Source organism: Ambystoma mexicanum, chromosome 2p (genome assembly GCF_040938575.1).
Source record: "Ambystoma mexicanum isolate Mex_15411 chromosome 2p, UKY_AmexF1_1, whole genome shotgun sequence".
In the NCBI taxonomy this organism is placed as follows: Eukaryota; Metazoa; Chordata; class Amphibia; order Caudata; family Ambystomatidae; genus Ambystoma; species Ambystoma mexicanum.
Window position 1 is genome coordinate 248,279,456 of NC_090923.1, and position 72,089 is coordinate 248,351,544.

Below are 72,089 nucleotides of genomic sequence, written 5' to 3' on the forward strand. Positions count from 1 at the left end.
CTACCCCCTCGTGCACTCTCCGGACTCCCTTGGCCCCCCTCCACTCCTACTCTTCTCTTTTTCTCCATTAACACATGATGAGGTTTCTAGACAAATCCGCTATGTGAAAGTCTCATCCAAAAAGGTGCTCCCCTGATCCTCCAGAACTATAAAGGACAACAATGTCTCCCTTGCTCCAGACTTGACTGATTTCTGCAATCACTCCTTTGCCACTGTTTCCTTCCCCTCACTTCTCAAGCACTCCCTTGTGCACCCTGTCCTCAAAAAAGCCTTATTCTGACCCTTCCTATCTTGCAAACTACTGCCCTATCTCCATTACCCCCTTCCTGGGTAAACTCTTGGAGAAGCTGGCCATGTCCGAGAGTTATCCACCACAATGAATCTGTTGGTTGTCTCCACGACCACAAGTCTGGCTTCAGAGCTGCCAGAGGCACAGAAGCTGCTCTCCTGAACACCTGTGAAGACTTGCTCTGTGATCTTGATTCCAGCTCTCCTTCCATTCCCATCCTTCTTGACCTTTCCTTTGCCTTTGACACAGTCAATCATGCCACCTTGATGGGTTATTGGTAACAATCTCTGCTTTAATGCTAGTAAGACAGAGATCCTACTCATTGGTATCCCTGCTCCCTCTTTGCCTCACACACTCTCCATGGACTCTCAGCCACCACCCTCTTGTGAGGCAAAAAATCTTGGTGTCATCATCGACTCCTCTCTCTCCTTCTCTCCTCAGATCATGGACCTTGACAAAAAAGGCCCACTCTCAACTGCACCTCCTCGGAGATATTCTCCCTTTCCTCACCTTCCCCCAGAAACTCAATTAATCCAGAGCTCTGGTCCTCTCCAGGCTGGACTGCTGCAACAGTCTCGTCCTCAATCTGCCTAACTCCTCGCTTCGCCCCTTCGCCCCTTCAACTAATCCAAAACAGGCCTGAAAGACTAATCCTTGGTCTCAAGCCCAAGGACTGCATATTTCCAGCCCTAACATCTATCCACTGGCTCCTGGTTGCTGCAAGGATCAACTTCAAGACCCTCTGCATCATCCACAAGGCTTTCTGGGGTTGGGACCTGCTACATCCAACTCTCCCTACTTAAATATCTCCCTGCTGGAGTCTTTCAGTTGTCTAGCTCTGTCTGCAGATCAGATGCTTTTACAAGCGCCAAGTGGGGGGTAGATCTCTCTCCTCCGCAGGTGCCTCCCTCTGGAATGACCCTCCTGCCCCTCTCAGTCTTGAGCTAGATCTCCTTAAGTTCCGGAAGCATCTGAAGACCTTCCTTTTCTCTTCTTCCTTCCCTCACCCCTTCCTCTGCTAATAACCCTGTCTGCCTCTTGACTGGTTGCCTGGTTCTTTCAGAGTCTTACAGGATACCAGACCCCCCTAGTCCATTCTACCCCTGCCCCCTCAACCAGCACTTGCCCTTTTGGGCTCCTCCCCTTGCACTTTACTGGCTGGGCCTGCAAATTTTCCTGGCTGGGCCTGCATTATTTGCTTTCCCCTGGCTCTGTTTACATGGCCGCCCTTGGCACTTTCTTTTTTTTTCTGGCCCTTCCACCCTGACCGACGCTTACCCCCTTCTTCCTGGCACTTCTCTGTTCTCTGAGAGCACTTGCATGATCCGAATGTCACAAGGCCTACTAGGCCTTGTGACATTCAGATTCAGATGTTTGTACTGAATACGGTGTACGGGTAGCACCCTACACCCACCATTGCACTATAGCATAGCCTTTATGATCTCACCAGTGATATATGCCATGTTACATGATCAAGGACTTTGCACTGATTGATGTACTGAAGCAAAACTGTGATTTCCATGTTTTCGTTATCATTTATGTCTAAGAGTATTTGAATTTTCACACACAAAGTATTTGTAAATGTTTTCTTGTTTATGTTTGAATGATCTTTATCTCAATACAAACCACGTTTTATTCATCACCATGGTTGTATGTGATTCTCTTTGTTGAAACCTTATCTTCTTTCTGGACATCCTCATGGAGTAGAACTTTAGAGGTCTTTTTCCCAGTAGTACTAATACTAATACTAATTACTAATACCAGGATTCCCGTCCACTAGGATATAATTGTTCCATTCATTGATAACATATGGGAACATACCTGGTCAGTAGCAGTACTAATTTTTCTTGGTTCATGCATTTCCTTTGCCCGAGTCTGCTACATGTCACGAAGGGCGTACCGAAGCTTTTTTGTTCACATTATTATTTAGATAACCCGGGTTGTTTCCTTCGGTTAAGTGACTTTATGAGGGTACCAATTACTTGAGGGCCGGTACAATTAACTCAAATCCGGCCAGCACCCTCCCAAGCACGGAACTCAGATACATTCAGTGCCAGTGCATATGATTTTGGGCACACTATCTGCATTTTATCCACATATTCATAGAATCTCTTTCCAAGTGAAGGCGGGCTCCCCTCGCAGTCTGACCACTGAGCAAGCAAACCACGTATAATGGCATAAAGTGCCACTTTCATTTACACAGAAGCAGAGATACTAGACCTAATAGCAGGACCATCCTTCTTTGTCCCACTGGGATCCAACATATCGGGGCCGCCGACAAGCACAGGAGATGACCTCCTGAAACTTAAAAAGAAGGTATTCCGAACAGAACTCCATGGGCACTTCCTGAAGGAGTACTTACGAGCAAGCACTATTCCCACAGGGCTAGTCATTAGAAACAAACCTTGTTTGTTCCTTGAGGACAAGGAATACACAACGAATTTTAGCTACATTGCTACAAAGTGCAGCAGGGACCTGATGGTCCTTGCCATCACAACATCACAGAGAATTAGCTTAGATCTACAAAAGCTACTAGAAGACGAAGAGAGGAAATTTACCAATAATTCACTTATAACTGACGCCAAAAATCAAGTAGAAGCTATTAACAAACAATTTGCCACTTTTAAAACTAACACTCTGATGAAAAAAACAAGTAAATTACAGAACGACATCCAGGATTTTAAGACTGAGCTAATCTACCCCTATACGACAGAGGACTACTGCAAAAAATCCAACCAGTCAGGGGGTACACAATCGGGGAGTCAGGAAGCAAAAAGAAGAGGAGTATCTTTCTCTGGATCAAGCAGTAGCTCATCCAGTGGAAACTCCAACCCAAATTACAACCCATATCCATCCAATCAATTTGGCCAACCATTACCATATATTTATCCCCCACCACCGTTCCAGCAACCTTTTTTAGGACGAGGAGATGGAGGATGGGGCCCCCCACCCTGGAACCCAGGCTTTCAAGAGCAATATAGACGCCCCAGGCGCCGGAGGAGATAGATGCAGCAGATAACCAGGGTTTCCCAATCTTCAATGTAGCCAATATCCAACTCTCCACACCACAAATTTCGGTCTTATCCAAGGGTTTATCCTTTGTGCCATCTGAGAATACAAGATTGGTACACTACCGGAATGGAGGTACGCAGATTCTTACGAACCATCAGACTACACGCCTTCTTAAATGCTCACGAAGCTAGAGAAGATCTAAACGATACAGGACTACATCCAAAGTCCACTTTCACTCCCTCGGAAAACCAAATACCCGCCGACCTTTTATCTTTTGAAAAATGTGTCCTACGAGACCTCAGAATTTTGAGCAAAAATAAGCACAACAACAGAGAACAGAACATCTCTCGGTCAGAAAGAGAAGCCCTAAATGAACTAGCGAACAACCCAGAGATAGTGATCAAACCCGCCGACCAAGGCGGGGGGATTGTCATAATGAACTCCGCCCAGTACCATCATATGGTATTGGACCTGCTCAATGACACACAGAGCTATAAGCCTTTAAAGAAAGATCCCACAAAGGAACTGACCAATGAAATTGCCTCTATGGTGTCCTTCGCTCTTGAAAAAGACTGGATCTCGGAAAAAGAATCCGATTTCCTCGTCAGCACGGGCGGTAGAACTCCTTGTCTGTATGCACTGCCCAAGATCCACAAGAATCCAACCAACCCACCCGGAAGACCCATTGTGTCGGGTTGTGGCTCAATTTTAGAACCACTGTGTACATTTGTAGATTACTTCCTTAAACCCCTCAGCATTACGACAGAATCCTACATCAGAGACACAATGCATACCATCCAATTGTTTGAAAATCTAGACTTTGACACTCAAAAACACATTCTAGTGACCCTAGATATCAAGTCACTCTACACGAGTATTCCGCAGCAAGCAGCCATTGATTGCATATACGAATACCTTGTTGAAACCAACAGAGAAACAAAAGCCGCGCCTGAATTCATTATTGAAGTAATGACCCTTGCCCTCTGCAAGAATTTCTTTGAATTTTATAAACAATTCTACCTACAAATAAAGGGCACGGCCATGGGGGCAACATTTGCCTCAAGTTTGGCCATTTTGTTTATGGCCAAATTCGAAAAGAACTTCATTTTCAACCTAGCCAACTTATGGCAAGACAACATCAAGCAATGGCGGCGCTATATTGATGATGTCATCTGTTTATGGGAAGGTACAGAGGACACATTACATAACTTCTTTGTCTGGCTGAACACATGCAGTACAGATATTCAGTTTAGCATGGAACACAGCAACACCATGGTTCACTTTCTAGACTTATCCATTGGACATACTCAGGGTAAATTAACCTGCAATACGTTCCGTAAACCGACAGACCGCAACACTTTACTTCATTTTCAGAGCAATCATCCCAAACATATTAAGGAAAATTTACCCTACGGCCAATTTCTGCGTTTACGCAGAAACTGTACGTCCCTAGAGGACTTTTATCGTGATGCTCATCTACTCAGCAGGCGGTTACAAGAAAGAGGGTATCCCCGCAAGTTGGTGTCCCGGTCTTTGAAGAGGACACGCTTTACATGTCGGGACTCACTCCTCACTCCCAAAGCTCGGGAAGAACCTCAGGACCAAATCACTTGTGTGGTGACACACGGCCAACATGCTTTCCAAATGAAGAAAATCATTCACAAATACTGGTCCATTGCAGGGCTATGTCTTCCGGACCAGCGCAAACCAAGGTTCGCGTACAAAAGGGCACGGAACATTAAAGAACATTTGGTGCACTCAATGTACACCAAAAAACCACAACAAAGCAATTTATGGAAACTCAGACCACCCAAAGGGCATCATCCCTGTGGGTCATGTTCGGTCTGCCTGTTCACGTCCAAAATTCAACAATTTCAAGTTGGACAAAAAACATGGTGTCTCAACGACATCTCCAACTGCAAGACCAAGCAAGTGGTATACTGCATAGAATGCCCTTGTAAACTCCGATATGTCGGGCAAACTATGCGGAATGTAGGCATACGCATTTCGGAACATAGGTCAAGGATTAGATGTAAAAACCTCACATCCCCCCTTGTACAACACTATTTGGATAAAAAACACACCACACAAGACATCTACTGGTGGGTCCTTGAAAGAGTATGGGACGGCCCTAACATTCAGGGATGCTTGCTGAACCTTGAATGCAGGTGGATCCATAGATTGGATTCGGTGCAACAGGGCCTTAATGAACAACAGATCTTTCCACCTTAAGTATGAGCCAGGGTCCCTGGACATACGCTTACCTGAAGACGTTACCCAATTGATTACGAGCACGTCACCAACCGCCACAGTCCCATGAGGTTGTTTCTGCCCCTTTTCACGGTGCATTTCTCCTCTGGACCCTCACTTTTTCCCGAGAGGGAAGACCCTTCCCCCTCCTCCATGTCATTACAGAACTACCATTTCTTGACCGAGATCGTGTGCACACATCAAGTCATATGCACACCTCTTTTCATCAAGATCCAACATATATCATGCGCCACATTTCTGATGATATGGCTCTGCACACACATTCAGTTTCGTGCAGTTCACCTCTCTCTTACCCTTCTCCGGACTTTGACCTGAAATCGGGAGGGAGTTGCAGCCCACCAAGATTGGTTCTGAGCCGCACACACCTCCCAGCACCAACTCCATGCTGGGATTCCTACGCGATGACGCCGTGCTTTCAATTCCCTTTTGCACACCGGGTCATCTACGCTTCCCAGGAGGCTCCATTTTAGTAATGGAACCCCGGTGCTTCGGTATCGAGGCACGGCATTGATTGCCTGTAAACTGCAGCTCAGGGCCTGCACGGGTGGAGGGCTCCGCCCCCACTCACGCGAAGCACCCCAGCATCTAGGTGCCGCATTCCTTTGGCTGTGACCGATCAGGCTTTGCCACGCGGCACGCTGTGATTGGCCAGCCCGCCCACACACCCTTCAGCATGTTGACCGCCGAGGCCACAGCCAACCCGACTCCGCCACGTAGCATGAGCTTACTGGCTCACAAACCCACACACCCTCCACAGTGAGAAGTGTCTTGGTTACAGCCGACGCTGAACATCAGGCACTCACTGCAGTACAGCGAACGCACGCTGCACGGACAGACTCATCCACTCTGGAAGCACCACGCAGACAGTGCCTCCTTAACCACACTACAGGTAACACGTTTTTTTGAATTTCCAGCGTTTCATTATGCATTCGCTCACTTTTTTTGGAGCCTAGATCATTGGGAATTCACTTGTTCCTTTTTACACATATTCGTTTGTTTCTGACATTAGGATGCCTGTGATTCCTGCACTTTATTGCTAGAACAACGCTCCGGCCATCCTCATTACGTGGCTCCAGTCCGGCGCACCTTACGACCGGCACCCATCACCCAGGAGCCTTCTACCCTTTGGCCCAGGTACCCATAGGGATCCTCTTGATTAGAGGTATATATACATATATTTTGTTTTTGTTCTCTAAATTGCGGCACAATAGGAGGCCGCTTAAATGTCATCAAGTTTGAGTCCCTACGCGAAACTGAAAGGCCCCTAAACAGTTTACGGTTGCCATGCTAGTTTATTTTTAACTCAATTGTGTTGTTCTATACACACAGTATCAGCTCACCTAGCCTTGACTGCCCCCTGTTTGCCTCCATTTTCAGAACAATCATTCCCTCTGGCGACTCAAGTTCAAAGACTAGCTCCAGCCTTTTCACAATATGTGACACAGCAGTGCTGTTTACTTGGTCCCACCTGACCTGGGAGCCTGCCCCACAAGCGAGATTCATGACAAGATTCCAGTGGTGAGTTAGGCAAAAAGTAACCTTTTTTCCCCACCACTACCCACAAACTTCATTAGTACATGTTGTTCTTCCTTGTTATTGCATATTATGTGCCCCCTTATTTTAATGTTTCCAACGGAACCACACACATGGTTGTCTATGACGAAATGTAGTCTTGGATACTACCAAATCCAGTTATGTCCAGAAAGAACTGATGGATTAATACACAAGAATACTCTATTTACTACTCTTTTCTTGTGTCTTGCTTTTTATAACAGGGGCCTCCTATTTGCCCTGATGAAGGCGGCTCACTAAGAGTAATATTGATCCGGCTGATGTATTTGGAGTTGGTCACTTCCTCGGCCGAAACGTGCACCATATGCAAGGGGGTTATTTGCATTGTCAAAGATGTCTTGGGGTCTATGGACTATTTACTGACAGACCCATACTCAATACCAAGCAATCTGACCACGGTCCCCCTGCCACGTTGGCACCTGAAATATCATTTGAAAAATTAGATGCTTTACTGAATACGGCACCTATAATACCATCTGAAAAATTCAGATGTTTGTACTGAATATGGTGTACGGGTAGCACCCTACACCCACCATTGCACTATAGCATAGCCTTTATGATCTCACCAGTGATATATGCCATGTTACATGATCAAGGACTTTGCACTGATTGATGTACTGAAGCAAAACTGTGATTTCCATGTTTTCGTTTTCATTTTTGTCTAAGAGTATTTGAATTTTCACACACAAAGTATTTGTAAATGTTTTCTTGTTTATGTTTGAATGATCTTTATCTCAATACAAACCACGTTTTATTCATCACCATGGTTGTATGTGATTATCTTTGTTTAAACCTTATCTTCTTTCTGGACATCCTCATGGAGTAGAACTTTAGAGGTCTTTTTCCCAGTAGTACCACTAATACCAGGATTCCCGTCCACTAGGATATAATTGTTTCATTCATTGATAACATGTGGGAACATACCTGGTCAGTAGCAGTACTAATTTTTCTTGGTTCATACAAGGCCTAGTAGGAACATTTTTTGTTTTGTCCTCCCTGCTCCCCCACCCTCTTGTTGTGTTGTGACTCGAAACTCATTGTGTATAATTATAAATACCCAATACATAAATAAATAAATAAATAAATACATATCATAATTCTTTGTGGAAACTGGAATGATGTTGTAAAAATTGTTCTTCCTCTGATCTTGCTACACACTTTCCTTTTTTTGCTTCATTTGTCCTCAGCTATATATCATGCTAAGAAAGGTTTCTACCAGACTCATTACTTCACTTTCACCTGATCTTCACCATCTGTTTTCCATTAGTAACATAATCTTTCCTTCTCACACTCCTGATTCTTCTTTGATCTTTCTGCTTCTAACTTTACCTCTTATTATACATCTAAGTTTTGTGTGTAATTCTGATCTTCATCTGTTCCCTTGCCTCATTCTACTGCTACACTACCATGATTATACCTTTGCATCACCTACTGATGTTTCTCTCATTCTGATTCTCCTTCAGTTCCACTCCTTTCAGCTTTTATCTCTCAGAACTCTACTCTCGTTCTTTCATATTTAACTTCTCTTTTCCTTCTCTACATGTATCGATCATATTTACCTGTAAACGTGCTCCCTTTCCCACAATTCTTAGGAGACTCTTGCTTGATGTGCATGTTGTCTGTAATCATCACCCTTCTTCCTTTTCTCAATAGATAGTATGAGTGTTTTCTTTTTTATATTGTTTACCTCTGTTACAATCAGGGTTTCTTCCTTCCCATTCCAGTGTCACTTCCCTTCTCTTCTATATCCTTTCTTTTTATAATTGTTCTAGCTCATTCCTGGTTTTATTCTGATCATTCTGACTGGTCCTATTCTGTTTCTATTGCTTACCACTCCTGCTGTTCTTTATCTTTACTCTTTCGCATGCCACAAACATCAGTTATTGGTCCCCACTTGGTCTCTATTTCCATGAATCCTCTTTCCTATATTGTGGAATAGCGGCAGAGTAGCAGTCTTTAGCGACCTTGTGAGAACTGCTGCAGCTCTGAAAGTCTTTCTTTTGTTCCTATTGCTGGAATAGCAGGACCTGCCTAAAAAAATCCTCTGGTCGCAGAGTGGCAGAGTAGCAGTCTTTGGCGACCTGTTGAGAGCTTCTGCAGCTCTGAAATTCTTTCCTTTGTTCCTATTGCTGGAGTGGGAGGACCTGTTTAAAAATCTCTCTGGCCACAGAGCGACGGCAGAGTAGCGGCAGAGTAGCAGTCTTTGGCAACTTGTTGAGACCCGCTGCAGCACTGAAAGTCTTTCTTTTGTTCCTATTGCTGGAGTGGGAGGACCTGTTTAAAAAACCCCTCTGTGCCACGGAGCGGGCGTGGAGTAGTGGCAGAGTAGAAGTCTTTGGCTGCTATGGACGCTAAGGAGACTACGGTGCATAAGCACAATAAAGAAGAAGAATGTTGCTGCTTGCGGAGCTTGCCCCTCCACCGTGAAGAGTTTGGCGATCTGGGACTTCTGAACCAGCTACACTCAACATCAGCCTCTCTCAGAAACTCTTAAGTGGATTTACCATCGACCCCGATGAGCAGAAGGATGTAAGAGGGAGTCCCGGAAGGTAGCGGACTTACACACCAAGCATTACATCATTATGTAGCAAAAATAGCTGTTACTCCCCTTGCAGAGTCGATTGATCTAAAAACCCCTCACACCACTCATGTTCTGAACAAGACGTCCCTAATGACTTTAATGGTATTAAAAAGCACTTTTGAAAATCAACATAGCAGTAATAAAGCTGTATTGACTGAAGTGCCATTCTCCAAATGGAGCGCTGTTACCTCCCCAAGCAAAATTCCCCTGTGCACTTACCTCAGTTTGGTTTGCCTGACCCACTCGGTGGAGGAAGATTGGAGACGGACTCCATCGAGAGGTGTAACAGACCCTTCTCGATGGTGGAGGCAAGGTGTGGGGGAGCGGTTTCAGCATTGACTGAGGGAGCGGATGAAACAGAGACGACACAAAATGGAAGTACAGACCAGGGTGCAAATCAATTAGCAATTCAAAAGAAAATGTACTGAGACACCCGAGTCAAAAGTAAGCAAACCCTCTGCTAATGGGAATGAAAACCAAGAGGCCAAGCCAAAATAAAACTTAAGACCGATGACTGACCAGGATAAAGCTCTTATTTAGGTACAAATTGAAATAAATGCAGCCTTGGAAGGCGAAGACCTGGTGAGCCCTTCTGCTCTCCTAGATAACTCCCGAAAAACACAAATGGAGCTATCTGTCTCATCGTCAAGGGAGCTGAGCGTGTGGGAGCACGAAGACATGGAGGGCGGAGGGGTGGAACCTCACATTGACTTGGATGACCCATGCGATCTGGGATTGCTGAGTCCTATTAACCAGAGTAATAATACAGCCAAAAAGGTGCGGAAAATGAATCCTGTGACACAGCTCCCTAGAAAATCGATGGAAGTTGGAAAAGGAATGATAATAACAAAGAAAAAACTGAGAAACCCTGCCCTACAACAAAAAACAAGGATAAAGCACACCAAATCGTCTAAAAAACCTACTAAGATGCGGAAATACAGGAAAATTACACCAGTTAGTCTTACAAGCACAAATTAATTAAAGGACTTCTTTTGTAAACAAAGCAAACCAAGGTTTAATAAAAAAAATGAACTCTCAGACACAGAATGTTACAACCTGCACAAGTAGACTTGAGACCTGTAAAAAAAATTGCAAGCAGGAGATTACATCAGCTTTTGAGAAAACAAGTACACCCATCCGAAATAGAAGATTAAGTGTGCTTCCACCAACAGCTGTTAAAGACACACCATCAAAAAAACGAACCTCTTATCAATCATGTCAGCAGTCACAATTGCCTTAGCTCCCTTCAGCAAGCTTTACGAGGCGTTAAATGATACACTGAAGGACCACTCTATGATCACTGCAATGATGCAATCTAAATTAATAAATCTTGAAGGGTACATCACAGCTGTAGACCTGAGGCTATAAGAAAAGGGCCATAACGAGTTGTTAATCAACACTGCAGAAATCAGAAAAGAGGGAAACATAAAATCAGGGAATGAAAACGGATATCGAAAGTTTACCTCAACTGGAACGCAAACACCTAAGGAACCGGCCTTAACATGTAAATTGGATAAAACTGTACATTTTGACAATTTGGAACAGACATTGGTTACAGGAAGAAAGGTGTATTCCACCACAAAAAGCATATCAGGAAATGATAAGCACAGATCGAAACAATCAAAAAGAGCTTCTTTGCAGAGGGTCTCAAGAGGCCAATGGTGCGAACGTTAAAGCAAAACGGAATCGTTTACCAAATAACTGCGTGGCACAAGAAGAATCTATTCTGATTTTGGACAAAAGTCTACGAGTCTAAACTTCAGAAATTGAAAGGACCAATAACCTTAATGAGAAAGCAAATAAAGATTACGTGATTTTTACTCAGCCACGAAATAAACAAAGGGATGAAACTGATATCCCACCTCCAAAAGGACATCAACAAGGCGCACCCGGTCAGGGAACGAAAACTGATGAAAGAATAGAAAAGGACATAGTTGCAAAACCAGTTGCATGCAAAATCCAACATGGTACTCAAATTAAGGAGACAGACTTGGACTTAACTTCTGGCAGAAAAATGGAGGACACCAAAAACATGGATGGAAGTGCACACAACAGATCATTACGCATTGAGAAAATAAAACCCTCAAACACTACGAGAGGTTTACAAAGGAGCATAACAAGAAGAAAGAGGGCTTCAACAAACAGAAGTGGCTCAAGAAAAAGATTGTTTGACATAGAAAAAGCACCATGAGATTTTACAGCCACACAAATGGTGAAAATTTAATAAAGGAAGGGTTATCAGAATGTACATAACCACACTACAACTCATCAAGACAGGAGACATCGGCATGACAAATATCATCATTTGATGACGAAAAGGACAGAAGCAACCAAACGTTCAAATTGGAACAAATATTAAGCAAAGGTGAAGTGCTGATGTTGAACAGGAATACAATCCTGAGTTTATTCCATTGTGTACCAAATCTCTGTTTACTGCGATCAGAAGATTTGAAAATAGTTGAACACAAGGCCACCTCCTACTTACACATCACTTCACCAGTAGAGAAGAGTATGTTAAGGGATGCAGTGGAAGGCCTCCTGCTGTTAGGGTATGACCTTACAGAAGTAACAAACACTGGGAAAAACCTCAGACTATCAAAGTCATGTTAAAAGAACAGTGGAGAGTTTGGTGGCCACGTGGAATACCACCAATAGATAAAGAAAGGAAGAGTATATACGAAAAAAAGGGATCAGGGAACAAATACACAAAGAAGAACTCTCCAAGTGAAGATAAGTGTGAAAACAAGAGACAATGAAAAAAACAAACCTCTTTCACACTCATAAGAACAAAAGGAACGATGATGAAAAGAAAAACAAAGGTTTTGAAATTCCATTAGAAATAGGCTGATTTCCCTGCGGTACATTTGCAAATATGAAAGTAACCATTGAGCAGGATACACCCATGACACAAACTAATACTCAGGACAAGAATCTATGATACCACGATCACGAAACGTGGGCTTGGATCCCAAAGGCCTTGGCGAATCAATCTGAAAATAGCAACGCAGGACCCCTCAACACCAAACGTCGCAGGGGGAAAACATAGAAGCCTCGAAACTGACACCAATGTTATTGAAACTAGGATCTTGGAATACAAGAGGCTTTTTACATCTGACGGCCCCTAGTGACGTAAATTTGAGAGCATTTGATATATTTTGTCTCCAAGAGACATGGCTCATAGAAAAGCCATATATGGACAGGTACAGGCTCTTCATTTTGCCTGCTCAAAAAGGTGACAAAGGAAGACCAACCTCAGGGTTAATAACTACACTGCGCTCTGGAAGTGGTATACAATTTCTAAAAATACTTACCTCCAATGAATTCCTGCTGGCTCTACCTTTATGTTGGGAACATCATTGTCTGTCAGAAGATGATGAAGGGAAAGACATTCTGATAATAATGAACACATATTGGAACCCACAGGCAGTGAGCAACACGAGTTATCTGTCAATGATGGAAAATATAATTAACAAAGCATATATAGAACACTAGGTAAAATATATACTTGTATTCAGTGATCTAAATGTATCATGCTGCAAAAGTGGGGAGAGCAAAAAAATGCAAAAAAAACATCACCAGCTGACGAGAGAGGAACTCTATGGACGACCCTAATGACCTCCAGAGAATTTCACAAATCACATTTCTTATTTAATCAAGGTGAACAAGTGCCAATATGGGAAAAGGGAGAGCAGAGAATCAAAAGAGACAATTTATCACATTTATGTGTCACAAGACTTCTGTCCCCTAATAACTACATTTGCATTAAAAAGGACTACATTTAGTGATCGTAATTTATTAACCACTTCATGGAAATTGTCTGCAAAACAAAAATGGAAGATTACAACTCAAATCGACGAATGCTACGGTGGGAACCATTTGAGACTAACAGCAAAGAACATCGACATGCTAACCAAAAAGTATCAGCTGGTCAATGAACTCAGGGGAACAGAGACCGAAAGACCAACAGTCGATTACCGACCTCTGCTCACCTTGTGCCAACCAGAAAATAGATCTTTGGGGTACATTTCAAGACCAAAAGCTCAGAGATACAATCAAACCTTGTTGGAAAAAAGACGAGAATTTCAAAAGGCAAGGTCAAATTGCCAAGCAATCCAGGAAAAAGCTCTACTGGCAGTTAAGAAGTACAAGACATGGATAACGGGACATAGACTAAAATAATACCAACAAGACTCGGAAGAGATGCTCCAAGCGATATGGGGACGTAAATCACAAGAAATCTGGTCTCTTGTAAGAACAATAGCAAGTACAACTAATGATGCCCTTAAAAACAATGTAGGGGAGAACACATGGGTGAACTACTTTATAGAGCTCTTTGAAACACCGACCGGGGAAACTTGTGCTGTGGAAAAGGAACTGTCTACAATCTGAGATGTCTCATATGTCTCATATGACAGCAAGACTATCCTTAAAAACCATCCAAAGGAATGGGCAAACTTCATGCACACAGTGTTTAAAAGATGTGTTGAAATAAGAGCGATACAAAAAGCGATTTCAAAAATGGCAGTAAAGACAACACTAAGAACTATCGGCCAATAGCAATTTTGGACGTCATTGGTAAAGTCTTTGACTCTCTAATACTGACCCGCTTTCAATCATGGACAAGACTGGCACCTTGCACCGACCCGTTCCAAGCAGCTTTTGAAAAAAACATGGGAACAACAGCGAACATAATGCTATTGAGCTCCTTCAAAGGGAAAACCATGGAGGGGAGCCCCAGGGTTTTTATAGCATTTATTGACCTGTTACAGGCTTTTTAATAATTTTCAATCATGACACACGATGGAGGAAATTGACTACTTGGAAGGGCCCAAAATTCATCTGGAACCTTTACAAGCTCTCTATACCGACACCTTCATGAGAGTCTTACTAAATCAGCTGGGTGTATTATCTGAGGAGATCCCTACAGCGAGAGGGGTAAAGCAAGAATGCCCCTTCGCTCCGGCTCTGTTCATTGCATATCTAGGAGATTTTCAAAACTCTCAGCAGAAGGTAAGATCATTTCCATCAACAATAGGTCATACAAAAATAACACGTCTCCTGTAGGCAGATGTTTTGATTCTGCTAGACAAGACGGCAGTCGGTCTTCAACGACAATTGGACACTCTATCTGCATACATACAACTTAATAACTTCTAGATCAACAAAGCCAAAACAACAATTCTGCCCTGGGAACACCTTCTTAAGGGCCTGTTTAAATCTGCTGGAGCCTAATGGCATTTTGGCCATAAGAGGTCTGTCCACTGTGAACAAATGTAGATACTTTGAAAACACAGAGCAGATAGAAACAATGAAACACCTTCTGCTATCTTGTTCGGGAACCAACACACTAAGGAAAACTTATCTGCACCATCATTTTTCCACACTGGAATTGTATGAGGAGGAAGTTTGGTGGTCACGACTGATGAGTGGAGAGAAGACCCGACAGGTTATTTCAGTGGCACAAATCCTGCAACAGACACTGGGTTGTACATTAATTTTACTCCTCTCATCAATAATTATTACAGCATGTTCATTGCCTTTTGTTGTTCATAATTGTGTTACCATTTATTTGATAAAAGTGCACATTGATTTGTTGAAATGACTCTAGCACTACAATTTTAAATACAAAATTAAATCAATACAAATGTAATAGGATTTAGCACTTATACAGCATCATTCATATGATCTCTAACATGCAACTCTTGAAACATTTGCATTGTGGTATTCAGTGGGGCGTACACGTCTGTACTTACTTTGAGCTAAAATGAGTGAATATCATAAGGACCTGAGACTAGATGACATCTGCATCTATAACACCCAACTTTAGTCTCACAGAAAAGCTATCCTGAATAATAATGAAAACAAAACATGCCAAAATCATGGAAGGCGAAATTCCAGACAAAAATTATTTTATCTTTGGTTTTATTTTTCTAAACCCGACAAACTATCATCTTTACACCAACCTCGATTTGAATGGAAGACATAAAAATATGTTTGGTAACAATTGGAATTTGGACTTCCTCTAAAAATATACTGAATTTGCCAACCCAAAGGAAGAAATAACAGTCCTTTCTTCTTCTCCACAATGAACATGGACCAAATTCCCATATGGTTAGGTAACTTAAACCCACTGATTCTCCAGCATCCCCGGGACAAAAGTTCAGGCCCAACCAATAAGCACATTTAGAATCCTTTGCTTGAAGACGGTCAATTTCAAGCATCAATACAAAACAATTGAGCAAATACCTTGCTTCTAAAAATTACCAGTTTCAGTCCATCTTTACCTGGAAACGTCAGACCTTTTACTAACCTTCCTGTTCTGAACACACATAGGCAGTGGTTTGGCAGCTCAGATCTTCCTTGATAAATGTGGCAATCCCTCCCGTTGCATTCAAAGATTAGGCAAAAGATATGGGCAGAGACAGCTTTGTTGGGATTTCAGCGAAAGCGCTTAAGATAGATCAGGTGAGGGTTGCTCTTGATCATAGGTGACATTTTTACAACCTAGAATCATGTGAACAACACTAGCTTGCTCCAATAGTTGTCCAAAGTCACAAGAGAGTCCTGCTCCTGCTATAACATGTTTCTGTCTTATCTCCACCATTTGAATCAATTTCTTTGAGGGCTCTTTCAGTGCTCTTTTACGATTATTCAATGCATGGATCCTGCTTGGGTTCACAGTGCTGGGACAAGCTCAGCAGCCAATCATTCAGAAGAGCATTCAGCAGGCAGGCAGCCAATCAGGCTCGCAGTGCATTCAGGCCATTCTTATCCATCCAGACACTCACAACAAGGAATGTGGATTGGGACAAGCACCAAGCCATTCAGCACTCTACACTGCATCCATACCAGTTTCGGGCAGGGCTGTCTCATTCATTGTGTTACACACCAGAAACCAGACACCCATAACATGACATGCATATTGGTCACACACTCCATTCACCCAGGTCCCACCCCAAGGGTGTACCCACAACATTCAGTCACTGGGAAGGCTCCCGCCAGTCTTGCCTGGACTTCCCCACAATACCATGTATGGAACTTCCACCCAACAGCCAGTCAGGGGAAGGGGCAGAGTCAGGGTTTCCAGGACTTTGGGAAAACAAGGTAACAGGCAATAGAAAGCAAGAGGCCAGAGGAGCCATCTTGTCTCCTATCAGGAATCAACTGATTCCATTGGCAGGGCCTGGGTATCCCAAATTGGAGGATACTCAGAGCACCTGTCAAATTCAGCATGGAGCTGCCACCAGCCCATACCCTGCTCTGTGGGCCATACACAGGTGCCCACAAAACCCTTGGGTGCCATAAGGGTATCCCAAGGGTCTGTTCACCACAACCAAAAAGAGGAAGAGCTGCACTGCCAGGAGTCCCACATGGACCTCTGTGCAGAAAACAACACAGAACACACATGAAAAAGGAATACAGGACAAGGACATGGAGGCCCTGTCCCTCCAATGCATTTCCAGCATCACAATTACACATTACATAACTGCATACAATCATATATAAAATATGATTCTAGTAAATGTACTCAGGTGTTTAATTCTGCCTTACAATCCTCTCTAATTATTTTACCTGATTTAGAACAAAATGTATTCTGAAATTCAAACAATGCAGGTTTGAATCAACATGGGAAAACAAGAATAGAAATGTGTTTTACTTGTTGGCTGAATATTGTTTGACAGTTCTATTTGGAGAGAAGCAGTAAATCAAGGGGATCTGCAAATATCTGTGGGAACCAAACACTGTCTTCCTTGTTTTATATAACACATACACATAACTGAATAATTGGATTGCCTGATGTGTTTTATAAAACTCTACCAGCAGCCTATTGTGTCTAATGAGAAAGAGATTGGTTACCAAATCATTTCAAAATAAATGAAATTAAGGGTGTCATGTTGTGTTCCAAATATATGGTGACATGGCAAAATGATGTTTGATCAACACCACGGAAAAGTGTTTTTAAATGTATGGAAAGCATTAGACATTTATTTTGTAGAAAAAACATGTATCTTTTAAAATGTCACAAACAGATGAGATTATAATATGAAAATGAGAGGAGAATCAGAGTACATTTTAGTTGCCATATAGCAGGATCATTTTAATTTTGTCCAATTTCACTTGGAAAAATAAAGTTTGTCAATTACATTAACTCTATTTTCTTAGGACCACAGGGGAGAACATCTTTTTTTACTATACTTTAATGATAAGCAAACCTACTTCCTATGTACTTTGTTGTGTAATGAAATATGTTTAAAGAATCTATATTGACTTATAGATTTGGTTCTTTGACTACAGTGAACAATCCTGATCTAATACCCCACTGTAACAATCCCACCACACAACCTGTGTAACAAAGGTACATGTTCTATGTCTTTGGATCTCCTGATACAAGCTGCTCCAAAATAGACTGCATTTCTTACACAACTTTGGAGTAGCCTACAATTGGCCGGATGTGGGTGCCACTGGGGGCTATCATACTCATGAGACTTCACACTCTGTCTCCTTGCCTCATTTGCAAGTCATTTTCCAACAAAACACTCCAGGACCATCAAAGAATGTTGGTGGCTCAGTACGACGGCTAGGCCTCTCTGTAGTGATGCTGCCCTTATACAGAGCAGACCCCGAGAGCATCTTCCCTTTTCCAAGTGGTTGACATCTCACAATGATTCTTCCCATGGGAAAAAAGGTCAAAAAAGGGGTGTACGACTCATGCCCAGGCTGTCACATCACCAACTATGGCATCAACAACATAGTCTACAATCCCATCTCTGACCGTCTCATTGCAAACCCCACTTCTTCATCTATGAAGCACCCGTCCACATTTTCTGTTGAACCACAGCCGTCTTCTGCAAAGATCTTAGTTGACGGCCCTGTTGATGACTCATAAACATATCAAGTCTTCTGTCCCATCGACAACACCGTCTACAGTCCCGTTGATGACCATTTATGACTACTTCATCAATGACCTAGGTGCATGCCACCGTGTCTGAACCTATGAGAGGGGTTTCTCAATAAAGAGACTTGATGTCCTTGCTTTCAGCATTGCCAAGGCCTATGTGTATGCATCCACTCTTTATGTAGGCTCCATATGTACCTCCTGCTGTTCAGGGTCTGTTGATGATCCCCCCTGAGGACATATTACAACATGTTATTGACACAGATGTTGAGGATCCTAAAGGCGTATTTTCCAATGACGATTATGTGGAAGCTCCACCATCTAGTGCTTCACTGATCATGCCACTTTTCAGGCTGCTTCTGCTCCTTCTTGGTCACCTCCAAAGCAGGATCCCACTCAACTGGGACCTGGTGACATTTTGTCAACACTGCAGACATCGGTCTAAAAAATGAAACATTGGCTCTCTGCTCCATCTCTTCCTGCTTATCAGGAGCTACCTGGTGGTTTGTTACCTGTTCCTCCTCTGCCAACAGGACACCCATCACATATCTCTGCACATGCACTTACTCCTCCTGCCAATGTCATGGATACTGACTCTGAAGATATCGCAAGGTGGTGTATCAACCCACACTAACACCACTGAAAAATGTGTTGATGTAATATCAGGGGATGGTGAACCAGAGGATCCTACACTCAGAGATTCTCCTACTAATGCAATCAGTTCCTTCCACATTCACATGTCCAGGGCTACAGCATTTCTAGATCAGGTTCCGGAGAAAAAGAAGAAGGAAGGTTTCTTAAACAAATGGAGGGAGCACACAAAAACACTTGTAGCAATTCCGATCCTTAAGGACATTTGGGAAGACAGTCTCTTGACCATGAAAAATCCCTTCTCTGCCCATTCCAAGAAGAACAGGTTTGAGAAGAAGTATACAGCTCCTGATTCCACTCCTAAGTGTTTGCGGAAACAGCAAAGCCAAATGTAGTGGTGTCAGCAGTGGCCCAAAAGCATTCGGCTAACCCATCCACTCCATACACCGTCCTGCCGGACAAGGAAGAAAAGCAGCTTGATAACGTATCATCTCAACTGCCAGCACCACTTTTAAGGTGACCAATGCCATGGCTATCCTGATATGACAGGAAATTGTGCTGTAAAATGGGCCCTATACTGGATTTTCTTCTCTATGACAAAAATTACGATGCTTTTGCCCTCCTTTGTGAAGGTAGGAAGCCTCAGACGACACTATACCAGTGACCATCGATATTGCAGACACTGGTTTCAGTAAGATGGGCAATGAGGCAGTCCTGGGTCATCAGGGATGGTTCACAGCCACTAATTTCTGTACAGAATTCCGGTCTAAAGTGGTAGATATGCCGTTTGATAGGGAGGACCTGTTCCAAAGAAAGTTGATGACCTTCTTCAAGCCATTGAAGCAGATACAGATACCACCAATTCCATGTGATCACTCCAGCAGTGGCATCAGTCCTTTAGTTATAGCAAGGCATGATTTTCCAGGATGTCAGTCAACAACAAACCCTCCTATAGGTTTGCAGTCATATTGATCCAATACCTACTCTGCCTCTGTCAGCTACAAAGGCAAATCCCAAGCCTACAGAGGGAACCAGCACCACCCTTGCTCCTAGCACACCAGGGGCTAATCATCTAAGCAGGCCTGACAAGCAGGGTTAGACATTGCCCCCTCCCCACCTTTCATACCCCTGGCAGAGGGTGGCTCTCCAAGTTCCTCAAGCAGTGGGTCTTCATCACCATAACACATGGGTGATGTCTTTAATCCAGCACGGACATGCAGTGGAATGTATTGGGCGCCCGCCCACCATTCCTTCATTGCCAACGCTTAAGAAGCTTCTGCTGTTACCTCTGCATGAGACTTGGCCCCTTCTTGCCAGATAGCGATTGAATTTTCCCTGTTTTAACAACAAGGCCAAGGGGGAGACTCATTCTCGATCTGCGTCTCCTCAACAAATTCCTGTGGACTCAAACCTTCAGGATGGTTGCCATCCAGCACATTCTAGCCCAACTGCAGGAAGGAGATTTCCTTTCATCTTTGGACCTGGGAGACACATATTTTGAACATTCCAATTTATCTATGCCACCAAAGGTTCCTATGGTTCACAATTGCAGGTCTGCATTTGCCATGCCCCGGTAGCAGCTCCACCACCATTATGTGGGGTTCCACGTTTACCCATACCATGATGGCTGGCTGGTTTAGGCAGATTCTTTTCATCTGGCTTGTCAGCATACAGAGGCCATGATCCTTCTTTTGTAATCACCAGGGTTCTATGACAACTATGAAAAATCCTATCTACTTCTTCTCAATCGGCTCTGTTCTTGGGATCCAATCTGGACACAATAGTCCTCATTACAAGGTTTAAGGTTGTTTAAGACTGTTCATTTCTGATAGATTGCAGCAAAGAGTCCCAGAAGATCAGCACTTTGATACAAAAAATGATGCCACCTGCTCTCTTCTTTCTTTAGTGAGGCACAAGTAATATGATACTAGAAGCAGATCTTAGAGTGCACACATGTTGTTTCATGGAATTAGTGTTGTTGAGGTATTTGGGGGGGGTTCTTTGTATATGCAGCAGTGAGCAGTAGTCAATGTCTTGAAGTCAATGCCGACTTTAATGGGAAGCCAGTGGATCTCTCGTATGGTTGCAGAGATGTGGTCTGATCTGCTTAAGACCATTGCAGTGTGCAAGGAATCATTCTGCAGCATTTGGAGTTCAGCCAGGTTAGTAGCAGTAGTAACAATGAGGAGTACATTGCAATAGCCCAGTTTGATTATGATGAGAGCTCTGGAGAGGATAAGGCAATTGCTAGGGGAGGGAAACTGTCTTCTCAAGGAGATGCATTTGGAGGTGTAGGTCATGGATGATGCTAGTGCATTAATATGCTTGGTAATTGACAGCTTTGCTTCGAGGTGAACTCCAAGGGTTTTTAGATGCTTTAAAACCATTATGTCAGTGCAGAAGATGGAGAAAACGTCAAAATGCAATGAGCAATTCTGTTTTGTCATTGTTAAGACAAAGGTTGTGGGAGTCATAGGTGTGATTGCCTGAGATGGAAATTAGGATTTGTGTGTCATCTGCAAAGTTGGTATAGATTATCACGTGGGAGTCCATCAGATCGAAGAGTGGCTTAGTGTAGGTGGTGTAGAGGGTAGGAGAGAGAGAGGAGCCTTGGGGGATGCCAACAGTTACCAAGATAGGATCATCAGTTGCCTCACCAATGAATACCCTTGAGGTGTAGTCTCTGACAAAGTATTTAGTCCAAGTTTAGGCCCCCGATGAGAAGTGGAAATGAGAGCGGAAGTGCTGACAGAGAGTGTCATGGTCTATGAGATTAAATACTGCAGAGATATCCAGTAGAAGAAGGATGGCTGTATTCACTGAATCATTAATGGTGTCTATTTGGATTCTTAGGTTGAGAATGCTGCTTCAGTGCTACGTTTGGAAGGAAGCCAGATTGTCTGGCTCCTAGCAGGCGGTATTGTTCTCTGTACATTTGTGCTTGGGAGTAAGATAGCCGGTCTACAATTTTGAGTAGGATGGGCACCATGGTGTGTTAGGGATTCTCATAACTCACTAATCTCCCTTACCTATTGAGTCCTGTTGGGTATTTTGTGGATATTTGGGGCTTTGCGGTATTTTCTTACCAAAAAAATAACTTTAGCAATAATCACTCTCTGTATTCATATTGGGTCACACATGACAATAATACATTGCATTATTTCAGAATTCAGATCTATTTAGATGGTATGCGCGGTAGTTTGCGTGGTTGGTTGGTATAGTGGTTGATTTATTTGTGGCCCCAATATCCAACATCCCTTGTTTTTTATCTAGATTGTTCTTGATCACTACATTTTAGGGATACCACATTTTCAGTGTTAGTGTTGTGTGCCACCATGGGCAATTGTGGTATTTTTGTAGTAATTTCCACTACCTCATATACGGTAGGGGACTATGTCCAGAGAGTCTCTCTTCCCGTTGACTCATGTACGTCCAACAGGCTATGCTACAAACAGTCACTCACAACTGTCCATACTGAATAGAATCATGCACACATCTGCTTTAAAATGACAATTGTACTGTTTAAAAATCTACCCACGTTTAAACCTTTCCCCATGCAAAATGAAAGAGAAAAATAATACACACTAGCTATCTGTTTTCAAATATTTTTGTATTATAGAAATTTCATTTAAACACAGTTTAACTTTTTTTACAGAAATAAATAAAATGGTACAACATTATTTGTGATAAAATGAACAGAGAGCTGTGAGAATATATCCAATTGGTAACATTAAATATGCTGATAAGAGACTGAGACTCCCTCTAATACACTGACTGAACAACTTCGCGCACTTTCGCACAGCTCCCACTCGCTTCTGTAATTACCTTATCTGTTCAGCATGAGTTTTCTCCGGCTATTCTCTTTCTGAATTTGGCTCCCTTGAAGATCAACCCCAGTGAGAACAAGCATCTGCCGTTCTCAAACCGGGGTTATTGCCTGGAGCTCTCAGCTTTTGCAGCAGGAATGCCCCAGCCAGGAAAGAGATCCTTCTCCCAGCTCTGCAAGATGTCGATTGCCTTCCCCCTCCTCTCAAGCTTCTCCAGCAAAGTTCTAATCACAGCCTCTAGCATGATACTTGCTATGACGCTGCTCCAATCAGAATCAATCATGTCATCTCCTCCCTCACTACACAATGGCTCACTTCTACAGTGGCAATTGTAACAAACTGATTTCCTGCTCCTTCGAGATCTTTGCTTCCTGTAGTTATGTGGACAGAGCAGCAGACAAAAAAAATGAATGTGCGTTTAAAAGTTCACTTTCAGAGTAGGCCTAATTATGCAGTGGAGACACATTTTTATTAGTGGGTTATGTTAAATGAGGTTTTATTAGTCAGGTTAGTTGTTAATAAGGTTAGTTATTAATTTTCAAATTTGTCTCTTGCAACATAGGCATTTCAGATGAAAAAATAGTGTGCATTTTGAATGTGCAGATGTGTGCTTTTAACTGTAAAAATGGATTTGCATCTTATATGTAAAAATCGTTTTTGACTGAATAGCCTGTCTTTACTTATATGTCCATGTTACTCTGGCAACACATATAGCAATGCACCACACCCATGTAGTGGTGCTGCATAAAAAATGTTACCTGTGCAGTAGTGCTGTACCCTGTGCTGTAACATGCCAAATATCCTTACATACCCTCCTTTTTTTTTTTAATTTGGCTACGATCCAAGCCAATTCCAAAAAAAAAAACTGCTCCTTTTCAGAGGATTTGGCCCTTGTCCAAGCCACAATCGAAAGAAATCTAACTTGCCCCCTTTCTTCTTTTCACAATGTAGCAATCCAACAAAATGAATATTCATGTGCATCAATGAAAAAGTTGCAATCAACACAGTATTCATCTGAGTTCATTAGTTTACAAAATGTTCTACATTTGCCTTCCCAATGGAAGTGGCACTAGTCCAAAGTTTCGATTTTATAAGTCAATTAAAAACAATAAAATAAAACAACTAACTTAAACAAATAATTAACATAACCGATTAAAATAAATAATTAAAATAATAAATACGTGGAACTCCATATGTCAGGACTCTTGTCTGCCTCTGATATGTCCCGACCAGCGATGTCACATCATTTGGTTCATTCAAGTACTCTTTCATCTTGGCAATCTTGGATCCATAGGAGTCATCTTTTTTGGCATTCTGGTTATCTTGTCTTCACCTCCACCTGGAGGCAGGCATCTTTTGGTCTTCATCCAGGGGACTCCAGGACTCCATTGTCTCCCGTGACCTCCGGTATAAATAGTTAATGTTCTAAACCAAAATAGAAAAGAAACAGATTAGGTATATTGCACAATACTAACCACCCTTTAGCAAAAAATAAAACATTTTTTTTTTCTGAAATTAAACACAGGTTAAAAAGAAAATAAGCATACATGAAACAACATTTTAAATTCAATGCATTTTCATTTTGCACACCGACCATGAGCTTCCATTATATATTTTTTTTATATTATTTATTTATTTATATATATTACAGTGTTTATGTGCCATTATAATAATAAACTTTTTAACTTCTCTGTCACTGCCTCCTGACTGTACCCAATTATTTTATCTTTTTGTGTTCAATGGACTTTCTGTTGTATTGTGTGCATCAGTGGGTAGTAGCCCCGGGGCTTTCTGTTTCTACATGCTCAAGCCGCCTGATCTCGTGTCTGGGATGGCATGGCTTGATCTGATTTACAATGACAAACTGCTCTATCGCCGTTTCACCTTCATTTTTCAAAATGTTATAAACTACAGGAGAGACCTTATCTATGATTCGAAATGGCCCCTGCCATGCTGCTAGAAATTTAGAATTTTTCTGTTTACTTTTTCCAAAATGAAATTTATACACCTGATCCCCTACACTGTATTCCTTTACTGATGTCTTTTTATCGTAGTAAGACTTTGCACTGTCAGCAGCTCTTTCCAGATTTCTCTGCATAAAAGCAAATGCATGTTGCAAATGCCTCCTCAGTTCATCAATATATTCATGAACTGTGGATGCACTCACAAGTGTTTGCTCATGTGTTCTGTATAGCAGGTGTTGTGGTAACACCATTTTCCTACCTGTCAAGACCTCATGGGGGCTAACACCTGTTGCTTTGGCAGGAGTTGATCTGATTGCCATTAAAACCAAAGGTAATCGTAAATCCTAGCTGGAACCTGCTTCTGCCACAAATGTCTTTAAAATGTCCACAACAGACCTATTGCACCGTTCAACTCCACCTGAAGAAGCCGCCCGATATGCAATATGTAGTTTTCTTTTCACACCCAGTATTTGCCATACCTTACTCATTAGAGTACTTGTGAAATGACTTTCTCTTTCTGACTCAATTCTTTGTGGCAACCCAAACCTTGAGAACACATAGTTCACCAGCAATGTGGCTGCTGTTTGCGCACTACAATCTGGTGCAATAATGCATTCAATCCACTTTGACATCAAACATACCACACTTAAAATATAACGGTTTCCTCTGCTCGACCTTTTTAAAGGCCCTACATAGTCTATTTGCAAATCTGACCATGGAAGAGTTAGGCCTCTTTTCATTAATGGGGCTCTATTAATGGTGAAGCAGGTTTAAATTGGGCGCATACTAGACATCCTCTAGTATATAATTCCACATCTTGGGACATATGTGGCCAGTAAGCATAATCTTTTAGTATTTCCAATGTTTTTTCTGAACCTCTATGGCCTGCATTTATGGCATCATGTGCATGGTGTAGCATTATCCCTCTGAATGAAAGGGGTACCACCCACTGTATTTGTCCTGTTATGGACTCTCTAATCATGAGTCCATCCTTTAATCTAATTTGTGTTTTGTTCTTTAATAGCACCCTCAACTCTTCGTTTCCCATACAATCATTTTCTGTTAAAGGATTTTGTTCAGGATCTATCAAATGATTATAATAGATTCCCAAAATTCTATCATTCTTTTGTGCCTCAATCAAATCTTGGTCTGGCGTGTCATGACTCCACTGTACCACTGGTTGGTCTACCTCCTTTGGTGTTTTAGAACGTGTTACTGCATCAATTTGTATTTCACCCATTAAATAATCTATAGGTAGCAATTCTCCCATCACAGCCCCAATCTTAGCCAGGTGGTCTGCCTTATCATTTCCCTCCTTATCCTCTCCTGTTGTTTTTAAATGCCCACAAATTTTTCTCCAGTATATTGTTAAATTATTCTCTGACACCAATTTGTCTATGGCTTGTATCATTTTTCCATGTTTAAGTGGCTTTTTGTTGTATGTAACCATGCCTCTTGCTTTCCAACCAGGCAAATACTCCACAAAGCTATTCCGTGCATAGTCAGAATCAGTCACCAGGACAATTTCACTGAACTTTTTATCAACTGCAGTAGCAATTGCTTTATAAATGGCTGCCAATTCCGCCACCTGACTGCTCCTAACTCCAATCCTCATCCGTATACTGGGGACGCCTTCACATTTCAACCAGACATTTCCTATTCCTGCAACTAATTGTTTATTACTGTCATTTTCAATGTGAAAAGCACAACCATCCACATATACAGTTGGCAAATCCTTGCATGTTTTTTCATCAAAAGCTTTGTGTGGTGATTGTTCAAATTCCTGAAAACTGGTTTCCACTTACATTTCATTTGGTATTTGTTCAGCTGCGCAGTCATGTAAGTCAGCTATCCCTTGAGCAATTTGGTTATTTTTATTTTGTCCATATCTCACTTCTACAGGAAAACCTTGTAATGCCAGCGTCCATGAAGTGATTCTGGACTGCGCTAAATTACCTGATCTAATTCTTTTAGTCTCTAAAAATTGCAAAGGTTGATGATTTGTTTCAATAATCACCTTTTCTCCCTGAACAATGGGGCGGAAATGTTGTAGCGCCCACACAGTGGATAATAGGGCCTTTTCACATTCATGCCTTACTTGCATAGGCAATGGTTTTGTGATTCAAATCGTGTTTTTGTGCTAACACTGCCGACATACAATGTTCAGAAAAAACTATTTCTATAAAGAAAATCCCTGTCCTTTATGGGATATGCTAAACACGGTGCCTTTACAAGACATTCCTTTAATTTAGCCACTGCATCAGACTGCTCTTTTTCCCATTTCCAGGGAGTATTCAGTTAAAGCAGGTTAGTCAATGGTTGAGTGATTTCTGCATAATTTTCAATGAACTTTCTGTTATAGCCTGTCATCCCTAATAAACTTTTTACTCCTTTCACATTTTTAGGATCTTTTAATCTTTGCATGGCCGCTATTTTCTTCTTTTGTGGATTTAGCCCATGTTCAGTCACTTCATGCCCTAGAAAGTTCACTTTTATCTTGCACCATTGTGCTTTTTGCAAAGATACTTTGGCGCCTGCTTTCTGCAATTGGCCAAACACATGTCTTATTTCATCAAAATGGCTTTTCAGGCTTTCATTTTTTATCAGGACATCATCCACATAAACTATGGTTCCTCTTTCCGCTGCATCTGGCATTGCCTTTCTCAAAAATATGCCAAATTCACTCCCAAATTCACTCCCACTATTGATGTACCCGAACGGGGTTCTAAGCCAGGCGTATTGAGTCCTGTCAAATGTAAAGGAAAATAAATTCTGTATCTCCTCTGCCAATGGCACGCACCAATATCCAGAGGTGAGATCTAATGTGGTAAATACTTTTGAACCATGTACCTGAGCTCGGCCCTGATAAATGAATGGCAGTGGCCATCTAGATACTGGTACTCTTTTATTTAACTCTCTCAAGTCTGCACATAGCCGCCATTGACCATTTGGCTTTAACACACCTAAAATAGGTGTATTGGATGTGCTATAAATGGGCCTGATGATTCCCCGCGATTCCAAATTTTTAATAATCTATGCCAATGATTCCAAACATGCCAGCGGTAGTCTATACTGGCGTACAAACACTGGACTTCTGCTACACCCTTCTGGTAGTGTGGCCACATGTAAATCAGTTAAACCACAATCATAAGAATCTTTTAAACTCCATAAATATCTCCCTCAGATTGTTCCTATCCTCATTGCTGTCACACGCATCTGCTAAGGAGATCTGCTCTTCTACCATTTTGGAAAATTCTGGAAAATCTTCTGGTAAGGGAATCTCGGCGCTTTCCTCTAACTGTGTGGCTGTGTCTTTTTGTAAAGCTGCCACTTTTAAATATTTTGGCATATCAGCTTCCACTTCAATGGGCTGATTTTCTGTTTCATTTTCATTTAAATTAAATATTATACAATCCTCTTGATGGCAGCACACTGTCTCATTTGAATCATAAGGATACACAGAATGAATTTTAAATATTCATTTTGGCTGAGAGTCCAGGTGTTCTGGCAACTCACCCTTGGCATCTACATACTTTTCAGGGATATTTCCAATCACCATGTTATTTAAATCTGCCGTATAATGTGATTTTTGTATGGCCATTCCTAATGGGGAGTTTTCCTCTAAATGAATATCCTGACAACCTTTATTATTTACCATATTTTTTACAGATCCTTCACCAATATCTACCAATGGAATGTATTCATAATCCAGGCCTTGCTGTTTTATGGATTCATTCAGGCATACAAATGCATCAGAGTCTTTCATCTGCTGTCCATTTTTGCATTTCAGTGTTATTGCAAACTGTTTTGTAAATGCAGGAATAATAGTATCTTTCCTCATTTGTAATTCGATTGCATAAGGAACCAGTTGTGCCCAATGATAAGCCCTTCTTTTGTCTTCAAATTCAGGTGCCGGACCACGTAGGCGTGACCATATTTTTGGAATAAGGAAATCTAACACCATACACATTCTGTGCATGATGCCATTGCCCATGTAAAATTCATTTTGTGCTCCACTTACTATCCATACATTATGGTAAATTGTTTTCTGCCCAATGCTAATTTTAAGCATGCATCTGCCTGCAATTCGGTTTTCAAAGTCTGGACTGTCCAACCCAGAAACATATTGGTTTTTAATCCTAAATTTCGGGATTTCTTCCCTCTCCATTATTTTTTGCAACAATTTCTCATTAATGAAACTCCTTTCATGCCCACGTGCTAAAGTGGCTTTTATTGTTTTAAAATAGTCATTTATACCAACATGAACCCATGGTTGCTCATCTTCCATGTGTATTTCTGCCAGAGTGGTAATGTGTTTTTCTGAATCTGTTTTAGGAGCAATATTCTGTTTGCATGTTTTCTCTTTTAAATAAAAACATAATGTGTGCTCATCTATGGCAGTCTGCCAATTTTTCCTTGGGTCCAAGTATATTTGTACAGGTAATTTTTCATTGTCGCTCTGCATTTTGTCTTGACACATTAATATAACAGTGACACTAGGTATGCAACTATTCTGGAGATATACCTCCACAGCATCATTTGTGTTGGCAACGGTGTGACATTCATTTATGTTGCTGTTTTGTGATTTTAGTTTCTTAGGCCTCAATGGTTTTTTGGTTAAGGACCACAGCACTCCATTCACCCCATCTATGAGAGGCAATCTGTCCCCATCAGAAATGGAATTTCACAAATAGATGTGATCAATACCTCTTGTTTCATTCTGTGCTTTCCTATTTTTATGTCAACCTCAGTTACACCTATGATGGGCACCTCCTCCCCATTAAAGCTATGCACTGGACCTTGATTTTCCTTCACTGTGATCTGACTCTGTGGGGGCCTCCCTTCATTGCTAATCTTTACCAGCTCCTTGGACAAAATTGTGGCCTGTGCGCCAGTGTCAATCATAGCAAAGGTGTGGCATTTTTCTTCTACAGTCATGGGTGCATAATATCTGTCTTCAACTTCCTCTAATACACATAAGAAGTGTGAATTCTTACTGATTTCAGGGCTCACCTTTCTCAGGCCTTTTTCACTTTTTGCTAAGCACATTGGTAAATGGAAAGACATTTTCCCTCCTTTTTACCCATTTCTGCGCAAGAGACTTTATTCATTTCTCCATGATCAGAGGTTTTTTGGAGTGTGGCCACTGTTCGCCCATCCATCTGGGTAACATCAGAGACCACATTACAACCTTCCAACTGAACATGTGTAACAACATCATTCAGCAATTTGTCATTTTTTAATTCTGTGCATTTGTGATCATTTAGTGTGATACCAGCCCTTCCAGCCTCTTCAAAAATATGTGGCTCAAAGAATTCTTCAGGTGATTGACTTGTACCCTCCTTTTGAGTATTTCCTTTTTCTGCCTGTGTTTGGTCATTGTTTTGCTTGCCCAGGGAAGGAGCTATAGCATCCCCACTTACTCCCTGTTCACTGGTATTCCCCATGCATGAGTCATTTTTCTTAAATGTGTCCTTTGTTCTTTTGGAATTCCGAATGTTTCTTTTTCATTTGTGCAAATCTTTACTGTTTTATTTAGCTCTAGGTTAAACCGTACCTCTTTTTTAGAAGTATTTGCACTTTCTGTCACATGTTCATTTACTGGCACTTTCATTTTTAATTCATTAGGCATCTCAGAGTCGTTATGCAAAATTATATCAGAGCAATCTGTCATTTTGGCACTGCAGTTAACATGAGTACTTAGTCACTTTTCGGAAGCCCCCCGGTCATTGCTATGGCCATCAGCACCCTCTTTGGAAGGTTGTTTTTGCACTGTATAGAGCTTTCCTATTTGCTCAGCTAACATTTTCACTTGGGCCTCAAGGCACTGGAACCTTTCCATCTCTCTAGAATCCTCTTTCTGTGGCCTAGGTCGATATTGGTTGTTTTCCCCCTGATTGGATCTATTCTGATACCTCTCAGGTGATTGATGTCGGTTGGGATGGTTTCTGAACTCTTGATTCATTTGTGGAGGGGAGCGGGGTGCACCCATCCTTTGATTATAGTCCCCTGGTGGGGAATCATTGTACTGACGTGGATTGTAGTTCATGTTTTGCCTCATGTCCTGTCTCTCAGATTGTGGGTACTGGCCCCTATGTTGATTTCCATTATCAGTAAATCGATCCACATATCGGGGTCTATCCTGATTACCATATATCATGGTGTTGGGATCAAATCTGCTCTGTGTCCCCAATGACTGGTAGGGACCATCATTTCTTTGATCGTGATTTTGTCTCTGGTTATTGTTGATACCTGCCATATCAGGCCGATATCCTACCCGGGGTCTGTCCCCTAAATACCTTGGGCTGATGTAGCTCTCCCTATTACTAGGATCATGTGATTGGAATATTGGTACAGGAAATGGCGATCTTTGTTGATTACCCCTTTGTTCAGGTGTCACATTATTTTTACCTTGGCTTTGAGCAGACTCAAGGGACATTTTGGCTGACCTGATTTCCATTACTGTGGCTGAGGGTTCTTTAGATTTAGGTCGAGTATCTTTCAGTTTATCACTTTCTCCACCCTGACAATAAAGTACCTCATATAGTTTTGTGCTTTGATGTACAATCCATTCAAGGGACTTGTCACGGTCAAATTCACGGACCAATTGGGATATGATGTCTTTCTGTAGCCCATAGAAGTATGCAGTTTTAAACTCATTGGAATTTGGGTCAAAAGATACATCAAAGCGAGAAAATGCTCTTTTTAAGTCTTGTAAAAATTGGCGAGGGGATGTATTAGGTCCAGCAGTGATTGTGTAAGCGACTTTCTTTGCCTCCTGCAATGACTGAAAAGGAGAAAAATGACGCCTAATTTCTTTTTCAAACTCCACCCAGGTCATATTCTGCTGTTCATTTAATCCCCTTATGATGCTGGCCGTCGGGGCATCTAAAGTTAAATGAAAATATTGTCTGTACTGTTCCTTAGGTATCTGGAGTGCTTTAAAAATGTCATGCACCGCTTCTAAGTGATCCTCAATGCAGCATTCACCTCCCTTTTTAAATGGTTTGATCAGGGCTTTAATGGATTTCATTATTTTTATGGGGCTACTTGTTGCAATGCATGGAATTGCACTACTTTGTGATTCAATCCTGTTTTCAGGTGTATGAGATTGGTGGTTGCCCCCAATGGGAGTATCAAATCCCCCAAGGGCGCTGCAACCAAGTTCAGTCACCGGCCCAGTCACTGGAGCACTAGCTCTTTGGGCAGAACTAGAATTCACCTCCACTCCATTAAATGTGGTACCCTGCCGCCTCTCCTGGGACCTGGGAATGCACATTTGCTGTTCTAGGTCCTTACACTTTTTAAGGAGTCTGTTTGCTTCATTTTGCAAATAGTTGTTTTCATCACTCATCTTATTAATCACCTCCTGCATGTCGCACATTTGCATTTGGCATTCATTGAACTCTTTATTTCTCTTGTCTCTTTCGTGAGTCATTTTAATCATTTCTTGTTCTGCACTCTGGAGATCACATTCTTTTTCACAATGTTCTTTTTGTAAAATCTGCATTTCTGAAACAACCTCATCTTTATCCTGTCTAATGTGGTCCACTAAGGCTTTTAAGTGTATCAATTCTTGCTCACTATCCTCAAATTGTTTCTTGCTTTTGGATAACTGAGCATCAAAGTCTCTGCATTTTAATTGCATGTCTTTTTGGCATACATCCAATTCTGCTCTTAACATTTCCTGATTTTTACTTGCCCCATCTAATTCAGTCTTTAACCTGTTAATTAGCTATGTATAATTTTCCTGCATTCGCAGGGACTTATTCAAAATAAACCATATTTTGCCGCATAGCCGTATTAAACAGTCTTTATCTGCTCTTTTATCGGCTGCATTCAATAATCTTGTAAGGCAGACCTGAATTATGCTGCCTTCTGCAAAAATATTGTCTAGTTTTTCTTTCTGCACCTAACCCTGAATGCGGTCACGCCATTCTAAGGTTCTGTTCGACGACCACGTCCCATGTGCAAACAATTTTGCCTCTAAATATTGCACTAGGTCTGAAAATGTGGTTTCCCTTTGTGACATTCTGAAATTCGTTTTTAGTGGCACACTGCTATTATAAAATGGGTTCCCTTTAATGTGCAAATGGCAGCGTGAGACACGCTTGCCACGCCCGGTAGGTACTCTATGATCACTTTCCCGGCCTGCAACGCACCATAAATATGTTGGGTATTTTGTGGATATTTGGGGCTTTGCGGTATTTTCTTACCGCCAAAATACCTTTAGCAATAATCACTCTCTGTATTCATATTGGGTCACACATGACAATAATACATTGCATTATTTCAGAATTCAGACCTATTTAGATGGTATGCGCGGTAGTTTGCGTGGTTGGTTGGTATAGTGGTTGGTTTATTTGTGGCCCCAATATCCAACATCCCTTGTTTTTTATCTAGATTGTTCTTGATCACTAGAGAGACCTCAGGCCTACATTTTAGGGATACCACATTTTCAGTGTTAGTGTTGTGTGCCACCATGGGCAATTGTGGTATTTTTGTGGTAATCTCCACTACCTCATATACGGTAGAGAACTATGTCCAGAGAGTCTCTCTTCCCGTTGACTCATGTACCTCCAACAGGCTATGCTACAAACAGTCACTCACAACTGTCCATACTGAATAGAATCATGCACACATCTGCTTTAAAATGACAATTGCACTGTTTAAAAATCTACCCACGTTTAAACCTTTCCCCATGCAAAATGAAAGAGAAAAATAATACACACTAGCTATCTGTTTTCAAATATTTTTGTATTATAAAAATTTCATTTAAACACAGTTTAACTTTTTTTACAGAAATAAATAAAATGGTACAACATTATTTGTGATAAAATGAACAGAGAGCTGCGAGAATATATCCAATTGGTAACATTAAATATGCTGATAAGAGACTGAGACTCCCTCTAATACACTGACTGAACAGCTTCGCGCACTTTCGCACAGCTCCCACTCGCTTCTGTAATTACCTTATCTGTTCAGCATGAGTTTTCTCCGGCTATTCTCTTTCTGAATTTGGCTCCCTTGAAGATCAACCCCAGTGAGAACAAGCATCTGCCGTTCTCAAACCGGGGTTATTGCCTGGAGCTCTCAGCTTTTGCAGCAGGAATGCCCCAGCCAGGAAAGAGATCCTTCTCCCAGCTCTGCAAGATGTCGACTGCCCTCCCCCCTCCTCTCAAGCTTCTCCAGCAAAGTTCTAATCACAGCCTCTAGCATGATACTTGCTATGACGCTGCTCCAATCAGAATCAATCATGTCATCGCTTCCCTCGCTACACAATGGCTCACTTCTACAGTGGCAATTGTAACAAACTGATTTCCTGCTCCTTCGAGATCTTTGCTTCCTGTAGTTATGTGGACAGAGCAGCAGAGAAAAAAAATGAATGTGCGTTTAAAAGTTCACTTTCAGAGTAGGCCTAATTCTGCAGTGGAGACACATTTTTATTAGTGGGTTATGTTAAATGAGGTTTTATTAGTCAGGTTAGTTGTTAATAAGGTTAGTTATTAATTTTCAAATGTGTCTCTTGCAACCTAGGCATTTCAGGTGAAAAATAGTGTGCATTTTGAATGTGCAGATGTGTGCTTTTAACTGTAAAAATGGATTTGCATCTTATATGTAAAAATCGTTTTTGACTGAATAGCCTGTCTTTACTTATATGTCCATGTTACTCTGGCAACACATATAGCAATGCACCACACCCATGTAGTGCTGCTGCATAAAAAATGCTACCTGTGCAGCAGTGCTGTACTCTGTGCTGTAACACGCCAAATATCCTTACGGTCCCTCAGCAGCTTTGCTGGATTTCTAGGATTTATTTTTCTTCACCTGGTAAGAGTGTGAGCCTTTTTCCCACTCTTACATTTGTGTTGATGTGTGTGTGTTTTTACCATGTGTGTGATCTTGGGCACTGGAGACTCACCTACTGCATGAGCACCATTGTCTGATTGGCTAAGTGGACTGGCGTTGCCAGGCCAGCCAACCTGTTGTTTGATTGACAGCCAGGCTGTATGAATGTGGGAAAACTGCATAAAAAGCCGGTCTCTGGGACTGGAAAGGCAGAGTCGTCACTGGAACGCAAGAACCAACGATGACCTGACTGAAGAGGACCCCTTCTATGACTGAACTGCCCGGTGAAGCCCTGCTGCAGGTCTGAATCCTCAAAATCCGCCGACAGAGAAGATCCTCCAGGAAACTTCTTCCCTTGAGATGGTGGGACCAACCAGTTTGCCCAAACTGCAAGCCAGGACCCCTCCTCTGGTCGAATTCACTGTACAGATCTACAGTGGGCCGGATAGCCAGGAAGGTCGGACCCTGCTTGGGTTTTAAGAAGCGCACCTTTTATTCTTTTGTTGCGTTGCTCTGCTGCTGGTTTCTTCCCTGGGTAGTGCAGGACCCTCCAGTCTTCCTACTTTGTGTCAGTCCGACAGTCGCTTCAGGAACAGTGAGCCTGCAGGAACTACCAGGAACGTCCACCTCAGCTACAGCTTCCTCTCAGTTTTAAGGTACTGTGCAAACCCAGTTGCTCGTTTCATTCAGCCGTGGGGAAAGTGTGGGAGACCAACCTCGTCCAAACTTTGTGGCCCGAACTTGAACTACCCTGAACCATGTGATCTTGAGCAAAAGACTTTTGTCCTATTGACTTTGACCCTAAGCCTTTTCAGCCTGATACTATCACTGTAGTTCCTCTTGTTCTATTGCCCAGAGTATTTACCTGTTGGTGTGGTTCAATTTCTACTTAACTTTGTCTTTCACTCCCTTTTAAATTCCTGGAGTGCCATTTTGCTCCCACTTCATTTGGTGAGCTTAACTTGTCTGGGATTTAAGGAAAGTGGTGTCATGTATTGAGAGTGTGATTTTTAAACTGCTTATAATGGTGTAATGTTATACAACTGAAGAGTGAAATAAATGTATATTCTTTTACTTGCAAACTTTGAGTCAGTGTTTGCCTGAATCATAGTAATTGCTGTCCTTTCTGTAAATATTTCATACTGCTCACTTACTCTTGAGATAAGTCTGGCTGCTCCGCTACTGCTACCACTTTAACAGTGTAGTACAGGCTTGTACCCAAGGTGAATTTGTACTGTCACTTGTAGTCTTAATTGTGTGTGGTGTTCCCAAAGGGTACTGCATATATTTCTGCCTAACATGGTGAAGTGCCGATAGTTGGCAGGGATACACGGGTCGAGTCTTAAGGAGTGGGATAACCCAGGCAGATTTCATGATGGAGGGAACTTCACTGGATAAGAAAGATGCATTTACGAATTCAGTGGTGATGGGCATCCGTGTAGGTCACAGAGCTTTATTATGTGTGCTGTACAGGTGTTGGACTTGCAGTTGGAGGGGATTTTAATGTTAGCAGGGTTTCTAGGACTTTCTCTTGATTGACTTTAGCAATGCTAAATAATGGGGGAAAGAGGATATTGCCTACCACTGGACACTCTGGTTCCGGGAAGGCAGGGGGATGGGCAGTAAGAAGAGCTTGTGTTTGTGAAGATTCTCACACATAGTTAGTAGGTTTTGTTGAGGAGGGTGGCTTGAATGGTGGAGCACCAAGACTTTTTGGTCTGGTTCGGGCTATTTTAGGGGTTGGGTTTTCCAACTTTCTCAAGATGACAAAGGACCCTTTAGAGTTAGATCCAGCTTTGGAGATTCTGGCCTCATATAATTTGGCTTTATGTATAACTACTACTTTCTTGTATGACTGCTGCTTTGGAGATTTTTTCAAGGTTAAGTGGAGTGGGGTGTTTCCTGCAGAAATGATCTAGGGCTCTTTTGTTCGTGCATAATGTAATCAGTTCCTCTGAGAACCAAATATTCATTGGTTTGTGTAGTTTTGGTATTTGTTATTTCAGCACGGCATTGTGATCCATATTTAGGAGGAGGCTCTGATGAGCACAGTTGGCTAGGTGTTGGGGTTCATGGTACTCAGCACGGAGTTGTGAGCATGGTGCTGATGGTGGGACTGAGTATTTTATGTGTCAGCTTATGGGTGCTGCAGACTAGCACTGGCATTTAATAACGGTGGCACTCAGTGGGAAGTCCTCCTGGCACCTCTCAATCTCTAACACTCTTGATGTCCTTGTCCCTGTCATGAGGATCCATTTGAAGCCCACATCCAAGTGCAACTCTTGGTATGACTTTGACCTTGCCCCCCTTAAATGCAAATATGGGGTGGCTGAGCAGAAGTGGAGGGCATCACGCTCATCCTCTGACAAACTGGCCTGCTGATTGCTCCAAAGGCAATACAGACACGGTGTCCTTCCTCTCTGGGAAACTAACGCCGATCTCTATCACTCCTTTCCTGGGAAAACTACTCGAAAACCTGTACATCTCACAGCCTACTTTCCATACTGTATCTGTTGGCTGTCTCCATGACTGCCAGTTTGGGTTTAGAGCAGCCAGAAGCACAAGAACAGCTCTCCTTAACACCTGTTAAGACTTGCTATCTAATCTCGCCTTTCTTCTGTACTTCCTTAATCTATCCACTTCTTTCGACATGGTCAACCACGTCATCCTGATCAATCATTTCTGTGACAACCTGGGCATCACGGGTTAGGCCACAGCCTGGTTGACCTCCTTCCTCTCTCCTAGGTCCAATTGGGGCCAAGGGTTCTAAACTCTCACCCTGGCTCTTCAACCTTTACTTGGCACCCCTGGCCCACCTCATCTCTACCTTCTCGACTAGCTTTCAGTGTTATGTGGATGACACTCAGCTCTCCTTCAGGCTCCCCTCAGTCGCCTCTTCTCTCTTACTCATCCCTGACTGTCTACCCCTGATTCATGAATGGTGTGCCTCTGATGATCTCTGCCTTAATGCCAGTAAAACTGAGATACTCCTCATTGGGACCCCTCGTCCTGCTTTCCCTCATTCACTCTGGCCCCCATCCTTGGGCCCTCTGCCTGCACCTTCATGCCACGCAACAAACCTTGGTGTCATTTTCGACTCCACCCTCTCCTTCTCTCCTCCCATCACATATATCTCTAAGAAGTCCCATTACTAGCTGCATCTCCTCAGAGGTATTTTTCATTTTCTCATTTTCCCCCAGATGCTCTCTCTCTCCACAGCCCTGGTTCTCTCTAGGCTGGACAACTGCAACAGACTCTTTCTAAATCTGCTTGCCTCTACTCTTTTCCCTTTGCAAGTAATCCAGAACAGGACTGCAATACTTGTCCTTTTCCTCAAGCCCAGGTATCATATCTCTCAAGCCGTGAAATCTCTGCCCTGTCTCCCGGTGGCTGCAAGGATCAAGTTAAAGACCCTCTGCATTGTCTGCAAAGCTTTCTGAGGCCGTGGACCGCACTACATTCAACTCTCTCTTCCTAAGCATTTTTCTTCTCAAGCCATCCACTAATACACCTCCAACTCTCTGAGGGTCAGATACTTCTCCAGGCAGAGAGTGTCCTCAGCTGGGGCCTTCCTCTGGAACCACCTCCATGCCTCACTCAAACTTGAGCAGGACCACCTAAGGTTCCAGAAGCAACTCAAGACCTTCCTGTTTACTTCTGCTTTCTTTCTCTCTCTCCCTTGCTGATGTACCTATCTGCTGCACTAACTAGTTACCTCTCCACCTTCTAAACCTGTATGGGCACCAGGCTCCTTCATGACCAGTAGCCCCCCTGAAATCCATGTCTTCCAGAGCTTGCATGAGCATAGTAGCTTTTGTGTCAGCTTGATCATTCAATTTAAGATTGAAGTCCCCCATGAGGTTGTATTAGGTAATAGGTTTGATGAATGGGATGATCAGGAGAGGATTATCTAGGTCTGGTTGTCTAAGAGAGTTGAGCTGCTGGTACAGGAGGTGCTGAGGTGGATTTTGGGTCAGTGGTGAGTTTAAGTAGCAATATTTCAAAGTCCGGGATGGGATGAAAGGGGATGGGTCTGATTTAAAGGGATGTTTTTTTCAATGAGTGTGACATCACCTCCTGGGGTCTTAATGCAATCGAGTTGGGTGTATGGCCACAGAGAGCATAGGGCCTGTAACACTCTGGAGCGAGGTCCAGTGTGTCCAGACTCACCTAGTATGGGGATAGAGAGATTGAGCAACTGTGTAGGCAGTTGAGCCGTTCTGCTCAGAGCTTGTGAAGTCTGTGGGCTCCCATGCAAGTGTAATAGAGGCCTGTCTTAGTCATAGTCTGTGTGTGTAGAACAACGTGCTTCCAAGTGTGTTTGGTTGTATATTGGCAGTCCTGAGGGAAGTCAGGCAGGGTGGTTGGTACATTGGACTCTAGAGCAGTCAGGAATTAGTTGTGGCATCTACTAAGCAGCCTGTGGAAGCAGGCCAAGTTGGCTTGATCAGGGTCACTTTAACTGGGTGAAAAGTGTCTAAATTACCACCTAGGTCATCAGGAAGGGTTGTGTGTAGTGGTTCTGGAACTGTTGGTGGTTGAGGCAGGGGCGGATAGAGATCTGCTTTGTATTGATGCCTAGGTGCTCCAACATTCATGTCACAGAGGGGAGGACCTTACCAAAGGGCTGGTATTGGGGAATCACTAGGAAATGAGTGCCCTCAGGCCCTTTTTCTCTGTGAGTGCATAGTATGATTACCTGAGGTGCTGCCTTCATTAGGCAGTAAAGTTGCTAACCAGTTTTACTTTATTTTCCTTCCTCTCCTACAGAACACTCCTTGCATTACTTGGATGTGGTGCAAGCCCTGATATTCCTTGTCTCTCAGTCCTTTTGAAGGTCTTCTTAGCTGTTGTTCCTTCTGGAATGGGAAACACTCTTTCAAATTAATGCATTTTGTGGCTGTCCTCATGTATTTTGTCTTCTTACTGAAATGCCAAGCACACACTCTATGAGGTCTGTTGCTGCTATGATGCCATTTTTCTTCAGTGTTACCCAGCTGGATATTTGCAGAGCTGCCACATGGAGATTGGTGCATACCTTCACATAGTTCCACTGTGTTGACAGGGATTCCATGGAGGAGCACAGGTTGGCCATGCAGTGCTACACAGACTGTTTGTGTGGGTGATTGTGTCTAAGGTCAGTGTTTACTTCAGGTGAGCTTTACCACTGTCCTTTTGGGAGTGTGTGTACTGCTATATAATCTAGAAAAACAGCAATGTCAATCTCATAATAGTAAATGCTGGACAAGGAATAAGTTACTTACCTTTATCTCCTATATACGAGCATTGCTAATTTTCATAGTTTAACATGAAGCCCTCCCACCTACCCTGCTTGCCTCTTCTTGGCTTGCCACATTCACGTGAACTTGCCAAAATCTGAAGATGTCCTCCAAGGGGTGGAGATAAGGGAGACCTCTCTATTAACTGTTTGGCAACCTGCCCTAAAGTGATTAGAATAAAATACTAAAGTGAAATCTGTTTTTATATTTAAACGTAAACTGCTTTAATGTTACCGAGGATGTCAAGCCTGACGATGGGGAACCTTCAAACAGCATGATAATATATGAAAGATCCCTATGCTGGCAAACAAGAGTTACAGATAAGTAATGTATACCTTATAACATAGTTTTCCCACCTACCACAGCCTCATTCAGCACAACTCAAACCCCTTATTTTCATTGGTTAAATGAACTTGGTGTGTCATAGGTAAATGTCTTAGCTAAAACCTAACACACCCCAAAGAAGTGCAAATATGTTTTGCAATTAAATTTGTATTTTTTATTTCGTCCTTGATGTACAACAGTGAGCATAAAGTAAATTGCATACTTTATTTTTCAGGATATTCCAAATACAGAGATACTGTTCATGATACTGCCACATCGTGCATGATGGAGCATATTAAAATATGTTAGGATCCTTCAGACATTACTGACTACATGATATTTGGACACCCCACCATTTTCCCCCGAGTTTTCATCTCCGAGTTTTAAGCCCCTTTGCAGATGAGTCTGTGGCCTGAAAATGGTGAAACATCTATGTGGTCATAGAAGGACCAGTCTCGAAACGAGGATCAAAACCATGTTTGAAGGCCTTGATCATGCAAGGTTTCTGACATATTTGCACCGCTATTCACCACAACAAACCACACCACGCCAGGGTGAGGTGACAGGTGGGGAGAGAGCATAGAAGGTCCCAGTATGAAGCAGCACACAAACTCCCACCTACCCCAAAAGTCTGCTCCGGGGTATGTCACACCTACCCATTCTCAGTGCGGTTTACTTCAGAGTACAAAGCGCATCAGGCGGTAAGTGAATTGAAACAGCGACGTACAGGATCATTGATTTTCATCAATTGATGTGAATGTTACCATGTCTGTCTACCAAACCCTTTCGCAGAATAGGTACATTTTTCTGTATATCAATAGATTTCTGTTGATTTGGCAAGGAATTTTGTTGAACAAATGGTTATTTAGACAGGTTATTTTCCATGAGCCAAGGTTTAATGGAACAGACACACATTCTACATGAAACATAATTATCTCCAACTGTAAGAGTGGACGAATGTCTAGACAATGTCTTCTTTGAACTTGAACTTAACTGGCCAACCAGATACATTTTAATCAATTACATGGTTGACTTTCAAAATTAGCTAAAAAATAGCTTCAGCTTTATCCTGACTTTCAAATATAATTTTTGTTTTGAATGTTGCTTTTAGAGTGTAGAGAACAAGGCCTCTTATCATAGGTATACATAGCTTTTTTTTTACGTCCATGTGGCATTTTAATGGAGTCTGGAGATGTTTACAAGAGATTGAATAATGGTTGTTTTGCCTGAACACATGGTTTTCTGTGAATTACCGTTTACAGCTTAAAAGTTCGAAGAATGTATTAGTATTTTCAGTCAAAATTTGCAACTTAAACAATGTTTTATTTATAATACTTATTTAACAATATGTGAGCGATTATTTCTGATGTGACTTATAATACATTTTCTGATTTCCAGTTCCATTTTGGTCTCTCTTCCTTCAAAAGGACATCAGACTAGCACAAATCTCTCCATTGTTTATCTTTAATGACACACACTTTATGTCCATTAATTTGGTGCATCTGAAAGTATGTGGCATTGTACATTAAGCTTTCGATTTTCAGTGGGGAAAAAGTAACGTCACTACACAAAGTTGCTGGTGTGTCACTTGTATTACTTATGCAATCTGTAGCAAGACCCACAGAAGCTGCAATCATTGGTGATGTTATTATATTGAATATTGTTACAGCTTCTAGGCTCATGTAGTAAGGTTAAGGACTGCAGAAACACAAAAACAAAACCTGTGTGATCAAAGTAACGTACCACATAAAAGCTGCCAGTACAACATAGGAATAATGACAAATGAATGAGGCAAAAAAACACAAAAGGACAAAGACTCATGCACTAAGTGTTGCCTCACTTTTGATGGCTTTTTTAGAGTGATAATAACACAGCCATTTCAGCAGTAATTGGGGCTCGATGTATGGCAAGGATCAGGCAATTTGATTTTCCAATGCAGAGACCAGAAGTGGTGCACAGAACTATAAAGAAATGGACTAGGTCAGAGCATGTCAGCCACCCTGGGTGTGTACTTTAGTGGATACATGGTATCACAAATATGACAATAGCCTATGCTATCAAAATCTAATAAGCAGTAGATATTGCAGCCTACAAAGCGCTCCCCTTGGTGCTTCCTAGTAGCAATTATGTTTGTCAAGCACAGGTTATAGTAGTAAAGATTGTTGTTGTCAAGCACAAGTACATCCCAAAGTGTGTGGCTGCAACACAAGCTAATAGTCACAATTCATATTGATGAGAAGGAGACTCAAGTGCCCCAACCTAAGTAATCAATAACTCTTTAGATGCTTATTGGTGAGTCAATGAATGAAATAGTACATTGAAACTTGTTTGAGGTAAAAAAAAAGATCCAAGTTTATTTGTTGTATAAAGGATTATGGAGAATGTTACATGGTATTACGTCACACCTTGTAAAATAATATGTTCTCACAGTTTTCACATATCATTTAGTTGTATGCTCCACTCAGATAAATGGTGAATGTGAATTATCACAGTGTGACTTAGATAACAAACGATTCTCTCGCTGTTCTGTCATCTTCATCAAATGATGGAAATATATAAATGCTGAGGCCTCTTGGGAACCGATTAACTTCCAAATACATTTTTAGGGGGTAATTCATAGATTTCAGCGCAGAAGCAGTGCACACGGACAGTGCAGAGAGGGAGCGTGCGCCAGCGTGCGCCAGCCGTGTGCGCTCAACAGCATTCTGATGCACTGCGTATTCATGGATTTCCCAAGCCATTTTGAGCCGCGGTGCAGTGAACATTCCGCAGCACTAGTTACGCCTCCAAGAATGCCCCTTGCACAAGGAAAAGCCATTGAAATCCCCAATATGGCGCAAAAGGGCCGCGCTAACCCTTGACCAGTTCACCAGGCAGCTACAGTGAAATTTCACAAAAAACTACGTGTACCCCGCTAGCATCAGACAAAACGCGTGAAAATGTACTTGTGCACCCCCTTCGATATGCGTACCTCGCTCGTGGCAGCCAAAATGTGTGCAAATCAACTTGCGCACCCCCTTGAATACGCATACTCCACCTGCACCAGGCAAATTGCGTGGAGAATGTCCCCACTGTGGGTAGGGTGGTCCCCTGTTGTGTGGGCTGCCTGCGGGTCATGGTCTGGGGTGATCGGCTGCCTGTGGGGCATGCCCAGGGGTGTATGGTGGTCCCCTGTGGTGTGGGCTGCCTGCGGGCCATGGTCTGGGGTGATGGGCTGGCTGTGGGTCATGGTCAGGGGTGATGGGCTGCCTCTGTGTATTCTGGGGGTGCGCGGGGAGTTCTACATGCGATTGTCCTCCACCCCAATTGACGGCAACCTGCCAGCAGGCCCTGACTCATGTCCCCCATCCCACCCGCAGTGATGGCAACCTGCCAGCAGGCCCTGACACATGTCCCTCACCCCACCCCCATTGATGGCAACCTGCCAGCAGGCCCCGGCTCATGTCTCCCACCCCACCCCCAGTGACAGCAAACTGCCAGCAGGCCCCGACACATGTCCCCCACCCCACCCCCAGTGACGGCAACCTGCCAGCAGGCCCGAACTCATGTTCCCCACCCCACCCCCAGTGATGGCAACCTGCCAGCAGGCCCTGACACATGTCCCCCACCCACCCCCAGTAAGGGCAACCTGTCAGCAGACCTCAACACATGTCCCCCACCCCACCCCAGTGACAGCAACCTGCCAGCAGGCCCGACACATGTCCCCCCCACCCCAATTAACAGGCACCTGCCAGCAGGCCCCGACACATGTCCCCCACCCCAATTGATGGCAACCTGCCAGCAGGCCCTGACTCATGTCCCCCATCCCACCCGCAGTGACGGCAACCTGCCAGCAGGCCCTGACACATGTCCCTCACCCCACCCCCATTGACGGCAACCTGCCAGCAGGCCCCGGCTCATGTCTCCCACCCCACCCCCAGTGACGGCAACCTGCCAGCTGCCCCAACTAATGTCCCCCACCCCATCCCCAGTGACGGCAACCTGCCAGCAGGCCCGACTCATCACCCCACCCCCAGTGATGGCAACCTGCTCGCAGGCCCTGACACATGTCCCCCACCCACCCCCAGTGACGGCAACCTGCCAGCAGGACCCTACACATGCCCACCCACCCCAATTAACAGGCACCTGCCAGCAGGCCCCCGACACATGTCCCCTACACCACCCCCATTGATGGCAACCTGCCAGCAGGCCCTGACTCATGTCCCCCACCCCACCCCCAGTGACAGCAACCTGTCAGCAGGCCCTGACACAAGTCCCCCACCCCACACCCATTGACACCAACCTGCCAGCAGGCCCCGACTCATGTCCCCCACCGCACCCCCAGTGATGGCAACCTGCCAGCAAAACCCAACTCATGCCCCCCCACCCAACGGCGACACATGACTGAGAAAACCTACATTGTGGCATGCACAAAACGAATGAAAGAAGACCACACAAGTAAAGTAGAGCAAAAAACGGTATTAAATAGTAAACTGAATGAATAAAACGAAAGCACACAAGAAGAAAAAAAATAAATCCAAGTCCGGATTTCCAAAATTGAGCAACCAAAATGAAGGCTGTAATCAATAAAATCCAAAGTAAAATGGCTCCAAAGCGTCAGTCCACAAAACAAAATCCAAAGTTCCAAAAAAAACAAAGCTTTCCTCCATGGGTCAAAAATTTGAGTAAATCCAGGTCCATAACTATATACAAATGAATATTCAAGGGTCCATGAGCCCAACAATTCAAATGAAACCTAACCAAATCCTAACTAATAAATATTTACAAAAAGGCGGAGCATAGTCCATGCGCCCGAAAGAAAAATTAAAAAAAGGAACCCTAAACCTACATAACTATTTACAAAGTCGACGGGCTAGTCTGACGGCTCACTCATTGATGTCCCGGGCCAGGGCATCATCGAACTCCACTTCAATGTCCCTTAGGCGGGCCTGTTCCCTGGCCCCGAGGTCTCGCAGGGATGCAGCCATGCCCTCCTCCAACTCCCTGCGATTTGCCTTGAGGCACTCAGCCCACATCAATGCCCAGTGCATGGAGTTCTCTGCCCTGACCATTGTGAGCGGTGTCCTCTCCGCCCGCCGCCGCTCTACATCTATTTGCCGGCCCAACTGGTGCCACATGGAAGACACTCCCAATCCTGGGTCCTTCTGCCCGCCGGCTGATGCCTACCCCATGGATGTTGATGGGCTTGAGCCATGATCGCTCCCATCCTGAGCCTGCTGCTGCCGTGCCCTGCCTGTTGATGCCTGCATGTTCTCCTCTTGCTGGGGTCCAGTTGGTGGGGTGGCCAACCCTGCTGGACCTCCGACTCCCGACTGTGGCAGGGTTGTGTCCTCTACCAGCCTGGCTGCTGGCTAAGGGGCAGCTCCACAGGGGGCCCAGGTGATACTTGGGCGGGAAGATGGCACAGAGGACGACTGCCGCATAGGGTGTTTAGTTGAGGAGGCGGTCGCAAGAAGATCCAGCACACGGATGAACCCAGTGCTGACGACCTGTCCTAGTAGGTCGACGCGGCCAAAGAGGTATTCGAAATGACGTGCATTGTCCAGATGAGAACCCTGCACATCATTCCGAATACCACGTTGGTGAAACGCCACCCCAGCTAGGACAGGCTAAATCCGGTCATGGATTGCAACGTATGCAGGGAGAGGAAGGCCAGTTGTTGTATGCGCATTCCCTCCCTGAAAACGGATCTGGATGGAGGCATCCCTGCTGGTCCCGATTGATGCAGTCACAGGATTGTGGACAGAATTACACACAGGCACCTCTGCGGCAGCCTGTGCTGCCTCCTGTCCCTGCCCCTGGACTGCACCACTAGCACCAGTGGAATCTCCTTTTCCAGGCCCCGTGTGTGGGGCTTCCACGGCCTCCTCCTCAACCAAACCCCCCACCAACCTGGATGACTCCGTGCCATCTTCCTCCGTAGGCCCCTGTGTGGGCTCAGCTGCCCCTACTGCTGCCGAGGAGCCCACCTTCAAACTCCGCCTCTTGGACATACCCTCGGCAGCTGCTACCATGGACGCGGCACCCGACTCCTCACTCCCGGAACAGATCACTACCTGGGAGGGGAGCTGGGCCTTGCGTCTCCGGCTGGCAGTGGAATCCCTGATGCTGTGCTCCACAGCACCGTCTCCGCCCTCTTCATCAGTCGATGCTGCAGACAGGGAGAGACAGAACACAGGCATCACAGCACTGTACAATGGTCTGATACACACATGACAGTTGCACATGAGTGGCAGTGTCAAACTTCACAGATGGCATCTCAATCCCCAACACTCATAACATTTAAACCCACACACATGCACAAATTAACAGGAATCGTGCAGCAGGCAGCAGCATCCATACACACACAACAGCATGAACATCCGAAGGTTGGCATGATGTCACAAACAACATGGAGAGTGCCGCACAGATGCACACATGCCACCAGACAGACATTCATCTGTACATCTCCACCACATGTCACAGTGCAATCATCGGCAACTATGTCACATCTGCCAATCGGGTTCCTACATTTCTGTGTCACACGCATCCATGGCGTATCACAGTCGCACACATGTCAAAAACACACAAACGCACATGTACACTGTGCATGTTACTTGAAGGTGGGACCAGCATCCATGTGTCACACCCCAACCATGGCATAGTACATACACAGAAATGCTAACTTGTGTGCATCTCCACATGCAGTTGTGCATCATGCTTTGTAACACATACACCATTGATGTACATCACACATGACTGGACTCACATGCAGCATGGTCATGTCCCTGCACATACACATCCAAACATGGGCCTTTCCAGACATATGTCCAAACTGCACACTCCTGGCACACCTCAACATGCACTGCGTCCAATCAGTACGCATGGACACTTACCGCTCGACTCCGGACGGGTCTACCTCTTGAGGACCCTCATCTGGTCGGTGGTAAGGCGGACCCGGCACCGCACTGCATCCGCTGCGTCCAAGAGGTGCCGGGCCTTCCTGAGGGTCCTGGACCTGAAATCCTCCCATCACTTATTGATTTGTGTTAGGTCGCGGGTTGCCACCCCCTCCGCGCTGATGGCAACCACAATGTTCATCCAGATCCTCTTCCATACTTCTTTGTCGGCGTGTGTTCTTCCAAAGAGGGCATCATAATGCACCAGGACTTGTTCTATCAGGATGCCAACTTCTCTTGCAGTGAAGCTGGCAGCCCTCTGCCTATCTGCTGGGGGGTTGCCACTGATCACAGATGGATTTTGGCCCGACATGGCAACCCCTGAGGCAGGTTTGGGTGGCCAACTGGGTCCTGGTGCTGGGCTGTGGAGCGATCAAACTGCAGTCGAGAGTCTTCTGTTCCAGCAGGGGTGGTCACAGCAACCTGACCCCTGCAGATGGCTGACGTGCAGGTACCAAATATCAGGGCACGTGGCCAGCAGGCAGGAAGCAGCACATGGCTCCTGGGAGGCGGCTCAGGGAACTGGTGGGCAGGAAAATGGCCTTCTGGGCAGGAGGGTGGTCTTCCTTGTATTGTGGCATGGCCAGTTTGATAGGGAGTAATTTGGCATGTGCAAAAACAGCATGACAGCGTGTTAATGCATGTAATTCGAGTAAAGGCTATTAGCACGTTAGCGCGTAAGTGACGTGGCATGCATGAGCGTTTCTGTGGACAGGGGTTAAAGGTCCATATAGGACGCCATTTCCTTGTACATGCTTTTTATGGAGAGCTAGCGGGTGATTCTTGTACTGTCGGTTCACACGCGATTACTTCACAACGGTTGCAGTGCGTACTCCTTGTTAACTGAGACAGAGCTCAATTCTTCTTTTGGCAGGGGTGATGCCTACATGCCCACGTGCGTCTTTTTCATGTTATTTTTCCAGGCAGACGGTGGGTCACGGACGTATTTTTCCACGGTGGTTGCCCCCGTGTGTCGCATACCCATTCAAAGGTCATTGTAGCCTGCATATACCACACATACGCTTATTTTTGTGTTTCTGGGTGCCACACCGTACTGCGTGTCCTTCATTCCATGCACGTGGGCTACCTAGGGGTCACGGGCACGTTAATATTTTTTTTGGGGTACCTGAATGTTGCGTGAACCGTCATCTTCCCCCAGGGGTCACAGACAGCCTTGCTAGAGCACAGGGATACGTATTCCATCTAGTACCCTGCCCCCTTCACCCCAATTGGCCAGGACAATTGTTTACTGCACCTCCCATTCGCACAAGAACTTCAGTGCCATGGTTGGGAGGTGACCAAGTGCTAAGGGAGGCAAAGGTGGCTGACCTCCAAGAGGTGTCCGTGGTAGGGGACATAGGCAGGATGAACAGAGTGGCCAGGGTGTCAGTGGTGGGCAATGTGAGCAGGGTGGCCCAAGAGGCCAGTGTGTCAAGGACCAATCAGGGACACCTATGCCCCCCCAAATGGGTCGGGGAGATGCAGCTGACACCATCCCAGCTCAGGCCCTGTTAACCCAGCCCAGATTCGTCACAGAACTGGCACGGGATGACTCACAGGCCGACTTCTGTGTCACAAAGTCAAAGCCGCATGTGGCGGTTAAAGTTGCTGTCACCAGTCCACGTGGATCTGGGGCAGCAATGTCATCTGCTGCCCCAAGTAGCCAGGGTGAAGAGGCTGCAGGGGCAGCTGCAGCTGAATCCACCCCGGCTCTGAGTCACCCAGCCGGGACAGTGTTGGTCCCAGTCCATCACACCAAGGCAGCTGTGCCGCTTGGTCCTGGCAACAGCACCCAGCGGCCAATGCCTGCAGTGAGACCTTTGGTCATCGTGCCATTGCCTGCTTCCAGTGGCCAGTCCACCTCCGCTTCAGCCCCTACTGACCAGCAGCGTAAGCCACTCAGAGTCTGGAACAGGCTGGGACCACAGACAGGACTCGCCCCTCCGGCACGTCAAGGAAGCAGAGTTTTAATGATGTGGAACTAGACGCACTTGTAGGCTACGTGTCGGCACATGGCTACGACATGCTGGTGACTGCAGGGTGCAGGACAACAACTGCTCAACATAGGGCCCACTGTGTGCATTGCGGACCAGATTTGTTCCCTTGGATTTGTGAAGCGCACAGCTGATGATTGCTCAAAGTGGTGGAATGACCTCAAACGCCAAGCAAAAAACAAGCTGGCTTCCAATTATGCCTCTACTCTGGTGACTGGCAGTGGGTCCCCACGAGAGGAGGATGAACTCACAGAACATTAGGCAATTGCTGGAGGGTTTATCACAGAGGATCAGATCCAATGCGTGGGAGACCTACCAGATATTGAGGCAATGTCCAGTGAGTGGTCGTGCGTTTGTGTCAAGACTTTGTGTATGTTGCTTGGGTGATGTTTTCTGGTTGAGTGCCAGGTCAGGCTGTGTACTCATGACTGCTATATGTGACCCATGTGGTGCCTCCAAACCATACCCCACCCTTGGGTTTGGGTTTCACAGTATCCCTACTGACTGCTGAAAACACTTTGCACATAATGACTGCACTTGCCCTTCAACTGGCATCATGCCACAACATTCTTAATACTGTGTTTCTTTTTTCATTCTGCCTGATTTATGGAATCATTTGGATGATAAACACACATTTTTGTGCCGTTCTGCCCCAAATTCACCATACCTCAGACATAGATTTCACCCCACAATGCCCCACATTTGTTAACTTTTTATGGAAATGATTTCATCAATCATGATGATTGACGTTTGTGCACCTACACATGCACTGCACCCAATCACTTCGGAGCCCTGTTTGATTGTTCAACATGACAATTGACTTGTGTCATGTCCAAGTGACCTATCATTTATGTATCCATGTGCCTCCCATCACTGTATTAGTAAACACTGACATTGTTGCAGCATGTGACACGTGTGTTTTGTCACACTCTTTTGCATGTTCTATTACATGATGTGCGTCTCACATGGATGGGGGACAGTACTGATTTATAACCATCTGGGTGTCCTTGTCAATTCTGCCATGGCTATGCTACGTGCCACCTGTGTGCTGGCATGTGTCATGTTTGTGGATTGTCCATGCCACTCACAGGCTAATGTGTAATGCAGGTGCTATGCACTATGCAGCACATGTGTTGCTTTTCCATTTTCGAGTCCTCAGTGTCTGCTTTTAGGGTCCCCTTCCACTTCATTGCCACTGCATGCATGCCAGAGTTAGCGTCCAATGTGACATGTCTCATTAATGTATTCGATGTGTAGATCGTGATACCTATGTGTGTCGGCTATGCTTTTCATGCCTGTCTTCATTACTTTTGTTTTATTTTTGTGCAGGTGATGAGGCACTAGATGCTGTTGAGGAGGAGGAAATGGCGCCGGGGCAGGGGTACTCAGAGTACCAACCAGGCACCAGTGGAGGACGTGGGGTGGTGGTGCAGGAAAATCCATTAGTCCTACAGACCATGCAGTCCACGGGTGTCTCTAGGTACACCTCTGATGACCTCTATGGCTCAGGTGCTGAATCAGACATTGAGACAAATGTCCTGTTGCAGGTGAGTATTTCTGTGAGGGAGGCTGTTCTGCACTGGGGGTAGACCCCTCAATGGGCCATTCAGTGTTGGAATGTCCGCCTGTGGCGGTTACGGATGCAGGGTCACACTCCACTATATTTGCTCCTGTTCCTGGGCCACAAGATCAAAGGAAAAATGCAGTCCTGCAGCCTCAGATAGTGCCAGCACAGCAAGGTGCACATCACCTTGGGCCAAACAGGTGTGGTGTCCGCCAACGTCGTGACCGTACGCCACCGGGGAATACTGTGTGGGAGAACTCCATGTATACTATTGTAGCACAACAGGGGGCATTGAGTGAGATGATGGCTCAGGCCGTCGATAGGGTGGCCACTTCCATTCTCCCCCCATAAAGGCAGGTGGAGTTCCAGCAGCAGGCAACAGAGTCCAAGTGCCGCTCACAACAGGGACCAATGGGCTGAACTGGAGACTCTGCGCACAGCCATATCTGCAGAGTCACAGGCCCACCGGGATGCCCTAAGGGTAGAACACAAGTCCCTCAGAGGTAAAAAGTCAGAACAGCAGCTTGAGCAGCTAACATGCACAATATCAGCTGAGCTCCAGGCAATCCGTGAGGAGATCCGGGCATCACGTCAGGCCTTGGAGGCAGAAGTCTGTGCTACCCGTAAGGTGCTGCAAGGGGATCTCCGGACCATCATCCTGCAGAACCAAGTCTTTCAGACCTGCATGCTTGCTGTCATGGAGGAGCATGTCAGGGCTTTGCGTGGTCTGCCTCCCATACCACGCACCCCTTCTAATGTACCACCAGAGGGTGACGACAGAAACGTCAGTTCTCCCACTCTCGGGTAGCCGTGCAGGCCATGAGCCCATGGAGGTTTTTTTTTCTCAACATCCACGCATGTGGGTGTTGGGGTGCACCTTGTACCTACTCCTGCCTGGGTGGTCCCCCCCATGGTCGACCCATGGTCATTTTCATATTTCTTTTTCATTTTTCTTGTTCTTTTTAATTTTTATGTTTTCATTTTCATTTTCATTTTTTCATTCCTGTTTGGAATTTTCATTTTTCAGTTTTCTTTTTCTTTTTCTTTTTTTTTTCTTTACTTTTTTGTTGAAAATTCTTTTGCTTCTATTGTACATTCATGTTACAGTGTGTTGCTTTGTGTGGCACCCGTAGGCATCCATTGTGTGTTTCGGCTTGGCCCATGCTGGTTTGTCCTGTGTTTGTGTTAGCAGCTTGGAGTCCTGACACATATGCCACTCCTGCTTCCCCTTTCTATGGGCTCGCAAGGGTGTCACCATGTGACAATAACTTACACAGAGGCATTGGGCTTCCATCAGTTGTGTGGGCAGTCTGTAGTCCAAACTGTGTATACACCCCTAGTGGGGTTTGCTGATGATTTCTCCACTGCATGGTTGATTTGTATATTGTATAACATACTGGTCATTATGCATATTTGCATGTAGCTTCTTGATGTGTTAACTTGCCTGCGTACATTGCAGATGCAGTTCATGTTGTATGCAGTAACCTGCCACATTTACCTACCAACAACACACTGAAGATTGATGGAGTCGATGTGCTGCCTTTGTCAGGTTGTAGCATTGTCATTGGTTACTGTCATACATTGCCACTGTTGGATCATTTATTCATGTTTTCTCTTGCTGGTAAGTATTTTTTCATGTGTGCTGTTTATTTTTCATCGGTGAGAGGGAATTGTCTCTGCCCTGTTTCAATTTGTGACGGTGCACTTTGTGAGACTTGTGTGACGTGCTGTGCATTCATTTGGTTGCTTTGACATTGCATGCCATGCCATGGTTTAATGGCCAGCTCAGAGGGGTTGGGTGACACACCAGTATTTGGGTGTGCTATTTTGGAAGGGGGTAGTCCTTCATGCAGCATGAATGTGTGCCTTTTACTGACACAGCATTGTCGTTTTTTTTTTCAAGTAGATAGGGATGCACACAATGTAGCACTTCCAGGTAAACAATCTCGGGTTGGTATGGTTGTGACAGTTCACTGTCCCTTTTGTCATCATCAATTGTCAGCTGGTATGTGCCAGGCCTGTGTACACTCCATAGGGGTGGGATATCCTGTGAACATAATTGCCACAAGCTGGGTACGAGCTGCCTCACCGCGTGCCCTTTCCCCTCCCATGTGCAGGGGCCGTGCATGTGGTTGGGGATGAGGGGGCACCACCATGTCCACCGGCACGCCCCTTCGGGTTGCAACGTTGTGCAGGCCACATGCTGATACTATGATCCTGCACACTACTGGGGGCGCATATAGCGGCTGGCCACCAGGGAGGTCAAGGCAGCGGAAAGGTGACTTCAGCACTCCGAATGTGCGCTCCACTATGCCGCGGGCTGCAATATGGGCTGTGTTGTATCTTACCTCAGGTGGTGTGGTGGGATTCCATATTGGCGTCATCATGTAGGTGCTCAGTGGGTAGGCACTGTCCCCTGTGGAGGTGATAATGGTTGTCATTAGTTGGGTTTTGCCATTTGTCAGTTTGTGACATGCATGCATGTGCAGAGGCATTTGTACTCACCTATGAGCCATGTGTCAGCATGCCTCCCAGGTTCCAGGTCCCGGTTTAGGGGTGACTTCTGAATATGAAACTATCATGACTGGACCCCGGATAGTTGGCATATACAGAGGTGATGATTCCCTTGGCATCACATACAACCTGCACGTTGATGGAATCCTAGTACTTGCGGTTTCGGTAGATGTGCTCAATGGCCCTAGGAGGACGTAGAGCCACATGGGTGCAATCAATGGCACCTAGCACTTTGGGGAAGTGTGACACCCCGTTAAGGTCCTGGACCACGGCCTGCCTTTCCGCAGGTGTTCTGGGCATGTATATGTGCCTGCGGACTGAGGGGCGTGCAGTCATGATCGCCAACACCTGGTGTAGGCAGCGGGACTGTGAGGCCTGTGAGATGCCCCCAACTATGGCACTTGTCCGCTGAAATGACCATGTAGCAAAGAAATGGAGTACATTGAGCACCTCTTCCAAGGGGCTCAGTTCTTGGGAGCACAATGTGGTTGATGTGAGGTCATCCTCACAATCACCAACCAGTTCTAGGATGATATGGGGTAGAAAACTGTACCTACCATAGACCTGGTCATCAGGCCCCTGCAGCAGCCAGACACTGATGCAAGCACGGCGACAACTCAGCCTCATCATGATCTAAATGGATCAGGATCTGAGTGTCATCGGCATATGAGTAGCACCTGATGCCGAAGGAGCGGATGAGACACACAAGAGGCCAGATATAGATATTGAAGAGAAGGAGAGACAAGGTGGAGCCCTGCAGAACACCGCAACAGAGAATAGAAGAACCCGAGAGAAAAGGTGGGAGTGAAAGCGTTTGGGTTCTATCGGTCAGGAACAAGGTGAACCAGGTAAGCCCATGACCCGAGATTCCAACTTTACCCAGGAGGACAAGCCAGATGGGGTGGTCTACGGTGTCAAACACTGTTGTATTTTATAATAACTATGGTTGGAAAGAACTGAAATATGAAAGTGGTAATTGTTATGACCATTTAAAGAGAGTACAAATAATGTAATCAGTGGTCATAACTGCCCAACACTTTTTTTGAAAAAGCAAAAACAGATAAGGCCTCAGGAAAGCATTCCCCAAGGTACAAAGCCAAACATGATGGGGGTAATTCATGGAATAAATGTGCGCGGAAATGAGTGGCGCAAGCAGGCGCAAGCGTGAAAAAGGCACTGCGCGTGTAATTTCCGTGATGTGCGTGAAATCCGCACGTGGCGCACACTGGCGCACGCGTCATTTACACATCCCGAATTCCGTGCGTGACGCGCACAACGAAAGTGCACAACGTCAGTGCACACATCAAAAAGGGGTCAGAACAAGGGGCGGAAAACACGGAATGGGGAACAACGCGTGAGTATAAGGGCATAACTGGCGATGTACCGCTGGGAAGTACACGGAACGGCCACATGCACGCGAGCTACACGTATTCATGGAATCGAATAGGGAAAACCTGTGCACGTCAAAACACACGCACAATTATGTCTGCCACACGAAAGCAGACGGAAGCGCCCTCGCGCAGCATAAAAGTGTGCGCAAACAACAAACAAGCATATACAGCTACGATGAATGTCCCATTCCTCGCAGCAGTGATCGTGGGCACCGCAGGAGGAGAATAGCCAGGCCCGCATTTTTTTGCCCAGGACCATCCTTTTTGGGATGCCTGATGACCAGGTCTATGGTAGGTATAGGTTTCCACCTCATATCATCCTAGAGATGGTCAGGAAGTGGGAGGATGAACTCACATCACCCACCCTGTGCTCCCAAGCATTGAGCCCCTTGGAGAAGGTTCTCAATGTACTGCATTTTTTGGCCACTGGGCCATTTCAGAGGACAACTGCCATAGTGGGGGGGGGGGTCTCACTGGCCATGCAGTCACGCTGCCTACACCAGGTGTTGGCAATCATCACTGCATGTCCCTCAGTCCGCAGGCACATATACATCCCCAGAACACCTGCAGAAAGGCAGGCCGTGGTCCTGGACTTCTACAGGGTGGCACACTTCCCCAGAGTGCTTGGTGCCGTAGATTGCACCCATGTGGCCCTATGTCCACCTCGGGCCACTGAGCACATCTATCGAAACCGAACGCACTGGCATTCCATCGATGTGCAGGTGGTATGTGATGTCAAGAGAATCATCACCTCTGTATAGGCAAACTTCCCTGGGTCCACCCATGATAGTTCCATATTCAGAATGTCTGCCCTGAGCCGGGTCCTGGAAGCTGAGAAGCATGGCAACACATGGCTCCTAGGTGGGTACAAATGCTTGTGCACATGCATACATGTCACACACAGACAAATACAAAAGCCCCACTTATGACAACTATTATCACCTTACCAGGGGACAGTGCCTACCCTCTGAGCACCTACATGATGACGCCCATAAGGAACCTTACCACACCACCTGAGGTAAGATACAACGCAGCCCATTTTGCAACCAGGGCCATAGTGGAGCGCACATTCGGAGTGCACAAGTTACGCTTTCACTCCCTTGACCGATCTGGTGGACAGCTACTATATGCACCCCCAGAAGTGTGCAGGATCATTGTGGCAGCATTTGTCCTACACAATGTTGCAACACGGCATGGCGCACCGATGGACATGGTGGTGCCCCCACGTCCCCAAACACACGGACGGCCGCTGTGCATGGGAGGGGAAAGGGCATATGGAGAGACAGCACATACCCAGTTTATGGCCACATTTCTCACCTAAACGCCAACCCCTGTGGAGTTCGCACAGGCCTGGCACCAACCAGCTCACAATCGATGATGACAAAGGGAGAGTTAACTGTCACTATTTTACCACCCTGAGAATCTGTCCACGGAAGTGCCACATTGTGTGCATCCCTAGCTAAACACAACCAATCCCATGTGACCAAAGGGAACACATTCCGCCCCCCTTGATAAACAGGGCATGAAAGGACTGGCATGCCACCCAAACCCTCCCAACACTCCTCAACCCTGACTGCCACACCATACCATGGCATGCAACGTCAAAACATCCAACCATAGATCCAACCATATGCACAACAAATGACACAATAGCCATGTGAGAAATGTAAATAGTCACCAGACAATCATACCTCACATGGGATCTGAAGAAAGGAGTGACCAAAACCTCACACCCTGAAAACGGTGCAAATGCATGCCACCAGTCATTCAAGCAACAAAAGTCTGAATACCTTTTGCCATGCACACTGGACAATAGCAAATGGCCATATCAAACACAGCACACTGCACAGCACAGTGAGTGTGCATTGCATTGGTGAAAACCCCACTGCATCATTTAAAAAAATGGCATACAACCATCTTTCAACCTGTCATGCATGTACACAAATAATGACTCGGAAATGAACATGGATTGTCATGACACAGCATGCATGAGAAGCCAATCTGGGTGCAATGTAGTTGGGGGGGTGTTGCCTAAGTGTATTCGTCCATATGGACATGTCTACAATACATGCATGTGAAATGAAGTGAATGCCAGTGTCCCGTACACAGCACATATGGACATAGCACCATGTACAGAGTACACCACATCGGCAATGGCAGACAGTGACCCATCACTGAATCATAGAAATCGATTAAATCAATAACACACAAACTTCATCAAAGCGCATCAATGAAGGAGTGAATAAGGGAAAAGAACAGTACATTTCTACATGTCCTTCAAACAGTCCACAATGTGAGAATGAACTGGAAAAGCAAAGTACATATTACAATTGCCTGGACTAATAAGGGAGAGCCTAGGATGACATAACTAGCATCAACATTCCTATGCCTGACAGGAATAGTCACAGTGTAGGAGTCACATAAGGAGGGGATGACGGAAGAGGAGGGAAGAGGTGAGGAGAGTAACAAAACAAGTTACAAACTGTGGTAGGTCTACAAAGAATCAAAATAGAGCTGGGGAGGCGGAGAAGAAAGATAGAAGGGAAAGGGGGAAGAGAAGACCTGTAATCAGTGGTGGAGGGACTAATGATCAAATTAACTGTCAAAATAATACGTAAACTGGTGAAGGTAGGGTATGGAAGGACAGAAGCAGAAGGGCAAATGTCTGCAAAGAACAAGCGTCTACGTATCACCATGGTCAATGGAAATTGGGCTAGTGGTTGAAAATGACAGCCAGAGTATAAGGAGGAGGCCAAAGGGTGGTGGAGAGGGAGAGGGAGGAGAGAAGGGAGGAGGAGGCCAAGCTCAAAATGATCAATGGGGAAGATGGTGAAAGAAAGCACACACAGGGGACAGTGGGAAACCTGACGTTGCAGGAGAGTAGGGGATGTGATGATGAAGGGGGGAGACATAGGGACACTGGCATGGGCAGGGGAGACAGGGGGGTATTCAAGTGACTGAGAAGACATGTGGACAGGTCTAGACAGGGCCACCTTAGTGGGCTTTTGATAGTGGTGGCAGGCTCAAGCATCCTGGTTGGCTGGATTGTCACAAGGGCCAAGTGCAAACAGTGGGAGAGGGGGAGCAGGTCCAGGACACAAACTGAAAATTTAAATGACAAACAATGTAGTCATAACTCACATGTCACATCCAAACACCAGCCAGGGCTGGGAAATGTCCAAAGTGGGGCTATCAAGGAATGGGTATTTGTGGAAATGTTTGGTGATAGGGGTAACTAGGTGTGCAGCCTTCATTTGGCATATCAAAATCACTGTGGGAAAACTGTCCCAATTCAACATTATCAGAACATGGACCCCTCCCACCATCAGTGTGTTGTATGCAGTTAAAGGGTGCATGGTACCAGCTACAGCAGGAAGTGAATCAACATAGACATTCAATACATAACAAACATTTCAAGCAACTTGATGAAATGCACAGTCAGCTTAATACTCACCAAAGTGAAGTGCATACATGCATTGGAGAACCCATCTGGAATACCCTAGGTGTGTACACACAAGTAGAACTGCAGGCTAGCCACAGATATGACAGAAGCCCAATGCCCATGTGTGATATGCTATTACACCGAGCCATCCTTGCGAGCAGATTGGAAAAGGGAAGCAGGAGTAGCATATGTGTCAGGACCCCAAGCAAAACGCATACACAAGACAAGCCTAAATGGACCCAGCAGGAACATACAGTGGATGTCTTCCGATGCCACAAAGCACCACACTGTCACATGTATGCACAATAGACAAAATAACATTGAAAAAAAAACATTCTAAATAAAATACAAATAAAATAAAATAATCAATTGAAATAAAAAATGAAAATAGTAATGAAAGAAACAAAAGCAAAATCAAAAAAATAGAAGAAAACCAGAAAAAAAACATAACAAATAAAAAGCGATGTGAAATAATTGAAAAAGAACAGCAAAATAACGGAAACATTAAATAAAATGAAAAATGAAAATGAAAAGATAACATATTTACCAAAAACTATACAATTTGGATGAAAAATCAAAAATATTATCCTAATAAAAACTGCTGAAAAAAAAATAATTTGCAGGAAAAGAAATGGCCATATATGGCCCAGGGGGAGGGGGGCACCCAGGAAGGAGGGGGGAGGTACAGGGTGCACCTCTACACCCACATGTGTAGATGTCGAGGTAAACAAAAAAAAAGTCACTGGGCTCAGCGCCTGCACGGCCCGACCTATGTGGGAGATAGGTTATCATAGTCACCCTCTGGATCTCAATCAGAAGGTGGAGGTGGTGCAGTTGACTCACCACGCCTAGCCACGCCTTGCCCCTCAATGGCAGCAAGTATGCGGGTCTGGTAAACCAGGTCCTGGCGGGCAATGAGACTGAGGTCTCATTGCATTACCTCACGTGTCACCCGTCCTTCCTCCTACAGGGACTGACGTCTGAGACGGAGTTCTGCTTGCATTGCCTCACATGACAAACGGAGTGACTTCTGGCTTGCACAGAGTTCAGCCGAGATGGTTCTTTCAAGCTGTTCAAACCTGTCTTCTTTCCTCCTACTCTGATCCATCATGAGGTCAGCTAGAGTAGATCAGAGGGCTCAGGGCCTCACGGTGTGCCTCTGGTTGAACATGAAGTGTTTCACGCAGCGCCAGCATTTCAGCCCGGCACGCCCTGTCATACGCCGTCAGGCCCAGCCTGAGTGAGCGGCACGTGGACTGCATAGCCCGCTGATGGAGCATCATTTGCCTAAAAGAGGAGAGGATGGAATGGGCCACACTTGCCATACCTTGAGCAATCATCTCAACTGCCCCCCTGTTGCTGTGCTATGGCAATCATGGAACATTCCCACTCAGTTGACCCCGGTGGCACACGGCCACCGCGTTGCCGGACACCACACCTGCTGGGCCCAAGGAGCCGTGGTCCTTGCTGGGTTGGTGCCGCCTGCGGCTGCAGGACTGCATCCCTCCATCAACCTGTTGCCCCAGGAACATGGCCAACTGGTGATGAGTGTGACCATGCTCCCGTAACCACCACAGGTGGACATTCCAACCCTGCCTGGCCCCCTACTGCAGGTGTTGCAGACAGAAGACCATCCGACACAGGATCACCTACCGGCGATGACACATCATGATGCAGATCTGGCTCAACATAGTGGTCAGAGAATACATCAGAGCCTGACTCAGAGTCAGCTCTGGACACAATGGCCTGGAGCACCTTTGGGTTCTCGTGGGCTGCCACCTCACGACCACCACTGGTGCCTGGTTGGTCATGTGAACTAACCACTGTGTCTGGGATGACATCTTCATCCTCTGCCACCAGTGCATCATCACCTGCAACATAAAAAACAGAAACAAGAACACGCATGTCAGTAGCACATACCACACACATACAGTTCACAACATTGACAGACATGCATCCAGTAGCATTGCAATGCAGGCCATCCCAAAAGCAGTAAACGATGTGTGCAAAATGTGAATGCAACACTTGTATTGCATGTTGCACATCACCTGCATCACACACAACCTCTAGAGGGCATATATCCAATGCCAAAATGAGAGATGGTAACAAATAGTCAGCACCTAGCATACGCATGTGTTACCACACAGATAGACACAACTAGAAATGTAACCGAACACACCATGATACTTGTAACATGCATGTTCATGTGCAGCGCTCAACTACAATCAACTATGCACAGTACATGTGTCATAGGAGGCACCTACGATAGTGCATTTCCATACTGTGATGGGAGGGTGTTAGGCAGAAACCTGTGCAGTTCCCTCTGGGAACACTGCAAAATATTTAAGACTACAGGTGTTTGGCAGTAAACCCACTTGGTAGCAGTCTGTACCAGACAGATTCACTTGGTAGCTGTGGCTGAGCAGTCAGACTTCCCTCAAGAAAAGTTAGGCCGTATTTGGAGTATACAAGATAGGGCATTTACACAGTAGAACAAGCAGACACTGATCAGAGCTTGGGTGTAAAGATATATAATTATTTATTTAAAAACACATCTATGGAAAACACACTGGCACTACTATGGCAAACAACTTCAATCACAGTTACTATAAGTATATATCAATCCCATAACAATATTTCGACAAGTCTAGGTTCAACGGCACCACTTATTTGCAGACACAGGTGAATGCTTTAACCTAGATGGCACTCTAGTATTCGTTAGGCAGGGAGAGAAAAAGGCAGGGTATGAAACTAACTCAGTACCAACACTTTTATGAAACAAATGCCAGGCGGGCAAGGCATGGTCGACTGTAAATCACAAAGTTCAGAGGCCAGGCCCACTCGGAGAGAGGCAAGGCTGTATGTCCCAAAAAGTATCACAGTAAAAATGCACTTCAAGTCTTTGTAGCAAAATGTCACAGAAAGGTTGGACCAGTTTAGAACAAACGTTTAAGAAGGTCTGGAGGCGACCCAATGGAAAGGTAAGGATTTAAGACACCTCACGCTAACCATTTCAAGGGAAGCCAGGTGGACACGGTACCTTGTAAGTGAAGAGCCAGCTCCGGCGGGGGCAGTTGTTCCTGGTGGTGGATGCAAGTCGGGCTTTGCCAGAAGATGAGAGGATCTCGTCATCGAGGAAAGTTGAAGATCGTTGCACCACCAGGGAAGAGACCAGCCGCGGAATGCTCAGTCACAAGGCACCACCTTTTGGTCGCGGTACAGTGGTCAGTGGCTATCCGGTTGCCGGGGTGCTCAGCACTGGCAATTCGACCACTGGACGTCCTGGAAGAGAAGAAAAAGCAAAGGACTGGTTGTTCCCACCAGTCAGGGGAAGAAGTCTCTCCAGCAGGGAGATCTCCTCTGTCGTTGGGAAGTGGTGTCGTCATTGCAGGTCGGCTCAGCTTTACCCTCGTCGGATTCTTAGGTCCTGTGGCGAATTCTGAAGATCCAGTCCCAAAAGCCCTGCTTTCATGCAGAAAACCCCCATTCATTCAGCCTAGCTGTCAATCAAACATGCTAAGTGGTGAGCGGGGCGGCTCACCACTTGGGCCAATCATACAAGAGTGCGACTTGAGTTGGCAAGGCAAATCAGTCCAGGGTGCCTAAACCCCCTCCCACATCCCCTGTGGTACCCAGATAGAATGGCACCACTCTGGAGGGCTTCTGTGCAGAAGCCCGCCAAAAGTGTAACAAAGGGCTCAACCTTTGGTTTCGGAGTTACAGAGGCGAACACATACTCCATTTTAAAAACCGAGTTCTGGCAGAAAATACCAACCGGTAGATTTATTTAAAGCAAATAAACCGGTGGTATGCTAGAGACTAATGTGAAAAAGTATTAGCCTCCAACAATGGGAAGAATCCCATAGGAATATATTTGGGGTCGAATATAAAAGTAGTATCCACTGCCACTTGCCAAAACTCGACGAGGGAGACGGGACAGTGCCCTCTCGAACAACAGACCCAGGGTTAATTCGAATTACCCCTACCAGTACGTCCACAATAGGATGGTTTGTTCTGTTAGTAAATTTAGGTCTAGTAAAGCCAATGGTGAGTTTACAGGCCCTGGGAGACAGTAGTCAGTCCAAGGGTATGGAGTCTATGGTGGGGATCCTCTAGGACACCCCAGTGTTACGGCACGGAGGGTGCGGTGTAACACATATAGCACAACACATGAGGCCCTGTTAGGGAGAATTCTCTGTTTAGGCTGAATTTCCTAACCTAGTGAGTCCCCCAGCAGCTTTGCTGGATTTCGGGAGTTTGTTTTTTTCCATCCTGCCAAGAGTGAGACTGTTTTTCTCCCACTCTTGGACATGTATGTGTGTAATTCCTTTGAATGTCAATGTGTTCTATGGGCTATGGGGTCTTTTACTCCATAGGGTCTCATATGTTTTTCTATGTGTGTTACACCGCACCCTATGTGCCGTAGCACTGGGGCGTCCTAGCGGACCTCCACCATAGACTCCATACCCGGGGACTGACTACTGTCTCCCCGGGCATGTAAAGTCACCATTGGCTTTACTAGACCTAAATTTACTAACAGAACTAGTACAAACCATCTTATTGTGGACGTACTAGTAGGGGTAATTCGATTACTCCTGGATCTGTTACTCAAGGGGGCACTGTCCCGTCCCCCCTCGTCGAGTTTTGGCTGGTGGCAGTGGAAACTACTTGTTATGTTCGACCCCGAACCTAACCCTATGGGATTCGTCCCATTGTTGGAGATTGATACTTTTTCTCGTTAATCTCGAACGTACCACCGGTCTACTTATCGTAAATAAGTTTATCGGATGGTATTTTCTGCCAGAACTCGGTTTTTAAAATGGCGTCTGTGTTCGCCTCTGTGACTCCTAAACCAAAGGTTGAGCCCTTTGTTCCACTTTTGGCGGGCTCTGCACAGAGACCCTCCAAAGTGGTGCCATTCTGTGTGGGTTACCAAAGGGGTGTGGGAGGGGGTTTAGGCACCCTGGACCGAGTTGCCTTGCCAACTCCGGTCGCACTCTGGAGTGATTGGCCCAAGTGGTGAGCCTTCCCGCTCACCACTTAGCATGTGTTGATTGACAGCTAGGCTGAATGAATGGGGGTTTTCTGCATAAAAGCAGGGCTTTTGGGACTGGATCTTCAGAAGTCGCCACAGGACCTAAGAATCCGACGAGGGTAACGCTGAGCCGACCTGCACGACGACACCTCCGGTGGAGCCCTGTGGAACCGACTCACCACTTCCCAACGACAGAGGAGATCTCCCTGCCGGAGAGTCTCTTCCCCTGACTGGTGGGAACAACCAGTCCCCTTTGCTTTTTATTCGCCTCAGGACGCAGTGGTCGAATTTCCCGTGCAACGCACCCCGGCAACCGGATAGCCACTACCCCTGAACCGCGACCAAAAGGTGGTGCCTTGTGACGGAGCACTCCGCGGCTGGTCTCTTCCCGGGTGGTGCACCGGACTTCACTTTTCTTCGACGATGAGAACCTCTCTACTCTTGGCAAAGACCCGACGTGCATCCACCACCAGGAACAACTGCCTCCACCGGAGCTGCCCTCAACAACAAAGTACCGTGTCCGCCTGGCTTCCCTTCCGATCGGTTCGAGTGAGGTGTCTTAATTCTCTCCGATCCGTTGGGTCGCCTCCAAGCTTTTCTCATTCATTGTTCTGAACTGGTTCAATCTGCCGATAACAATTTGCTACAAAGACTTGAATGCATCTCCACTAGAGACTTTTTGGGACATCGCGCCTTGCCTCTCTCCGAGTGGGCCTGGCTTCTGAACTTTATGATCTATTGTGGTTCTTGCCTTCTTACCGTACATTTTGCCCGTGAAGTATTGAACTGTGTTGATTTCATAACCTGCCTATCTTTTTCTCTCCCGTCCTAACCAATATTAGAGTATCATCTAGGTTGAGGTATACACCTCTGTCTGAAAATAACTGGTGCCGGTAGAACCTAGACTTGTCGAAATATTGCTAGGGGGATTGATCGTTTCGTAGAGTAATTGTGTTTGATTCGTTTGCCGTGAAAGTGCCATAGTGTTTTTCATAGATGTTCCGTTATAAATAAATACCTTAATATCTTTCCACTAAGCCTCGTTGCGTGTTTGCTTGTCTTGCGGGGAAGAATTGCCCTATTTTGTATACTCCACATACTGCTCAACTCTTCTTGAGGGAAGTCTGACTGCTCAGCCACAGCTACCAAGTGAATCTGTGTGGTACAGACTGCTACCAAGTGGGTTCACCGCCCAACACCTGTAGTCCTAAATCTTTTGCAGTGGTCCCAGAGGGAACTGCACAGGTTTCCGCCTAACACTGGTGTACAGTGGTGGGATTTGTATTGAGTATACAGTTTAGAGTGCTTTTCGACACTGTAGGATAACTAACCACAAAACTTTGCACAAAAAGCAACTTTCAAAAAAACATGTCTACGATGGAAACTTACAGTCAAGAGTCCTTGTCAGGTGAAAATACTGAGAGTTTGCGAGCTCTCTGTAGGCAAGAGAATCTTTATGTAAGAGGCAAGAAGTTAGAACTAATCGAGAGATTGCTGGCGAACCAAAGTCTGGGTACTGGTTCAGAGGAACCAAACTCCCCAGCAAATGTAGATAACAGTAATGGTGTTGATCTAAATCATAATTCTAATGATAGCGATGAAGAGGCTGGCAAGGACGGCGAGGCTAACGAAAATGTCTCCCCTGCTCCTCTACCCGCCTTATCAGCTGTGCCTAAGGGGCCCATACCAGGTCCCACTAGTAACCCTGCTTATTTTGAACTTGAAAAAATAAAGCTCGAATTAGAATACAAACGGTTCTTGGCTCAATCTGAATGAAACCAAGAGCTCGAGTTCAGACGGATGAATGCCCAGGCTGAGCAGAAGCAAGCTGAGTTAAGACTCAGGGAAATAGAACTTAATCACGAGTTAGAGATGAAAAAGTTGTCTATGGAAAATGCTTCTCTCTCCTCTGGTTCCTCTAGGAGCTCCAGTCCCAAAAGACCCCGGATGCCGAAGGAATTAGTGGGTATGTATGAACCGAGATTGGATGTGTTGGATTGGCTGAAACTGTTTGAATGCAATCATGGGCTCCAGGACATCACTGGGAATGCTTTACTTCCCTGGTTGTTCTCTAGGCTCCCTCCTGTTGCGACTGATGTGGTAATGGAGTTGGGTGAGGCGGATAAGACGGATTACGAAAGTGTGAAACTAGCTTTAATAGCTAGATTCGGGAAGACCCCTTCCCAGTATCTTAAGAGGTTTAGAACCCTCAAAAAGCATGATGGTACCGCTTGGGCTACCTGGGTGAGTGAAGAGTTGAAGAACTTAGAGGGATGGATTAAGGGTTACAAAGTGAACACTTATGAGGGTATGAGGAATCTTTTTATGTTGGAGTCGATTTATGATGCCTGTTCTCCTGAGCTCAGACAGCACTTGGCTGATTCGAAGGAATTGGATTCCCGGGAGCTAGCTAAGGCTGCTGACTTATGGGTTGCCAACCGGGCTACTCATAAGGATTCTGGGGCAACTCAGAAAAAGGATGTGGGAAAACAGCCTAAAAAAGACTCAAAAGAGAATTCTAATAACTCACATTCCAAAGAGGGCCCCAAACAAAACCAGAAGGGTAAGCCACAAGGAAAACCACAGCAGAATAGTGTGCCTTCTGGTGCCAAACCGGAAGGAGGTCAGAACAAGCCACCATTCCAGAAAGCATTCGGTAAATGCTTTGTTTGTGGCTCGACTGATCACGTGAAAGGAGATCCCAGAAGTAAGGGTAAACCTTCAGGGGTCCAGCTTGTCTCCTTAGCCTTTGCTCCAGAGGAGGAAGTCCAAATGGCAAGTGGAAACTTTCTACTGCTGGCTGACGAGCCCATTGGAGTCTCAGCCAGCGTTTCTTTAGTATCTCTGGGGTTGTGGGAACAACAGAATTTAGATGTCTATAATTCTATCCCCGATAATACTAAAGAGTATTATAAGGACAGTGTCCAGGTGAATGGTCAGGAGACTCCTGCCATTAGGGACACTGGGGCCAGTATAACTGTGGTGGATAAATCGTTTTTTCAGGCTGAGGATGTTGCTAAGGCACCCAAACGCCTCACCAAGTTAGCTGGAGGGCCTGTGCAGATGCTTCCCCAATTACCAGTTCTCATCCAGTGTAACGACATGACTGTGAAGATACCTGTCAGCATACAGAGTGAGGTACCAGGACGCGTACTGTTGGGTAACGATTTGAAAACTCTCTGAGTTGTACCGCAAACTCCCAGACCTCCTAGTAAACGGTTACTGGAGCTAACCAGACCTGCCAGAGAGAGGACCATACGCGGTACTCTCTAGGAGATGATGAAGAAAGAAATCACTCCTGCTCCACTGGAATTGTCGGCCGCAGTCTCCAGAAGCGAAAGGGAAACCTAAGGCTTCTATCCCGAAACCAGCAGCCAGCATTCCAGTGCAGCTAACACAGACTTCCCCGCGGTTGTCCAAAGTTACACCCGTAACTCCACCTCCAGCCGAGGCTGAGAGGGAGGTACAACCCTGTGTGGTAGAATTAGACTCTGAGGAAGAGCTAACGGAGGGCCAGGAACTCATTGGAGATCTAGATCCTGTTGACCATCCTGAGCTGCAGTCGTTACTGGCAGAAGGTGGACCCAGCAGGGCAGACTTCAGTAAGGGACAGAGAGAATGTCCAACTCTGGAAGGTCTTCGCCACCAGGCAGAAGCTCAGGCTAAAGGGCAAGAGCCTGGGAAATACAGATTGCACTGGGAAGATGGCCTCTTCTACAGTGAACCGACTGAGTCTGCACCTGGAGACTACAAACGACTTGTAGTACCCCAAGAGAACAGAGCACAGTTCTTGCAGTTAGCCCACGAGATTCCTTTGGCTGGTCACTTGAGTTTCAAGAAGACTAAGGAAAGGCTCTCTCTCTACTTCTATTGGCCAAAGATGGGGGCCGAAGTAGAAAAACACTGCAGGAGCTGCCACACCTGCCAGATCTCTGGTAAGGTTGGCTCCAAGAATGTGGCACCTTTAGTGCCTCTCCCAGTTGTGGGAGTCCCATTTGAGAGAGTAGGGATTGACATTGTTGGTCCCCTTGATCCTCCAACCTCCTCAGGCAACAGGTTTATACTTGTTGTAGTAGACCATGCTACTAGGTATCCTGAGGCAATTCCTATGAGGACTGTTACAGGTCCGGCTGTGGCTAAGGCCCTCCTTGGTATTTTTACCAATGGAGTAAAAGACCCCATAGCCCATAGAACACATTGACATTCAAAGAAATCAACCACATTCATGTCCAAGAGTGGGAGGAAAAGAGTCTCACTCTTGGCAGGATGAAGAAAAAAAAAACTCCAGAAATCCAGCCAAACTGCTGGGGGACTCACTAGGTTAGGAAATTCAGCCTAAACAGAGAATTCTCCCTAACAGAGGGACATGGGTACATACATGTCAGGTCAACATCACACAGCACCATAATGATTGCACGATGGACAGCTTAACTTGGCACAGGAGTGGATGTGTGTGTTGCAGTCCATGTGCAGCCCTTCAACTTACAACATCAAGAACATAGTGATAACAATATTCAAACATTATGGCAGTGTAACGGCAATTGCAGCCATCATGTGCAAATGGCATGCACCAGGTAGCATGGTTTCCGTGAAACACCCGCCCTATGGCTAATAGCAGGGTGGTACTGCATGGCAATGAAATGTTCCATGCAGAACTGTGCATTGCCAGACAGTGTAGACGTGCGTTTATTGCATTTTGTCAGTGAAATGTCTCTATAGCCAATGAAAAGTGGACATGATGGAGGAGACTTGAGGAACCATCCATAGAACATCCATGCATGTAGAAGACAACACCAGTTGAAAAGTGGTCATGGGCCTGTAACTGGGGGACCCATGGCCATGATACAGATGTGCCCAGCTCAAGGGCGTGCGTGATGACACACAGACCTACACTGAGCATGACATGGCTGTCCAAATGAGATGACACTTGGATCATTCTGGACAAATACAACAATGAGCAGGTGGTGAAGGACACCTAGGCGCATACATGGAATGCATATGTAACATGATCCTGCACATATGTGCATGGGAGCCACTGCCATCAGCACACTCAGAGTGAGCCACACTGCACCAAGGACAAAGGATGCGTATGACATGATGTGACATCTCATCAAGATTGCACACGTACACAAGTGGCTCAGAGCGCAAACAAGCAAAGGGAGGGGAACAAGGGAGAACAGGAATTCAAAACAACTATCATACTGGGCACAGTGACATACAGAACACGCTAGTGCATGGAGAAGGGATAAAGGGTTGAAGACCAGGAAGGGGGAGAAGGGGAACGTGCCAAACAGAGGAGACCAAAGAAGGAAAATGAAGTGCAATGATAGAATGTCCATTCAAAAAGTGGTAGTGCAGCCAGCAAGTGGCAAGTGCAAGATGATTTGGACAGGGCAAATCTGATGAGTGCAGACAAAGAGTGCTGGACTCTATGGGGACAAGCACTGGACCCATTGATAAGGGAGGCCTGTAGGTAGTGCAGCAGGGAGGCAGGTTGAGCAGGTACCTGATCCGATGGACAGAGTGTGTGCAGGGGCACAGTGCAAACAGAGGAAACTGTTCAGCTGGGTAGAAGAGAGGCTAATGCAGGAGCAAGAAGGAAGGTGTTGAGGTGCTACCAGAAGCAGATATATCTCGCCTCAAGATTCAACGTGGCCAGTTGGCTGTTCAAAAGTGAGCTCCCAGCTGTACACACAGATCTGCTCCTACCTTATTTATTAAATTAACGACTGACCTTGAGGGAGTGTGGGGTAGAGGAGCAAAGGACTCAAGGGGGGAGGAATTGGTAGAGGGATTGTCGAAGGTATTTTCTACCCAGTCCCAAAAAAACCTTGTGCACAATGCAGAGGGCCTGAAGTAACATCCTTGCATCCACTGCTAGCCAATGAAGGGATCACATAGCTAGAAAGATGGGATCCCAGGGCTTGAGGCCAAAGGACAATTCTTGCAGTACTGTACTGGATTAGTGGTGGAAAGTGGAGGGTGGAGGCAGGTCGACTATTGAATGAGACTGTCACAGTACCCCAACCTTAAATGAACCAGAGCTTGACAGACAGTAAGCATGTAGGAGAATGTTACAGAGGGCACAGTACCCTTCAGGTGGCAGAGAACGAAGTTAATCCATTCCAAGATACGTCACAAATATGTGTGTAAAAGGGATGTGTTGAGTCATAGGTGACACAGAGGTTCTTGGCCTTGCAGGTGGAGGAAGGAGGAGGGCCAAGTGGGGCTATCAAGAGATTGATGGAAAAGGTGCATCGATGAGGAGGATGTCAGTCTTGCTGGCATTCAGACAGAGACCGTTGGTAGTACACCAAAGGCAAATGGCAATGAGGCTATCGGAAATAAGGGCGGGACAAGAGGTGGCCAAGGGCAGCCAGGAGATTAGTTGGTTGTCATCAGCATAGCACCGGAACTCGTACAAAAAAATGATAATGCAGTAGTTAAAAGCTGCCAGGTGCTCTTTGTGAATTGAGGCCGAAAGGTCAGACCCCTGGTGAACAACACAGGTGGAGAGGGAGATTGAAGATATTAAAGAGCCAACTTCTAGCTGGGTGGGTTACACATGCCAAACACACATGTCATTGAGTTACACGCATCAATACTCACCAGTTGTTGCATCATAATCCATCCTCTCTCCCACTCCATGGATTTGTTCCTCCGGGATGAACTCTGAAGCGATCTCCTCATGCTGAGTGAGTTCATCCTCCTCTGGTGGTGGCCAACCACCAGTCACCAGAGACATGGAGTAATTGGAGGCACACTTTTGCTTAGCACTGCGTCTAAGGTCATTCCAACACTTGTAGCAGTCCTGAGCTGTGCGCACCCGGAATCCCATGGATGTCACACCATCCGCAACATGCTGCCAGTGGACCCAACGCTGGTGAAGTGTTGTATGGCACTGTGGGCCTACAAGCATATCACGTTGGTGTTCCGACACGTAGCCCACAAGGAAGTCCATTTCCTGATTGCAGAAAGGCTTCTTCTTTGAGGTGCCGGAGGCCAGAGCCATGTCTGGGGTCCTATCCTCTTGTGCAGGAGCACACTTCCTCCTTTTGGCCGTTGGTACTGACCCTGAGTGGGCAATGTGGCCCTGATCAGTGGGGGCAGTGGCACTGGTGGACTGGACCAAGGCAGGGGGTGTTGTTATGAGGCCAGAAGGTCTGGCTTGGATCTGACTCACTGCCGGTGTGGTGTTGGCTGCATCTGCACCTACTACTACCACCACCCGCCTGCTTGGGGCAGCAGATGTCATAACTACCCCAGATACGTGTGCCACAGTCACAGCCACAGTGGACACACATGACCCCAACCTCCAGACAAGATGGAAATCGTCCTGGGAGTCCTTGTCACACACCGCAACATGCGCTGCCTGACCCAGAGCCTGGGTGGAAGTAGCCACAGCTGCACCTACAGCTACCACCACCGGTGGGCCTGTGACAGCAGATGTAATTTATTGTTGGGTGATATGGGTGCCAGGTAGTGATGCAACAGCTGAATCACCAGGAAACACAGAGGGTGGTGGCATGTCTGCACCAGCTCGTGGTTGGGCATCCCATCCCAGAGGGGCACCACTGCCTCTTCCACCCCTGTAGCTACCCTGTCCCCCTGGACTCTCTGTCCTCCCTGGTCTCCACGCCCATGTGCCTGACCATGTCCAGCCCTGGGAGGACGCCCAGCTTTGCCGCCCTTAGCCTTTGGTGGCCTCCCAACCATGGCAGCGATGGAAAATGGGCTATGGGAGGTTCACTCAACAATTGTCCTGGGAAATTGGCTAGAAGGGGGCAGGGTACTTGATGGAATAGGTACCCCAGTGCCCCTGCAAGGCTGTCTGTGACCCCTGTGGAGAAATGGCGGGTCACACAATGCTCAAGCACCCCCAAAAAGAAAACAAAAAAAATCCCAAAAAAATAAAAATAAATAAATTTAAGCTCAGGAAATTGAAAAATAAAATGTGTGCACAAGACCCCGGTAGCCCACGTGTGTGAATATTACCTCCAGTAGGACGGTGTGGCACCCAGGAACACAAAAAACACATACGCGTGGAACACGCAGGCTACAATGACCTCTAAACAGTAGTTATGTACAGAGGGAACCACAGTGGGAAAAAAGCATATGCGACCCACCGTCTGCCTTGCATGGAAAAAAAAAACACACGCGCTTGTGCGTGTAGGCAACACCCCACCAATAGAAGAGGTACGGACTTCAGACGCTGTGAAGTAATCGCGTGTGATTCCAGCAGAGTAAACACATATGTCAGTCTCCACGAACAGCACGTGCAGTGTTTTGCTGGCCCGTGCTCACCTTTAACCTGTGCAGAGAGCAACACCAGCGCGTGTAAAGTCACATACGCGCTTACGAGCTTAGGCCCTTTCCTCGAATTACACGCATTCACTTTTGCACTTGCGGATGCACCCATGCTGAGGGAAACGCCCACGCGTATCACGTCACATACACACTTATGCACTAAGGGCCTTTCCTCGAATAACACGCTGATGTGCAGTTTTTTCACATGCCAAATCACTCCCTATCAAGCTGGCCACGCGACAACACACGGAAGACCACGTTCCTGCCCAGAAGGCCATTTTCCTGCCCCCGAGAGCCCCGAGCACGCTCCCACCTGCCATCTGCTGCTGCCTGTCTGCCTGCTGGCCACATGCCCTTGTATTGGTGCCTGCATGTCAGCCATCTGCAGGGGTCCAGTTGCTGTGACCATCCCTGCTGGAACAGAAGACTCCCGACTGGTATTCCATCGC